Source organism: Oncorhynchus gorbuscha, linkage group LG08 (assembly GCF_021184085.1).
Source record: "Oncorhynchus gorbuscha isolate QuinsamMale2020 ecotype Even-year linkage group LG08, OgorEven_v1.0, whole genome shotgun sequence".
Classification (NCBI taxonomy): Eukaryota; Metazoa; Chordata; class Actinopteri; order Salmoniformes; family Salmonidae; genus Oncorhynchus; species Oncorhynchus gorbuscha.
Genome location: NC_060180.1, coordinates 52523500 through 52594660, shown reverse-complemented (window position 1 = coordinate 52594660; position 71161 = coordinate 52523500). Strand labels below are relative to the sequence as shown.

At 42.5% G+C, this 71161-nt stretch overlaps 4 protein-coding genes and 1 long non-coding RNA gene across 9 annotated transcripts; 3 read left to right on the top strand and 2 right to left on the bottom strand.

Annotated features, from left to right (window-relative positions):
- Positions 1-3217: 3217 nt before the first annotated feature.
- On the top strand, positions 3218-5923 carry LOC124040920. The gene is made up of 3 exons (XR_006839822.1): positions 3218-3720; positions 3831-3988; positions 4798-5923. It is a non-coding gene; the product is annotated as an uncharacterized LOC124040920 (long non-coding RNA).
- A 10311-nt stretch (positions 5924-16234) lies between these two features.
- LOC124040919 (fat storage-inducing transmembrane protein 1-like) lies at positions 16235-18937 on the top strand. Its single transcript, XM_046358038.1, has 2 exons — positions 16235-17143; positions 18049-18937. Exons 1-2 carry the CDS (start codon positions 16965-16967, stop codon positions 18698-18700), a joined length of 831 nt encoding a protein of 276 aa, XP_046213994.1. The 5' UTR covers positions 16235-16964; the 3' UTR covers positions 18701-18937.
- A 1814-nt stretch (positions 18938-20751) lies between these two features.
- LOC124041802 (tRNA selenocysteine 1-associated protein 1-like) lies at positions 20752-25413 on the bottom strand. Its single transcript, XM_046359840.1, has 9 exons — positions 25043-25413; positions 24218-24315; positions 23745-23844; positions 23234-23286; positions 22900-23031; positions 22295-22414; positions 21880-22126; positions 21688-21733; positions 20752-21510 (listed from the first exon to the last, which is right to left on the bottom strand). Exons 1-9 carry the CDS (start codon positions 25076-25078, stop codon positions 21368-21370), a joined length of 975 nt encoding a protein of 324 aa, XP_046215796.1. The 5' UTR covers positions 25079-25413; the 3' UTR covers positions 20752-21367.
- Positions 25414-25469: 56 nt separating this feature from the next.
- Positions 25470-30715, top strand: LOC124041801 (cell division cycle protein 20 homolog). 2 transcript variants are annotated; one of them, XM_046359838.1, is made up of 11 exons: positions 25470-25629; positions 25949-26171; positions 26333-26481; positions 26567-26663; positions 26748-26873; positions 27658-27854; positions 27989-28083; positions 28988-29222; positions 29394-29519; positions 29732-29849; positions 30436-30715. In XM_046359838.1, exons 2-11 carry the CDS (start codon positions 25973-25975, stop codon positions 30612-30614), a joined length of 1521 nt encoding a protein of 506 aa, XP_046215794.1. In that variant the 5' UTR covers positions 25470-25629; positions 25949-25972; the 3' UTR covers positions 30615-30715. The 2 variants fall into 2 exon arrangements, with proteins under 2 accessions (XP_046215794.1, XP_046215795.1); XM_046359839.1 differs by having other exon boundaries at positions 25618-25703.
- Positions 30716-35262: 4547 nt separating this feature from the next.
- LOC124040918 (elongation of very long chain fatty acids protein 1-like) lies at positions 35263-63880 on the bottom strand. 4 transcript variants are annotated; one of them, XM_046358035.1, is made up of 9 exons: positions 39544-39700; positions 39330-39419; positions 37993-38096; positions 37656-37846; positions 37409-37489; positions 37180-37236; positions 36925-37030; positions 36281-36420; positions 35263-36124 (listed from the first exon to the last, which is right to left on the bottom strand). In XM_046358035.1, the coding sequence occupies exons 3-9, from the start codon at positions 38051-38053 to the stop codon at positions 35780-35782; spliced, it is 981 nt and encodes a 326-aa protein (XP_046213991.1). In that variant the 5' UTR covers positions 38054-38096; positions 39330-39419; positions 39544-39700; the 3' UTR covers positions 35263-35779. The 4 variants fall into 4 exon arrangements, with proteins under 4 accessions (XP_046213991.1, XP_046213992.1, XP_046213993.1 ...); XM_046358036.1 differs by lacking the exons at positions 39330-39419; positions 39544-39700 and adding an exon at positions 63666-63880; XM_046358037.1 differs by lacking the exons at positions 39330-39419; positions 39544-39700 and adding an exon at positions 63579-63647.
- Positions 63881-71161: the final 7281 nt, after the last annotated feature.

Sequence of the window (71161 nt, the reverse complement as noted above, 5' to 3'; positions counted from 1 at the left end):
TGACCCCCCCTACACACAAAACAAGCACACGCACAAACCTCTGAGACACAAACTACTCCAGACTCCAGAGGGACATGCCACTCTTGCCCAGAGGAGTGCATTGTTTTCTGTCTACCTCCCTTGACCGGCATTCCACAGCTCCATTGTGATTTTATGAGGTAATGTCCAGGGAAATGCAGATGTCTATGCTGTGAGTCACACATATACAAGCACTTATTACTATCCCCAACACTTCATCTGTCACTGTCAGTATTGTTCTTTTTCAACTTTTTTCTCTAGGGTTTAATATGTCTCATTTTGGCCCATCCACCTTTCTATATCTCCATTTGTCTCAAGCTAAGGGGAACGGCAGGGATGACCGCGTTCACAGCTGAATGTGCATGTGGCAGTGCTGGTGTAAATCCTCATTATCACTCATCCAACTATTTGTTTTGCAAAGGTCACATTGACTGATTGAAACACCTAGCTGATCCAACACATACACTTGCGTTAAAGTGTTGCTATGATCTTGTTATTATGACTCCACATTATTTATAGCAATGTGATTTGGGACATTCCCATTCCTCTCTGAAATGCAACATAGGAAATACAATCTTGACTCTCACTCGTCCAATGATAGCAGAGCTAAGGGAGCAATAACTTTAAATTAACACTTGCCTCAGTGTTACCTGCTTCGAACACCAGCCACGAACTCTTCATTAGCCAATCATGCTCACTGTGCTTGCCGACCTGGGCCATGCACAGACCTTTTGGCAACCACAGTCTTTGGTTACTCTTTGAGCAATTATTGCAAGAAGAAGGGAAAGTGGCACAATCTAATGATTAAATCATTTTAGAAAAAATATTTTGAACAGGAATAAATGCTGCACTTGTTAACAACAACCCCCCCATGCACATGTGAACATGCTTGCACAATTGCTGCGCAAATATAGCCTATCATTACAGCCATAAACAATGATGCATTTTCAAAAAGCAAGATAGGCTACAGAAATACAATGCGTTTTACAGCAGCATTTGGAGCTGAAAGTCAGTCATGTTAGCAACCAATATCATCAACTAGGGATATGTCATGTCACTTCCCTGAAGTCCAGAGCAAGCAAAATCATATGGCCTATTTGTTGCGGAGGATGCAGCACAGATGGAAAGGATGTTCTTTCTGGCAGCACTACGCTATCACTTTGGAGGGCAGACTGCCAGCAGAGTGCTCGTTGCCAGCCATCATAGACTGTCTTGATCACATACTGTATGCCTGCTGGTTTATAATGCTGGTATCAAAAAGTGGACAAGTATTCAGAATACATTTCTACATTTCACTAAAATATATCACATTAGGGTTGAATAATATTGACTATGGACATTTTTCACAATTCAAATAATCGAACTTGAAGGTATCAGTGTATTTTGCAATAAACTATCTTTACCCAAGTTATTTCACAAAGAAATTACTATTTCAAATGCAGATACCAGCTGTCAGTACAGTTGGTGCATACATGATGGCCAACATTACTATGCTGGACATTTGCCTGCATAGTGGAAACAGATACACAGCTTGCCACATATTTGCTACATTTATTTTACCTTTGAGGTTTTATCACGGGGCTTCAATTTTAATCTCTACATGACAATTAGCCGAGATACACATCAGAAAGAGTGCGGTTTTGGCGGAACACTCTTCATTACTGCTGAGTGCTAAAAGACATGTATCTTTAAAGGCTTTTTATGACCTACTAAGACTGTGATATGTGGTTGCCTCATCTTAATGGATGCACTAACTGTAAATTGTTCTGGATAAGAGCGTTTGCTAAATGACTCAAATGTAAATGAGAGTCGGGTTGGTTGATCACTCTCACACAATTTGGTTGGGTCCGATCCACCATGGCCCACCAGAACCAATACATTTAAATAATTTAGCAGACGCTGTTATCCAGACAAACCCCTCAAGCCAAAGCACCATTATCTCTGCCATTACCACACTTATTGTTAGGTTCGGCCACAAATTCTACTCTGGATGTTGAGGTTCGAAAGTATGCATACTTACTTCAAGCAGTGTGCACGGAAATTGCACAACCTTAAGAATGCATGTGGGACTCTAGCAGAGAGACACCAACTGTTCCAAGTCTATTTAAGTGCTGGCAGTTTATTTCAGGTAGAAAACTGAACTGACTTTTATGCCAGTGATTACAACAAGAAGATTGACGATTCAGTCGCTGTATTTCACTTCAAATCTGACAACACAGCTGTTTCAAATGATATCACTGTCAAAGGCACAATGTACAGGAAGAGAATGTATGTTATGAAGGGGAAAGATGAGGATGGATGGCAAATGGGTGAGATGAAGTTGATCCTGGTCCATTGCTACTCCTCTGTTTATTCTGTTTTAGAGAGGCAGCAGGCTGTGCAGATAGTTGATGTAGGTATTCACTGCCTAACAGGAGTAGCCCAGGACTCAAACTTGATCTGCATTAGGCATGAAGACCTTCTTGGTTATTACTCCTTAGTGGAGTACAAGGTATGTGGCAAATCAATGACGATCCTTCATCATTCTTTCCCTTTGCTGTAGACTATAGAGCCATGACAGTGCTAGTAGAGGAGATAGGAGAAGCAGTATTGTTAGTGCTACCAGATTTGCCTGAGGAGACCACTTTCACCCCTCCAGAACAAGAGAAAGGGGGATACCTAGTCAGTTATCCAATTGAATGTATTCAACAGAAATGTGTCTTCCACATTTATCCCAACCCTCTGAATCAGAGGTGGGAGTAGAGGGAAAGCCAGACCTTCAACTTCAAGACCTACTGTACAGGAGCAAATCAGACCAATACAATGCCAGAAGCTGCTAAATGCATGGAGATTTGAAGGTATTACATTTTGCTAAAGATTTACAAAGTACTGTACTGTTGAAAGGAAATGTTTGGAATTGTATTACTTTCAATTGTATTACTTTAGTTGAGCAACTATTTTATTTCCAAGGACAAACAATGAGTGACACAGCTGGTGCCATCAAGGAAATATCAATAGTTGAGCCATTAAGCCCTTCCCCTTCAGTCATCCTCCACATCCAGCACAACCCGGTCAACAATGAATACGACCAGTACTGTAGACCTGGACATCTGGCCCGGAGAACTTCACTGTCCCTTGGGGCAAAATGTGCATCAGCCATCGTCAGAGGCACACTGCCAACCCCTGGAGAACGAAGAGAGATGGTGAGAATTACAGTAGGTGCAATGAGAGTTGTTGAACCTAATCCAACCAGAGCAGATTGCCGTACAATAGCCAAGAGGATGGTACAACAGTTGCTGAAAATATTTGCTGATACAATGAAAGATGGCTCTACAATTGGGAGTGGCCATGGATCCCTGTTAAACCAGATGGAAAGACGCGTTGAGCATATGGTGATAATGGTGATAATCCTCTGGTACGACTAAGAAAGAGAAAAACACTCAGGCTCATTGACTGTAGTCAGTGCAAGAGGGCCAACTGACAAATATGGCTGTGTAAGATGGCAGCCTGACTTTCCCACTGAAGAAACGGAAGAACCTTTGGCGGCAAAGCATAAGAAAACGAAGCAGTTTTATTCCAAAGAAGGGCCTACAGGAGGTGACAGAGGACAACTCTCGCAGCTCATGCAAGCAACATTTGACTTACAGCGCAGTGCCATCAACGCTAGCCCAGCACCTAAGGTAGCCGAGCTGAGGAGTGAGTCACGAAGACTGATTGTTCAAGGTAGTGTATCCAATAAGACTTTCTGCGTGAGTAATTGTTTTTAGACAGGGCCTTACAATCGCAAAGTTTCACAGAAGTAATTGTGAAACATGTAAGTGATCTGATTTCAGGGGACATAACGACTGCTGCCAAATGGGATGACAAGCATCGAGAAGGAGGTCGTGATGACGGTCCACTCAAACTTTGTGGAAGCGCCAGCAGCTTCATTCTACACCTTCAATCTGCAATACCAAGAGCAGGCTTCACGCACCCTAAAGTTCATCCAAAGGTACACAATTCTTCCTTGGGAGAATTCCTTTGGGGTCGGGTGTCATGTTTGTCATTTATTATCATGTCTTGTCCCTGTGCTCCCCATTCTATTCGTTTCCCTCTGCTGGTCTTATTAGGTTCTTTCCCTCTTTCTATCCCTCTCTCTCCCCCTCCCTCTCTCACTCTCTCGCTCTCTCTTCTCTCTATCGTTCCGTTCCTGCTCCCAGCTGTTCCTATTCCCCTAATCATCATTTAGTCTTCCCACACCTGTTCCCGATCCTTTCCCCTGATTGGAGTCCCTATTTATTCCTTTGTGTTCCGTTCCTGTCCTGTCGGTTCCTTGTTTAGAATTCACCGTGCTGTGATTGTGTATCGCCCTGTCCTGTCGTGTTTTTTGCCTTCATCAGATGCTGCGTGTGAGCAGGTGTCTCTGTCAACTACGGCCTGCGCCTACCCGAAGCGACCTGCAGTCTGTGGCCGCTTCTCCTGTTATTCCCCTCTACAGACTAAGAGGATTTCTGTTATTCCCTGTTTGGACTTAAATAAACTCTGTTTCTGTTAAGTCGCTTTTGGGTCCTCTTTCACCTGCATGACATCGGGGGCTTTAAACGGAGGCATTTTGTGTCACAGCTTGGTTTGATAGGTTAATTGAATCAATATATGTTGAAAAGTTTGAAAGGCTCCTTTGTCAGAGCGTAAACACATAGCGAAGTCATTATTTGAGCTGGGGACAATGTACAGAGGTAATGCAGCACACTTCAGACACTATTTAAGACATCAGGGGACATAATCATCTTTCAGCAATGTGTGTGCTCTTTGTTTTCACAGATGTTTTGCTGGAATCAATGCATCCACTAGCTCGAGGACCGCCACAGCAGAGGTCGTCAGCAAGAAAAGCAGAAAGGTAGTGGAGAAGAAGAGCCACACAATGAATGTACATGTCTGTACTCTGCCCAGGAAGATAATGGACTTAGAAAAGCTATAGGCTAGTTCCTATTGGCAATACATTTAATTTATTTGAGTCAATTGTGACCTGCTCAAGTAAGTTTGGTTTGTCACTGGGGTTGGCTCTTTTTTTTGTGTTTAACAATGATCCAGTATGCACTGAAATTGACACATTGTTGAGGAAGTAATGCTACTTTGGATGTTTGGAAATGTCTGGCATTTACTCAACTTGAGCAGGCAACCCTTATTAAAGCTTGAGCATGTAGTTTTGGGAAGGGCCAAATTAGAAATCTGGGAATAGGACAAAATATCCATTGATCTTTTCTGACCTTAATCTCACAATTCTAAAGTCTAATTGCCCTTCCCAAAAAGACATACTCTGTGTTTAACCTGGGAGTGAAGGTAATGACAAACCTAAGATAAGGCCAGGCAGAGAGCAGGCCTACTTACCCCTCTTAGCACGAAACAATATATTTTTTTTAAATGTATAGCTCAAAGTGAGGCAATGTGATTTTTGAGTTACCTGTGTGTGAAAAGTTATTTTTATTTCAAAAGCTAAGATATGTACCCGTGCTTTTCTTATCTGTAATTATGTCACTTTCTATTGTGGAACAGTTGTAAACATGCACCTTATTCAGGACATTGATATATTTTTTTAAATTGATACACTTGAAATCTTTTTGTTGAAAAAAAAATGGCTTTGCATCTGAATGCAGAATAGCCTTGTGACAAACTATCAATATTTTTTAAATGTCACATACAAGCTAGAATATCATACCAATACTGTTAAGATGAACAATTGTATTTTGTCCTAATAAATCATTTAAAAATGTACACTTTTTGATAGGTGCTGGGGGAAAGGTGTAGGTTTGTCGTTGAGGCATTTATGATGCAGCACATTTGGCTACGGTTTATTGACATTTCCCACCTAGCAATGGTGAAGTTGTACTATGGGAGCTTATTGAAAGTGTTTGTCACTTTTTTGGTTTGTTAACATTAAACCATGCTTAAGAAGATATTATTTGTATTGTGTTTACTTGTTTACTTGTTTTGGTAATGCAAACGTTTTAGAAGTTTACAGTACTATTGGCATATTTTATCTGTAAATGTCATGTTACTTTAAAATCACATACAATAGAACTGTAGGAAAATACTGGAAAATAAATCACAGTAATTTAACCGCAATTCGAGTTGCCAAGTAAATCCTGTAAATGTCATAGATACAAGTAATTACTGTAAAATACAAAGCACAATAATATATTGCAATTATAAAGGTGTACAGGTACTGTAAAAATACAGCAAATTGCTGTTAATTATAAACAGTAAGTTATTGTAGTTCATCTACAGCAACATGTTGTTAATCACTGATTAACAGGAAGAAAAAAGATCCTCTTAATTTTATGTAATTTCTATAGTATTTTTTTTTACAGTGTACTCATTACTCCACATGCTTAATCTAAGTCACTTTTGTTTTGAGCCGACTTCCAGAACGGGGCATTACAGAACAGGGCACCCGGCTAATGCTCGGGCGGCAGACCGGTTCCAAAATTTATGCAATCACTTTTCACCCGGTGCAAAACTAGGCCTATCCTGGCGCCCAGGCCAGCTTAATCGAATCCAAACAATGACAATTTCACCCTAGATATTTATTGAGATAAGAAGGGGAATGTCGAGCGATAAGCCTAATGAAGCCAACTGTAGACGAAAGTTGGTGAGTGAAGTTGGGGTAGATGCATCTGCAACAGTCGAAAGCCAGACACTAGTGGTTTTCCAAAAGCAAGGCCCAGATCAACATGGCAGTGTCAACATAACTGCTAGTGTTTATAAAATAAATTATGTAAAAACATTGAAATAAACATTTCTATACCTGCATATCACACACTCAAGAACTGAAAACTAACGTTTGAACAATATTGGTTAGAGAGAGGTCTCAAATGTAACTTTCATTTGTTTACTCTGAAGCTTTAGAATTACGGCAAGGTTGGCTCCTGTTTCAGTCACATCTTTGGCCACATTTTTTGTGTGGATCAAACAAAAGCACACTAATGATAGGTTGACAAATAGTGCCTCCCCACAATGCAGGTCATGGCTGCATGATGAAGTTGTTGAAGTACAACTGCAGAAACTTGCAGTCAAAACTTCATGAACTTTGATCACATGATTTTTGCCAAGTGCATGCAGTCAAAATGTCGGTGCAAGTCAGATTTTTTTTCACCCATAATGCAACTTTGAACAGCACCGACTTCACAAAAGGGATCCTCTCGAACATGCCCAGACTTCAGTTTTAGAATAGCCAGAGGATAGAGCATGTCCCCCTGCAAGTTCAATGTAGGTACTTGATTTTGAAAATGATTTTGAAATATGATTTTTTAAACTTTTGTCAGTCATTATTTATGTAAATAGCCATTAAAGGTATGTTCAGTGTCATGTCCTCTTCAAAGTTGCGTGCGAGCTCAACTACCAGAAGCGTCTGCATGCATCCTGACTCCTGTGGGAATGACATGCCACATGTCTGCCTTATCATCTCCTCTCGTTCCCTCCTGTGTCCTCATCTGAGAGGACTTACGGGAGTTGAAAAGAACTGACCGCATTCAGCAGTGCAGCTGTTAGTATTGTCAGTCAGAGCCTAACCAGGGGATCAGAGGTAAATTCCAGTCCAACTGCTGAATGTTCTATTCTCAGAGGCAGAGAGACAAATAAACAAATTGTTTTTGGTCATCACCAACGACAGGATAGTTGTTGGATAAGCAAAGATATTTGGAGAATTATACTGGTCATATTTATGCTTATATTTTGACAGTAATGTGTTTCTCAAGGTACTGTATGTTTGTGGCCCAATTTATGGATACAAAGTTTACATTTAACATCCCGAGTTCACCATTTTTTTGTTTTTGTTTTGTTATCTCTCTCTCTGTTGTCTCAATTCCCTCATAGACCTTTTTGGCATCTATTATTTCTGTGAACATAGAACCATTTAGTGAGTGTCAGATGAAAACAAGGAGACAGGAAAAGGTCACAGGCTTAGTAATAGAATAGCATGGGATAACGACAGTGAAACATCCATTAATACCAAGGGAGACATAAGGCTGGAGCCCAGGGTAAATATTTTGGACGCAGGAGCCATTAAGAAACAAGTAGCATTCTACATATTTTAGATTGCTGACACAATGACATGAATACTACATCCAGAAATTCACGAGCTCTGCTTTCAAAACACATCCACATGCAATTTAATGAACATGTGTAATACAGATTTTGACCACATAGTGGCAGTGATGCCACATCAATATAGGCCTATTTCAGTGGCCAAGTTATTCTTGGATGGTGATTGAAAAATTGTAAGGACATCAAACCACTCAACTCTGTTAAGTAGTGAAGGAGAAAGTGTGCATGGATCATTCTCCCAAAATAGTGGCTTTTTGACCAGCCATTTAAAAATATATATATATATTTTTAACAAAAACATAGATCATTGTTTTTTTTAAACCTAATGGAAATCAACATAAATTACAGCTTAATGTAATTTGATATTTTACAACATAAAATGTTTGCTAAATGCTTGTATTGCCTTTCTGTCAATGGGGTTACCTATATTTTAATGTTAATTCAGGCTTTACAGAATGTAATTTGACTACACCTACGTTGTCAGGAACTGGGAGACTAGTCAGGATCAAGGCAAAGATGAACGGAGCGAAGTACAGAGAGATCCTTGATGAAAATCTGCTCCAGAGTGCTAAGGACTTCAGACTGGGGCGAAGGTTCACCTTCCAACAGGACAATGACCCTAAGCACACAGTCAAGACAATGCAGGATTGGCTTCGGAACAAGTCTCTGAATGTCCTTGAGTGGTCCAGCCAGAGCTGGGACTTAAACCCGATCTAACATCTTTGGAGAGACCGATCTAACATCCAACCTGACAGAGCTTGAGAGATCCTGGGAGAAACTCCCCAAAAAAAGCTGTCATGCAGTAATCACACAAAAGTGCTTCAACAAAGTACTGAAGTACTTCAGTTTTAGAATAGCCAGAGGATAGAGCATGTCCCCCTGCAACTTTGTTGAAGCACCTTTGGCTGTGAGCTTTGCTGCACAGCTTTTTTCAGGTCTTTCTAAAGATGCTGACAGGGGTATGAAAGTACACAGCCGTGCCTTCTCCATAAACAAACATTGGCAGTACAGTGTAGTCTCCATAGACAAATATTACTGAAGAGCTCAGTGACTTTCTTTTTTTAAATGTTTTTTTTTTACCCCTTTGTTCTCCCCAATTGGTACTAGTTACAGTCTTGTTTCGCTGCAACTCCCGTACGGACTCGGGAGAGGCAAAGGTCGAGAGCCATGCGTCCTCCGAAACACAACCCAACCTAGCCACACTGCTTCTTGACACAATGCACATCCAACCCGGAAGCCAGCCGCACCAATGTGTCAGAGGAAACACCTGGCAACCTGATCAGCGTGCACTGCACCCGGCCCGACACAGGAGTCGCTAGTGCGCGATGAGACAAGGATACCCCTGCCGGCCAAACCCTCCCTAACCCGGACGAGGCTGGCCCCATTGTCCTCCCCACGGGCCCCCCGGTCGCGGCCGGCTGCGACAGAGCTTGGGCTCGAACCCAGAATCTCTGGTGGCACAGCTAGCACTGTGATGCAGTGCCTTAGATCACTGCGCCACCCGGGAGGCCCTAGCTCAGAGACTTTCAACGTGGCACCGTCATATGATGCCACTGTTCCAACAAGTCAGTTCGTCAAATTTCTGCCCTATTAGAGCTTCCCCGGTCAACTGTAAGTGCTGTTATTGTGAAATGGAAACTTCTAGGATAAACAACGACTCAGTTGTGAAGTGGTAGGCCACACAAGCTCACAGAATGCGATAGTCGAGTGTTGAAGCAAGTAGTGCGTAAAAATTGTCTGTCCTCGGTTGCAACACTCACCATTGAGTTCCAAACTGCCTCTGGAAGTAACTTCAGCACAGTCAGCACAATAACTGTTCATCGGGAGTTTCCTGCAATGGGTTTCCGTGACTGAGTAGCCGCACACAAGCCTAAGATCACCATGCGCAATGCCAAGCCTCGGCTGGAGTGATGTAAAGCTTGCTGCCATTGGACTCTGGAACAGTGGAAACGTGCTCTTTGAAGTAATGAATCATGCTTCACCATCTGGCAGTCCGAAGGACAAATCTAGGTTTGGCAGATGCCAGGAGCACACAACCTGGCCCAATGTATAGTGCCAACTGAAAAGTTTGGTGGAGGAGGAATAATGGTCAGAAAAAAACTCAATTATAATGAAACGAAAAATGTCTTACTGGCTATAAAGTCATTCAACAATGCCTATTCTATGTGCGCTATTTCAATGTATCCCGTGATTAAATTTCGTTTTTGCGTCTTTTACTTTCGGTTTTGTACACCAGCTTCAAACAACTGAAATTATAATATTTTCGGTTATGGAAAATATATTTCACAGCGTTTTAAATGGTACAATGATTATCTACTTCTTGCTTTGACACATAAACAGAAATTAGGCGAAGTATTCGACTTTTAGCAATGTCGGTGCATTGTTTGTGTTCATTGTTTATTTTATTTATTAAAACACTCACTCCCTGAACTTGCTTCCCGACTCTCAGCCCACTCGTTACATGACGTGAGATATGACTAGAGCGATGCACGGACTACACTGCAGTTTAGCCCCACAAGGTAGTCATCTGCCACTACCATTCTTCACAATCTTTATGGAAATTGTTGTTACTTTAATAAACTATTTACTGATAAATCATACAGTACCAGTCAAAAGGTTGGACATTCAATGGTTTTTATTTTATTTTCACTATTTTCTACAATGTAGAATAATAGTGAAGACATCAAAACTATGAATAATACATATGGAATCATGTAGTAACCAAAAAAGTGTTAAACAAAAATAGATATTTTTAAAATATATTTTAGATTTTACATTCTTCAAAGTATCCACCCTTTGGCTTGATGACAGTTTTGCACACTCTTGGCATTCTCTCAACCAGTTTTATGAGGAATGCATTTCCAACAGTCATGAAGGAGTTCCTAGATATGCTGAGTACTTGTTGGTAGCTTTTCCTTCACTCTGCGATCCAACTCATCCAAAACCATCTCAATTGAGTTGAACTGGTCATGGGTGCACCTCAGCCCCACTCAAGGTCCGAAACGATATCACAACCGCCATCGATAAAAAACAATACTGTGCAGCCGTCTTCATCAACCCGGCCAAGGCTTTCGACTCTGTCAATCACCGCATTCTTATTGGCAGACTCATCAGCCTTGGTTTCTCAAATGACTGCCTCGCCTGGTTCACCAACTACTTCTCAGATAGAGTTCAGTATGTCAAATCGGAGGGCCTGTTGTCCGGACCTCTGGCAGTCTCTATGGGGGTGCCACAGGGTTCAATTCTCGGGCTGACTCTTTTCTTTGTATACATCAATAATGTTGGTCTTGCTGCTGGTGATTCTCTGATTCACCTCTATGCAGACGACACCATTCTGTATACTTCTGGCCCTTCTTTGGACACTGTGTTAACAAACCTCCAGACGAGCTTCAATGCCATACAACACTCCTTCCGTGGCCTCCAACTGCTCTTAAATGCAAGTAAAACTAAATGCATGCTCTTCAACCGATCGCTGCCCGCACCTGCCCGCCCGTCTAGCATCACTACTCTGGACGGTTCTGACTTAGAATATGTCTACAACTACAAATATCTAGGTGTCTGGTAAGACTGTAAACTCTCCTTACAGACTCATATCAAACATCTCCAATCCAAAATCAAATCTACAATCGGGTTCCTATTTACCAACAAAGCATCCTTCACTCATGCTGCCAAACATACCCTTGTAAAACTGACTATCCTACCAATCCTTGACTTCGGCGATGTCAAATACAAAATAGCCTCCGACACTCTACTCAGCAAATTGGATGTAGTCTATCACAGTGTCATCCGTTTTGTCACCAAAGCCCCATATACTACCCACCTTTCAAAGTTCTTGAGATTTTTCGCATTGACTGATGTCTTAAAGTAACGAGGGACTGTCATTTCTCTTTTCTTATTTGAGCTGTTCTTGCCATAATATGGACTTGGTCTTTTACCAAATAGAGCTATCTTCTGTATAACACCCCTACCCTACTTTGTCACAACAAAACTGATTGGCTCAAACACATTAAGAAGGAAGAAATTCCACAAATAAACTTTTAACAAGGCACACCTGTTAATTGAAATGCATTCCAGGTGACTACCTCATGAAGCTGGTTGAGAGGATGCCAAGAGTGTGCAAAGCTGTCATCAAAGCAAAGGGCGGCTACTTTGAAGAATCCAAAATCTAAAATATATTTTGATTTGTTTAACACTTTTTTGGTTACTACATGATTCCATATGTGTTATTTCATAGTTTTGATGTCTTCACTATTATTCTACAATGTAGAAAATAGTCAACATAAACAAAATCCCTGAAATGAGTAGGTGCGTCTAAACCTTTGACTGGTACTGTACTTCAGCTGTAACTGGTTCTGTTGCACTCATATTTTACAGACATGGACTATCTTCTTTTTTAACAATAGCCTGTATGTTATGCAGGTGAATGAGGACCCAAAAGCGACTTGGCGAAAACAGAGTCTTTATTCCAGTAAAGGAAATAGGCAATACTCCTAGACAAATCAGAGCAGAAAACAAAACATAAAAAACTAATTCCACTCGTAGTGACGAGGACAGACTGGAGACTGGACCATAAACTGTAGGTTGCCTCGGGAAGGCACCGACCGTAGCAGACTCAGACACCTGCTCACACGCAGCATCTGAGGGAAACAAGACACGACAGGGCGAGACAAAGACACAGCACGGCGAACAATATACAAGGATCCGACAGGACAGAAACGGAAGACAAGGGGAGAAATAGGGACTCTAATCAGAGGGCAAGATACGGAACAGGTGTGAAAAGATTAGATGATTGAGTAGGGGAATAGGAACAGCTGGGAGCAGGGACGGAACGATAGAGAGAAGAGAGAGAGGGAGGGAGAGAGAAAAAAGGGAACGAACCTAATAAGACCAGCAGGGGGAAAACGAACAGAAGGGAAAGCAAAATGACAAGACAATATAAGACAAAACATGACACTGTATAGAAATCAAAACGTCTCTGGTCCTGCAGCATACTAAAAAGGATTCTGCTCAATTCTATGTCATATAAAATTACATAGAATTACATGAAATGCATTTATAAAAGGAAATTTGTTTCTCAGTCTGCAAATAATATGATCGATTCATACGGCGCTTTTATTATAATGGAGATCTTTGTCCCCTACCCCGGTCTGCGGTCTGCGAATCCACATCTGGCTACTTTGCCATGTAATGCTTACAATAGGAGGAACCGTTTTTAAAACTGCATCTAAGCCTCTGGTCTGTCCTATGACTAAGGGTAAACATGTTCTATGCTATTCACTTTATGTTTTAATTATTATTTTGGGGATAGGGGAGGGTCACTTGTTTTTTTTTTCAAGCATTAAGGAAGGTAAGAAATATATTTTCAATTCAGAGAGGTCCGATTTTCTCAAGGTATCCCTCATTATAAGTGATGTACAGTCCCTTAGATACTAAAAGGCATATCATGAAAATACGTCCTCTCATCACATAAGCCTACACCTCTAGATTTCAAAGTGCAAAAATATTCAGCAAGAATGCAAGATGAGTGTCTTGTCAACAGTAGATCAAGGTGTGTGCTGAATCACTGATGCTATGAGAGAAGAATGTGCAATGATATTTTGGGAAAGACCAATGGCAAAATGTTTTATTTGGGTAGTTGAGGGGTAGCTTGATCGTTGCGTAGGGGTGCTTGCAATCGATGAGGGTGCTTGCAATCGATGGTGTACATGTGTTCAAATTACATTCTGTCTTGGGAGTGCGAATGACCCACTGGGCACACATGAGTTGAATCAACATTGTTTCCACATCCCTTCTAGGCTTTTCCCCTGGAGCCTCATGGGCAAAACAGATCTACTACATCCATTGGCCTTAATAAAAAAAATCCAGTGGGAATTTGCCCCCATGAGGAATTTTGCTTCTACAAGTTACAGTGCCTTCAGAAAGTAATCAGACCCCTTGACCTTTTACAAATGTTGCTGTGTTACAAGGTGGTATTAAAATGGATTTAATTTTACTTTTTTTTTAAAACAATTTACACAAAATATTCAGTAAGGTCAGAATAGAAGAAAATTTGTAAAACAATTATGGATAAAACACTAATATCTTGATTACATAAGTATTCAACCCCCTGAGTCAATACAAGTTAGAATCACCTTTGGCAGAGATCACAGCTGTGAGTCTTTCTGGGTAAGTCTCTAAGAGTTTTACAATATTTGCACATTATTCTTTAAAAAACTCTTCAAGTTCTGTCAAGTTGGTTTTCGATCATTGCTCGACAGTCATTTTCAAGTTTTGCCATAGATTTTCATGCCGATTTAAGTCAAAATTGTAACTAGGCCACACAGTAACATTCAATGTTGTCTTGCTAAGCAACTCCAGTGTATATTTGGCCTTGTGTTATTGTCCTGCGGAAAAGTGAATTTGTCTCCCAGTGTCTGTTGGAAAGCAGACTGAATCAGGTTTTCCTCTAGGATTTTGCCTGTGTTTAGCTCTATTACTTGTAATTTTATCATAAAAACTCCCTTGTCCTTGGCGATGACAAGAATACATGATGCAGCCACCACCATGCTTGAATATATGAAGAGTGGTACTCAGTGATGTGTTGTGTTGCATTTGCCCCAAACATAACATTTTGTATTCAGGACAAAGTTCATTTCATTGCCACATTTTTTGCAGTATTACTTTAGTATATATTTTACTTTAGTTTACTTTAGTACATCATTGCAAACAGAAGCATGTTTTAAAATGTTGTTATTCTGTACAGGCTTCCTTCTTTTCACTCTGTCATTTAGGTTGGTATTGTGGAGTAACTACAATGTTGTTGATCCATCACAGCCATTAATCTCTAACTGTTTCAAAGTTACCATTGGCCTAATGGTGAAAATTCTGAGTGGTTTCCTTCCTCTCCGGCAACTGAGTTAGGAAGGACGCCTGTATCTTTGTAGTGACTGGGTGTATTGATACACCATTCTAAGTGTAATTAATAACTTCACCATGCTCAACTTATGTGACTCGTTTTTTATTACTGAACTTATTTAGGCTTGCCATAACAAATACTTATTGACTCAAGACATTTCAGCTTTTCATTTTTAATGAATTTACTAACATTTCTAAAAACATAAATCCACTATGACATTATACAGTATTGTGAGTAGGCCAGTGACACAGAATCTCAATTTAGTCCATTTTAAATCCAGACAGAACAAAATGTGGAAAAGGGGTGTGAATATTCTGAGGGCACTGTACATGCTTGATTTAGACTTTCTCTGTATATAGGCAGACAGAGAAAATAGACAGCAGTGAGGGATGTCAGTCAGGAATACTTGAGCTAGAAATGTCAGCGTGTGAGAGAAAGAGAGAGAGAGAGAGAGAGAGAGAGAGAGAGAGAGAGAGAGAGAGAGAGAGAGAGAGAGAGAGAGAGAGAGAGAGAGAGAGAGAGAGAGAGAGAGAGAGAGGAGAGAGAGAGAGAGAGAGAGAGAGAGAGAGAGAGAGAGAGAGAGAGAGAGAGGAGAGAGAGAGAGAGAGAGAGAGAGAGAGAGAGAGAGAGAGAGAGAGAGAGAGAGAGAGAGAGAGAGAGAGAGAGAGAGAGAGAGAGGAAGAAGGAGAGAGAGAAGGAGAGAGCGAAGGAGAGAGAGAGAGAGAGAGAGAACAGCTCCAACTCACTGATTGACAGAGACAGGCTTCTAGGCCTACACCAACAGCTGAGTCTGAGAATGGTGGCTGGGCGGGTGTGGATACAGTACACAGGTTATAGATATAAATAGAAGACACATGGTTGAGACCTAGTTATTTAGAATGTTACTGACATTTACAGTAGAGAGTTAAAGAAAACAAAATTAAATTGTGGAACTGTGGGCCAACCAATTCAACTGGGACAGTATTTGGGAGCTCTAGCGCTTACTATAATCAAATATCGTTGCACAACTTCACACTGCTCATGATGAGTTGAAAGATATTATAAACAAAGTGCGTACTCAGCATTAATGTAGTCTTTTTTTTGGGATGCACACAAATACCACATTAACACAGTAACACACAATTACATTGACAGTGGGGTACTTGCTGATTCACTCAATACATTCTGTAACCCCTAAAAAATGTTGTAAAGGTAATGTGACACCTGCAACGGAGGGATTTTCCCTAAGGCGAGAACATATGTCCCACTCTGTCGGTGTCGATGAAAGGGTGAATGGGTGGAGTGAGACGGGAGCCGAGGGGATGTGGGACAGAGGAATCTCTAACTTCAGCTCTAACAGTTGGACTTTACGGTTTACTGTATGAGCACAAGGACAACGAACACGCCATTGTGGATTAGCATATTTTTTTAATGCTGCATGAGCAAGAGGTGGGCAGTTACCTCAGCAATAACAGGAAGAACAGTGGCAACACGTGGAAGTAAATCCAAAGTGGAAACCTAGTCAAGGTCAGACAAGGCAGGATTAAAATATTCTTTAACTGTGGAAAACTGCAAGATATTGAATAACAAATTAAGTGCAACTTTTGTAGAAATGGGATGTACCAACTGTGTTGGATACAGGAGGTGAACACCTGGATTTGTGCACATTCAAATTAGTGAGCTTCTGAAAGTCAGAACACCTGCCACTTTATTTAAGACATCTACACATGAAGAGTTGAATGTCAAAAACTTGCAGAAGATTGCATCTCGATTGAATTACCAAACCTTTGGATTGATTCAATGAAAAGTGATTTACACCAACTGAAGGTATTGGTTTTGGATTATAACATACAGGATTGGTCAGTCACATGGGCATAGTAAGCAATCCAGAAACAACAACCTACAGGATCATTGGATACACACATGAACTATAGGGTATAGATTTAAAGCCAGAGGAAGAGATAAAAAGCTTCATTATTGTTTCAGTTGAGACTAGATTTAGTCAGTTGAGATGTTTCTCAATACCCTTCTGGTGGTCTTGACTGACCTGGCAGCCGGACTCATGGGAAGTGCCAAATTCCGCCGCCATTTTCACCTGTTCTTGTCAGGCCTGATTGTGTTTGGACCTGCCCTGAGCATGTGGGTCTCCCAACACAGCATCTTTGCCAAAAGGACAAATTTTCTTTACAGGTGAGAACTAAGATGGGCCCAAATAACAATGCATGATTGCCTTATTGTTTGTTTCAAGGTCTTTTCCTAAAGTACACAGCAACTTCAGAAAGTTTTCACACCACCTGACTTTTTACATATTTTGTTGTGTTACAGTCAGAATTTTGAGATTTTGTGACACTGGCCTACACACAATACCCCATCAATTCAAAGTAGAATTATGTTTGTAGACATGTTTACAAATTGATTAAAATGAAAAGCTGAAATGTCTTGAGTCAATAAGTATTCAACCCCTTTGTTATGGTAAGCCTAAATAAGTTCTGGAGTAAAAATGTGCTTAACAAGTCCCATAATAAGTTGTATGGACTCACTCTGTGTGCAATAGTAGTGTTTAACATGATTTTTGAATGTCTACCTCATCTCTGGACCCCACACATACAATTATTTGTAAAGGTCCCTAAGTCGAGCAGTGAATTTCAAACACAGATTCAACCACAAAGACCAAGGGGGTTTTCAAATGCCTCGCAAAGAAGGGCACCTATTGGTAGATGCTGAAGAAAAAAAAGCAAACATTGAATATCCCTTTGAGCATTGTGAAGTTATTAATTACACATTGGATGGTGTATCAATACACCCAGTCACTAAAAAGATACAGGCACCTTCCTAACTCAGTTGCAGAAGAGGAAGGAAACTGTGCAGGGATTTCACCATGAGGCCAATGGTGACTTTAAAATAGTTAGTTAGTTTAATGGCTGTGAAAGGTGAAAACTGTGGATGGATCAACAACATTGTAGTTACTCCACAATACTAACCTAAATGACAGAGTGAAAAGAAGGAAGCCTGTACATAATAACAATATTCCAAAACATCCCTGCCAGTTAATTAAAACTATGTTCCAACCATCTTGTCATTTCTTTACCATTCAGAGCATTCCTGCGCTCAGGCTGGGGATGGACCTGCATCTTCGTCGGCTCCTTTGTCTTCCTCCTTTCCTTCTCAGTGCGCAGATCCCTCGTTCTCTCACTACGACACCTGTCCAGGCTGGTGGTGGCAGGCGTGCTGTGGGTGGGGTTCCGAAAGCTTCTGGATGTCCTTGAGAACGCCACAGGGAGCTGCTACGAGCCCCTCAGCGTGGTAGATGGCCAGCCCACGGTGGACGGCCAGCCCTTCCTACTACTTCGGGAGGGGGCGAGCAAACAGTTGTGTGTGGGAAACGGCATGCTGTGGCGTGGCTATGAGGTCTCTGAGGACATCTTCTTGCTGTGTCTGTGCTGCCTGCTGGTGGCAGAGGAGACGGCCGTGTTCGGGCCCTACCTGACTCTGGGTGGGCCCTCGGGGGCCCCGCTGCGCCTGCTCTTCCTGTTCTGTGTCACTCTGCTAGGCCTCTGGATGTTCTTGCTTCTCTGCCTGCTGGCTTACTTCCCCGCATTCCCCACACAGATCTTAGGAGGGGCTCTGGGGTGTCTTAGTTGGAGGGGCCTGTATCAGGGCTGGTACCGCCTGGGCCCCAGCTGGTACTGTCCTGGACGACCAGGGGTGGGACTCTTCACCACGAAGGAAGGGGGGAAGCCTGAGTGAAAGAACGGGAGGAATGGTTATAGGCATAAACACACCTCATTAAACTTAGACAGGAAGCTAATGAATGTGATGTCTTTTTCAGGAACGAATTAGGGGCTAATTAAACCCTGTACAGAATTCTAAGTCATTTTAACTGATGTCAACTATCATAAAGTTATTGTACTTGATAAGAAATATTTGTTTGTGAACTTGTCTACAAGCAGTTTTATGATAAATAAAATTCTTCATACAATTCGATGGCTGCCCTTCAGACCTCAGGTGCCATCATTTTGCAAATGTACATGCATATCAATATGGTATTAACTAGGCCTCGAACACATTGTTACAGTGCATCTGACCATACATCATTCATTACATAATGCTGTGTCGTTTTGATTATGCATCTTTGACAGTGCAGGACATGTACAGTTGAAGTTGGAAGTTTACATACACTTAGGTTGGAGTCATTAAAACTAGTTTCTCAACCACTCCACAAATTTTTGTTGACAAACTATAGTTTTGGCAAGTCGGTTAGGACATCTACTCTGTCTATGACACAAGTAATTTTTCCAACAATTGTTTACAGATTAATTCACTGTATCACAATTCCAGTGGGTCAGAAGTTAACATACACTAAGTTGACTGTGCCTTTACACAGCTTGGAAAATTCCAGAAAATGATGTCATGGCTTTAGAAGCTTCTGATATACCAAATTACATAATGAGTCAATTGGAGGTGTACCTTTGGATGTATTTCAAGGCCTACCTTCCAACTCAGTGCCTCTTCGCTTGACATCATGGGAAAATCAAAATAAATCAGCCAAGACCTAAGAAAGAAAATTGTAGACCTCCACAAGTCTGGTTCATCCGTGGGGGCAATGTCCAAACACCTGAAGGTACCACATTCATCTGTACAAACAATAGTACGCAAGTATAAACACCATGGAACCAGGCAGCAATCATATCGCTCAGGAAGGAGCCGCGTTCTGTCTCCTAGAGATGAACGTATTTTGGTGCGAAAAGTGCAAATCAATACGAGAATAACAGCAAAGGACCTTGTAAAGATGCTGGAGGAAACAGGTACACAAGTATCTATATCCACAGTCAAACGAGTCCTATATCAACATAACCTTTAAGGTCGCTCAGCAAGGAAGATGCCACTGCTACAAAACCGGCATAAAAAAGCCAGACTACGGTTTGCAACTGCACATGGGGACAAAGATCATATTTTTTGGAGAAATGTCCTTTGGTCTGATGAAACCAAAATAGAACTGTTTGGCCATAATGACCATCGTTATATTTGGAGGAAAAAGGGGGATGCTTGCAAGCTGAAGAACACCATCCCAGCCGTGAAGCACGGGGGTGGCATCAAATTGTGGGGGTGCTTGGCTGCATGAGGGACTGGTGGACTTCACAAAATAGATGGCATCATGAGGTAGGAAAATTATGTGGATATATTGAAGCAACATCTCAAGACAGTCAGGAAGTTAAAGCTTGGTCGCAAATGGGTCTTCCAAATGGACAATGACCCCAAGCATACCTCCAAAGTTGTGGCAAAAAGGCTTAAGGACAACAAAGTCAAGGTATTGGAGTGGCCATCACAAAGCCCCGACCTCAATCCCATGGTAAATTTGTTGAAAGAACTGAAAAAGTGTGTGCGAGCAAGGAGGCCAACAAACCTGACTGTTACACCAGCTCTGTGAGGAGGAACGGGCCAAAATTCACCCAACTTACTGTGGAAAGCTACACAAAATGTTTGACCCTATAAATTATTTAACAAGGCAATACTACCATATACTAATTGAGTGTATGTAAACTTCTGACCCACTGGGAATGTGATGAAATAAATCAAATCTGAAATAAATCATTCTCTACTATTATTCTGACATTTCACATTCTTAAAATAAAGTGGTGATCCTGACCTAAAACAGGGAATTATTACAAGGATTAAATGTTGGGATTTGTGAAAAACTTTTGGATGAAAATGTTAAACTTTGCATAAGCACCACTTTTCCGTGTCAAATTACAATTGGATAATACAGTCTACTACTGTACTTAAACAACTTCAACATCTTGTTTTTTCCCCTCCAAGTCAGCTTTAATAATACAATTATTTCAAAAGCTACAGGCACAAAAAAAAGCTGACATGAATTACAAGTCTAAGGCAAATAGACAAGTTGTATAACATGAAAATGACAGGTAAATGCATTTAAAAGAAGAAAAAAGAAACCCACAGATTAAGCTAAAGTAAAGGTGAGATGCAAGCTTTTGAAATACAAGCTTAAATGTAAGTTTAATTATTTTTTCATTTTTGAAAAATAGAGTTACACCAACATTTCTTTACATTTTCTTTCTGAAGACAAGATGGTACCCAAAACAGTGTGAAATAAAAAAAACAAAGTGTCTGGGAGATGACGAACATTGGTTACTTGATATAATCAATTTAAAATGAAAGAATCAAGTATCGGCAAAAAAAACATCTAATAATAATAATAATAATAATCTAGAGACAGAAAAAAATAAGCAAAAGACGTGGACAATATATACAAATGGCCAATAATGTAGCTCAGAAACATAATGAGTCTCTACTGGTGATTATTTTTTTTAAACAACGCTGACATTTTCTGTGTGACTGCTCTTTTGGAGAAAATACACTTCATACTAAATTCAAAGGACAAGTTGAAACAGATCAGGAAGTGGAAAAAGGAGGGATTTTTGAAGTGATGGTATCCAGTGGCTGCCAGTGACAGTTCATTAGTGAATCATAGAGCTCCTCACTCCCCTCCATGTATTCTTTGTTCAGTGCATCCACATCCAGGTGAGGATTGGGTTCTGGCAGGGAAGAGAGGGGAATGAAGAAGAGTAAGTAAGTCAAGAAACCAAGGGTTTTGAATGCAACAGAGTCAGGCAATGGTAACAATACATTTAAAAGGAAGAACAAGAAAGACCTTATATCTGAAACACATAGCATTTTCCTTTAGTGCATGTGAAAGTATAGTGAAGAGTTACCTTCTGCTGCCTCTTCTTCAGGCTCATCTGTGGACTCCTGTGTTTGCTAATGTGAAAAACAAGACAACACAAATTAATCATTGTGAACACCTGTTAGCATGAAAACCATTATTAGACAGATTTCATTAGATTAAGGGGCAGGTTATGGGATATTATGAGGAAAGATCCCATGAGCATGTAAGGACGCCTTACCTCTGAGGAAGTCTGCATGTCTGTGGGCATGGGGGGCATGCCGATGGGAGGTGGGGGTCCCATCATCCCATGGGGGCCTGGAGGAGGGTACCCCCCGTAGGGACCGTACCCACCATAGTTGTAGCTGTTGTACTGGTCATAGCCCCACTGAGGGTAGTAATTCTGGTTGGGTTGTTGATAATATGGCTGTTGGTAATTGTTGTGGTAGGAGTTGTGGTTCTGGTTGTTATAGCTGTTCATTTTATGGCTAAAAAGCAAGGAAACAGGAACAATTTATGTTAGGAGCAGTGGATGTCAAGTTAGGAGGACAATCACACATAGTATATCAACTTTCAACAAAGACAGACCAGCATGACACTAATTGACCCTAATACAGTATAATTTATACACTTATTTCAGAAGATTAGAACCATACCTCTTGTTCACAGCTATGCTGATCCTGATTGGTTTCGTCCCCAGGCCTGAAGCATTCTGACACTCATCGATGGCTTTCTTCTGTTCGTTCTCATCTTCAAACTTGATGAAGCCATAACCTCTGCGAGAGCAAGCAAAATGCTAAAACCCTGAGCACACATTCTGTCCGAACTCGCCGTATCATGCTAATCAAATGCGTAATTAATTCGAAAAACAAAAATGGTATGGTAGAACTGAAACTTGTTGTTTTACTTTTAATATGAAGTAGCATCACTTCAATTGTGAGTTGCTCTTGCTTACCCTACATGGGGAAAACAATAGTTTTAGCATAAATGTCAGAAACAAACTTTTCCAGTATTTTGGGGGAAATATACCAGTGGTAAACAGTGGTGAAGATACCCAACACAGTAGTTTAAATACACACACATCCAATGTAATAAGAATTGTTATTGAAACAATTGTCCATTGTTAAAACGCCATGAGCTTTTACAAGGAATTTAAAATGTAATGAAATGTCAGATTAATTCAAATTGTGTTCAAAAGCAGGTGGTGCATAACTAGCCTCACCAAATAACATGAATGTATAAGTCTTTTCAACACACATACCTGGAGTTACCATACTGATCAGAGACCACTTTGCCTCCTTTGCAGGAAGGGTACTTCTTCAAGAAGAACTGATGAAGCTGGTAGTCGTCCACATCTGAAGACAGATCTCCCACAAAAACGGAAAATTCCGGGCTGAGGTTGCATAAAAGACAGACACAGAGAGAGGGATTACGAAGGTGAACCAACACCAAACCATCTAGCAGTTTCTGTCGCACAATCTTTTTTTCTGGAGATAGAAAACATCACACAGAACAGTGTGATATACTGCGGGTTCCAACAACAGTTCCAACAACAGAATCATGCATCAAATGAGGAAGAAAGTAAAACAGCTTACCCAGCCTCTGGCCGTTTCCCGTAAGTTGCATAGTTTAACTTAAACTTTCTGGGCTATACAGGAAGAAAGAACAAGCAATCAAGCACCTTCAAAGACAAATGCATGTAGTAAGGACATATATTGCTGGAAAATAAAGAGTATATTATTAGAAAAGAACATTTTATTTGGTTTACATACCTCCACCACCCAGAACAGGCTTTATTCCATTCGTCAGTTAGTTCCTAACAGAGTTTATTCACCAGCTTTAAACAAAGTCAACTTACAAACAGCCTCAACCACCTTCATCAGGAAGAAAACGGAGCTCAGTAACTTTGCAGTAATGTAAATCTGAGATACTGTATTCCGTTCCATCAACCTCAAATTAAGGTGGGGGCCAATGCTAGCGAAGCTCGGCTACCAACAACACATTTGAAACTAAAACTAGAGGGTGGTTGTCCGCTAATACATCTTCAGTAAGTTGTTCAAATGAACTATGAATTTTAGAAATGTCAAGCTTATGATGAGTGCTCACCGGATTTGATCCAGGAACTAGCTTCCCATTCAGTTGGTGAACACATCGATCAACGCTGGTTTCGTCTGCCATTTCCACAAAGCAATAGCCCGCTGAACCACTGTAGAACAAGAGATTGTATTAGTGCCAACAGTGTGATACAACAACATTTTAGAAACGGGACAAAACCCCCCAATGTGGGGTAATAAATATTGCATTTTGAAATTACAGTATCAATTCACAACTCTGTGGTAAGTAAACCAAGTAACTTCCCTAAAATGACAACAGGAGGTTCTAGAACAACTGACATTTAAGGTTAGGGTAGCCTGGCATTGTAGCTGAATTACTCACAATGTATTTTAATTACTGACTGATTCTAATTTGGGAAAGTAGTTGCTTGATATATAGCCTACATAAAATAGTGTGGACTATTTAAAAACAAGGAAACACATGGCATTACTTGACTACATTACACAGAGGTGTGATGAACATACCCTGTTACTCTGTGAGTAATGATCTTAACACCATACGCCGTCTCGCCCATAGTGCTGAAGGCTTGTTTGATGAAATTCTCATCCATGTATGGGTCCAGCTTTGAAAAAGATTGTGTAGAGTTATCTGTCTGTAAGATATACACTTGCAAATATCCCATTCATATCCATAAAATATAAAGCTGGCTACAGTACAAGCCATGAAATAGAGAATAGTGAGAGAAGGCCTGGTTAGGTTAGGCATAATGTTAGCAGTGTGGTTAAAGTTAGGTTTAAAATGTTGCTATAATTATGACTTTGTGGCTGTGGTAACTAGTGACGACCAAACATTTGTTGAACGTAATTCAATTCGTCAGACACGTCCTTCACCTTGGAGTGGAGTTTAGTCAGCTATGATAACTAGTGACAACCCAAATGTTTAAACAAATGTCTGCTTGGGCTCAGGAGTAGCTGTAAACACGTTAGACTATTACCAAAGACAGGTTTAGAAACTCTTGATATTATTAGGTCCTCTACTACTAGGCCCAGCCAGGGCAGCGAGCTAGCAAAACTGTCGGGATTCGGAAACATTACTTTTGAGAAGTTAACACATTTTAATTCGGTACCTAATACGTCACTGGCTGTATCTCTTGTCCTGTTTTTAAACGAACGTCCACATAACCATACAGATTATACACTTCACAACAATTGGTGAATTTAGCTAGCTGACGTTAGCAAATTAGATTACTAACGTTACTAGCTAGCTAGTCTCCTGTAGCTAAAGTAGCTGGCTAAAACGTTTGCCTTCAGTCAGTTAGTAACAAGACGATTAAAACAGAGCGAACGTACATCACCCATCCAAAGGCTTGTCATCCTGTTGAACATATTGGTGGTTTATTTTCGGAGTGTATCCTACAAACACGAATATGTAGCTACTAGTTAAGTTTTATAAATGGATAGCTCTTCCTGCTGAAACTGGTGCTACTGAAATCAAAGATGGTGAAGACCACGCCTCCGGAAATTCGGTTAGCTAAATAAATGGACTAGCAAGAATGGACACATCTTGAATTCATTTCCGCATTAGATTATGTAGGCCACTTCAAAATGATTGACTTTATAGATCAGCGTTAACAAAACAATAAACCTCAGTGCCAGTGGTTTGGACCTTATTTTCGCTAGGGGGCGATGTGGATTCTATCCGTCCTTCGAAGAAGTGTGACGATATTTTCTTTCGGCTTTGATTATTCAGGAGGGCAACGGCTACCTTTTCCACCAATCATAGTAACGGATGCTATTCTACTTCCATGGTAACCTCCCAAATCTTTTGAACAAACCAATCACGACAGCGCATTTAGTAATTTAAAGAAAGTTCGTCATTGGTCGTTGAAATTTTAAACCTGAGCTGCGGCAGAAAGGAACACGTTTCAGTGAAGTTGGTGAGTTGATTTTCCCTTCCAGTAGTTCTAAAAGTACATTTTTATCATCAACGACATGTGGAATTACTTTTATAGTAAGTAGCTCACGTTTGTAAACACCTACATTTGGGTTTTGTTGCATGGAATGTAAATAGTAAATGACGGAGAAAGCCAGCAGGTTTGCTGGCAAACTTTAGCCGTTCAATTATAGCGTCAGTGAAGTAGTTTTCTACGGTTAGTTAACATGCACGTTTAGTTAACAAAATATACGCATTTGTTAGTGTCATTTTAAACTAAACTATAAACTACTTGGTTCTATTCTTGCAACCTTACCCTGTAGGAAGTCCGAAAGACAGATTCAGACATGGCTCAATTTGGATTCGACAACGACATTCACAGCATTCTGAAGCTGGATATGCCAATCACTAACGCGCCCATGGCGAGGTGGCAGAGAAAAGCCAGTTCGTCGATGTCGACCAGCTGTGCCAACACCAGCGCTCTATCACCTGGCAAATCCGGAAACCGATCTCTTAGTCTGTCCAAGACGCCCAGTAAAACACCAGGTGACTAGCTATTATTTTTGTTTTTTCATGTTGAATCTTGCTCTACAGTACTTGCTTATCTGTACGTAGGTAGTCTCTTTCAACTGTCTATGGGTGTGGCACTGTTAACAATGTATTTCACCAAGGGTTATATTACTAATCTGCCCTTCTCTCTTGCTCAGGTAAAAATGGAAAGACACAGTGCACACCTTCCAAGGCAGGTGGCGACCGTTTCATTCCCACTAGAAACAACAAACAGATGGATGTGGCAAGCTTCCTGCTCTCAAAGGAAAATGAACCCATGGACACAAACCCCTCAGCAGCAACATCCGTGAGTCTTTTCTCTAACATTTCCAATCACATTTGTTGTTGGTATGTTGTATTGTAGCTAAACACAGGCAAATTTGTCATTGTAGGAGAACCAGAAAGCATGGTCTGTTACTCTCAATGGATATGACATTGAGGAGGCAAAGATCTTGCATCTGGGAGGAAAACCCTTGAATGCTCCAGAAGGTAGGCCTTCTGTTGGGAATGATAGTGACTTGATGTCAGTTGCTTGCTATCAGAATCTGGTGTCAAATTCTATTTTCTTTGCAGGTTACCAGAACAACCTAAAAGTTCTCTACAGTCAGATTCCTACCCCAGTCTCCACCAAAAAGAACCGATACATACCATCAGTGCCTGACAGAATCTTAGATGCTCCTGAACTCCGAAATGATTTCTGTGAGTCCTGCCATTACTGTACTACAAATGTCTAAACCTGTCTGAGGAGCAGGTACCGATTGACTTAATCTAGGGCTGTGTGTCATAGATGCTCCTAAATGACGACTGTCTCCTAACACAGTAAATGTCCAGTAACCTACCTGGGAAGTAATCCTAGCTGTGGGTGTAACATGCGCTTGCCGTAATGCATAAATCCAGTGTTTTACATTTTAGTAATTTGGCAGCTGCTCTTATCTGTGGAGGGGGTGTGGGATTACTTCAGATACTCTTTGAGGAGGTGGGGTTTTGGTTGTTTTTGGAAGATGGACAGGGAAGCTGCTGTCCTAGCTTGAGGTGGAAGCTGTGTTGCTTCCGGTGAGACGTTTGTATTCTACGATGTTGTAGAGCATGAACTTGCAGGAGTGAGTCACTGCTTTGATGTTGGCAGACAACGGGTGTTGTCCAGGGTCCGGCCAGGGTTTTTTGCATTCTGGAGGTGTCAACTGTGATGGTGAGGTAGGCCTTTCCCTGGAGGAAGAGTAGCTTTGTCCTGTCGAGGTTAAGCTTGAGGTGGTTGGCTGACATCCAAGCTGAGTTATCTTCCAGGCTGATATGACTGAGCTGAGTGACTTGGTGTATAGAGAGAAGAGGTCCAAGATTTCAATGGGAGATGGAGTGACAAACGGGCCACATCAAGTTGGATCGTGTCCTTTTGTCTTCAGACTGACCTAAATTCACTCAGGGTGGAGATGCGCATTCTTTTACTTTGTTAAAAAGCTCCATTTACCTCCGTCTGTTCCCACAGATCTGAACCTACTAGACTGGAGCAGTCGGAACCTTCTAGCAGTTGCCCTTCACAGCAATCTTTATCTGTGGGACGCCACCCAGGGTGACATCGTCCTACTGATGAAGATGGAGCGGGTGGAGGACTACATCTGCTCTGTGTCATGGATCAAGGAGGGCAACTTCCTTGCCCTTGGTACCAGTGACTGCAAAGTTCAGGTGAACTGTCTGCCGTGAACATACCCAGCGCACATCTAACTGAATTGGGCCTCCAATGCAATGTTTTGTTAAAGAATGATTTAATGCCTTTTCCCTTTTGTATACATATCACCTGAATTTGTTGTTGTCCCTAGTTGTGGGATGTGGAGAACCAGAAGCGTCTACGCAGCATGTCTGGCCACACTGCCAGAGTTGGCAGTCTGAGTTGGAACAATCACATTCTTTCCAGGTAAAGATTCATGTCTTGGCGGGGGGGGCGACAACTGTATGAATAGTCAGTCCCACTTAATGCTTTTGCCGTGATTTTGCTGTCCCAGACAATGTCCATGTTGTGGGCAAATTCTTAGGTCGTAAATGTTTGTGGTACGTCTTGGCTCGTTCAGTGTGACATGGATCTGTCGCTTTGAGTACTGCTACATGCGGTCGTAGACCCCTTGAAGAAGTTATACCGTGTCCAATTTTTGGGGGGCTTTATCGTGCAGTGTGGCTGGTACGAGCCGATCCCAGCGACTGACAACTAGGAACACTGCCGGTACAGAGTATGCACACAATATGATTCTTGTGACTAGTCAGATTAATTTAATAGTTCTATTTAATGTTTAGGCTACATACTGTGTCAGAACAATTTCCTGGATAGTCTTATTTACGTGACGCATCTGAAATCAGCCTACCTGATGGGATTATAATAAATGCACAATCGCCAATCAAAATAATCTTCTACCACAGTGACCATGCTATTTTGAGGAAGCCTATTTGATTTAGAGGTTATTTGAAAACGTTCTACAATGCCTACTTTCAGTTATTTAAATTCAATATACTTGCGCATAAGCATAGTGAGGCTGGTGCTGGCACATGCTCAGATTAAATACACCACTGCAGTTCACGAAGCCTCGCAAGACGATCACAGAATGTGATGCCAGAACTGAAGCGAATTGTACATCTGGACAGGATGATAAAGATTTTAATTTGGTAACATCAGTGTGACGTGACAAAATTTAAAAGATGGAATCCCATGTAGAGTCTGCCACAGCCTTAAGTCAGTCCCTCCTGGATCTTTTGTTTTTGTTATGCTTGTGTCCAGAATGTTTTGATTTGGTGTTTTTATTAACCATCTTGTGATTGACCTTTTCCAGTGGCTCCAGATCTGGTCACATCCACCACCATGATGTAAGGGTAGCAGACCACCACATCTTCACCCTGTCTGGACACTCTCAGGAGGTGTGTGGGCTGGAGTGGTCCCCTGATGGAAGATACTTGGCCAGCGGCGGCAACGACAACCTTGTGTACGTGTGGCCAGGTGTGCAGGAGGGCAGCGGCCAAGGCAGTAATGCTGTCCACAGCTTCAATGAGCACCAAGGTGCAGTCAAGGTAAGCAACAAAAAAAAAATGTAATTATTGGTGCAACGTGTTAAATAAACTACCATGTTTGAAGGATGGAGTTGGGATTGAATAAAAGGCCACAATTTGATGCACATTAATGTCCACTCACTGTAAAGAGATGCACAACCACAATGATTGTTTCTTACTAAAATTCCTTAGGCTTTGGCCTGGTGCCCATGGCAACCTAACATTCTTGCGTCTGGAGGGGGCACCAGTGACCGTCACATCCGCATCTGGAACGTCACCAGTGGCTCTTGCATCAGTGCCCTGGACACTCAGTCTCAGGTAACTGCACCCATCTTGATACCTAGTGGGATTGTCTGTTCTGAAGTCTCATTCAATTTTGTGCTAGATGATATTCCACCTCCAAGGACCTGCTGCTCAGTCATAGCGACATGAATATTTGCATACCAGTCACTTAAAAAAAAAAGTTTACTTTGCATAACTGCAATGCCTTTACGATCAGGCATTGACTGGTGGTCAAATCTGCCTTACAGGTGTCCTCTTTGAAGTTTGCGCCAAACTACAAGGAATTGGTCTCCGGCCACGGATATGCCCACGACAACGTAGTCATCTGGAAGTATCCCTCCTTGACTAAAGTGGCAGAGCTCAATGGTGAGTGTCTGGCCTGAAATGATGAATCTTGTAATAACTTTACACAGAGCTGGTAAGTTTGTCATTGATGGATCAGTTGACAAGGACATTTTTTTTGTTGCCTAAAGCTGTAAAAGCATCAAAGAGCCAGACGATAATGTCCCTCACCCCAGCTTTCTTAACTGGGTAAACATGAGCCTAATTTAAACTAAATTTGATTAATGTCGATTTAATTTGACATTTAATTTATGTAGATTTAATTCGCTTAATGTCAATGTTGAAGCCTTTTCAGCATGTACACCTCCCAATCCATCTCAATGATGCATGTTTAAAGATGTGCTATGCTGAAATTGCTCTGCCTTTTCTTGGTTCCTAAAATTCTATTAGTTTGCTTAATTTCACTTTGACAAAATAAGTAGGTATAGTATAAAGAATCATCTGAACTGCTGTGAAGTCTTTTCCGTAACCAAAAAGTACATTTTTGTGGTGGCAGTGAGTAGGTCCGGAGTGTACAAAATTGAAAGTAAAATAGCACATGTTTCCAACTGTAGCCATTCTGGGGTAAAAGTTCAAAACTGAAATCTTAAACTTTTTCTCCCCCCCAAAGGTCATGAGGGCAGGGTCTTGAACATTACCATGAGTCCAGACTGCTCGACTATCGCCACTGTAGCCGGTGATGAAACTGTCCGCCTCTGGAAGAGCTTTGAGCTGGATCCAGTCAAGAAGAAGGCCAAAGAGAGGATGGTGAAGTCCACCAGCAGCAGCATCCACCAATCTATCCGATAATTAACCTTTTTCTATTGTGTGTTCAAGTTATTGATAAACTCCTAATTCTTTACTAATGTACAAAATGTTTATTCACTGTAAAATAAAGATTGCCACTTTTACATTTTCTTTGTTTGAATATTTTGCAGCCTTGCTACTCGATGACAAATCTGATTTTCCAGTTAAGAAAATGTTCAAGTATTATAACCTGGGTAGAGTGTAGTGAAATACTGTCCAGGGCCTCATTCAATGTGAAACAGATTTTCTTTGCTGAAACCATATTAGCTTCTGCTTTTGATTAATTTTTCTGTGGTTAACATTATTTTGAAGTACACTTGAGTTTATTGGTGATGCGCTAGTTGAATGTGGTCTTATTCATAAATGGCTCTTTAACCAAGAATGGTGTTTTCTGAAATGCATAACTAGGGCTTGATTATTAAGTCCAGCCAGGTGGGATCGGTTCTAGGTAATGTACAGAACACTTCTAGGCATTGATAACAGCTCTGGTCAACAATCCTCTGAAACTAGCTGTGACTACAGTAAAGACTACCTGGAAAACCAATGGGTGCTTTCCAGTAAGACATTCTGCAGAATACAAGACTGTTGATCGGTAGGTTTCTGAGAAGCACTTCTGTAGGAATTAAGATAGTCAGCTCAGCTATCCCAATTGAGACTGTGCCTTGATCTAGGTTGGTCTAAACATGGCGGTGGTCGAAGACGTCCGTTCCTGTCGTTGAAAGAGATTGTGCCATTCAAAATGGGGCTACTTAATGTTATCCCTCAGTTCCTAGACAGTTATGGTCAATTAACTGATTGTGATTGACCTGACAAACATGGCTTAAGCCTGATGAATTGACTGTTAAATGAGGCCTCTCCTGGTTACACTAGTGACCATATCCAGCAAAGGCGGAGGTGTTGCTAACATTTACGATAGCAAATTTCAATTTACAAAAAAAAGATTGCATTCTCATCTTTTGAGCTTCTAGTCATAATCTATGCAGCCTACTCAATCACTTTTTAAAGCTACTGTTTTACAGGCCTCCTGGGCCGTATACAGTGTTTGTCACTGAAATCCTATCGCACCTTGTCATGGCAGATAATATTCACATTTTTGGTGTCTTTAATATTCACATGGAAAAGTCCACAGACCCACTCCAAAAGGCTTTCGGAGCCATCATCGACTCAGTGGATTTTGTCCAACATGTCTCCGGACCTACTCACTGCCACAGTCATACTCTGGACCTAGTTTTGTTCCCGTGGAATAAATAAATATTGTGGATCTTAATATTTTTCCTCATAATCCTGGACTATCTGACCATTTTAAATTTGCAGTCGCAACAAATAATCTGCTCAGACCCCAACCAAGGATCATCAAAAGCCGTGCTATAAATTCTCGGGACAACCCAAAGATTCCTAGATGCCCTCCACATACCCAAGGACATCAGAGTACAAAAATCGGTTAACCACCCAAGGAACTAACTAATACCCTAGATGCAGTCACATCCATAAAAACAAAAAACTTAATTGAGGAGAATAAGAACAATCCATTTATTTTTGATACTGTCGCAAAAATAAATACAAAGCAGCATTCCCCAAGAGAGTATGGCTTTCACTTCAGCAGTGATAAATTCATCAACTTCTTTGATGAAAAGATCATGATCATAAGAAAGAAAATTACAGACTCCTCTATAAATCTGCATATTTCTCTGAAGATCAGTTGCCCTGAGTCTGCACAACACTGCCAGCACCTAGGGTAAAGGGAGACACTCAAGTTTTTTAATACTATATCTCTTGGCATTGATGAAAATAGTCATGGCCTCTAAACCTTCAAGCTGCATACTGGACCCTATTCCAACTAAACTACTGAAAGAGCTGCTTCCTGTGCTTGGCCCACCTATGTTGAACATAATAAACAGCTTCCTATCCACCGGATGTGTACCAAGCTCACTAAAAGTGGCAGTAATAATGCCTCTCTTGAAAAAGCCAAACCTTGACAGCAACTCACAGCTTTCCTGAAGACAATGTATACGAAACGTTTCAGTCTGGTTTTATTTTTAATTTTTTACCCCCTTTTCTCCCCAATTTCGTGGTATCCAATTGTTGTAGTGGCTACTATCTTGTCTTATCGCTACAACTCCCGTACGGGCTCGGGAGAGACGAAGGTTGAAAGTCATGTGTCCTCCGATACACAACCCAACCAAGCCGCACTGCTTCTTAACACAGCGGGCATCCATCCGGAAGCCAGCCGCACCAATGTGTCGGAGGAAACACTGCACCTGGCAACCTTGGCAACCTTGAGACAAGGACATCCCTATCGAACAAGCCCTCCCTAACCCGGACGACGCTAGGCCAATTGTGCCCCATCATAACACTGAGACTGCACTCGTGAAGGTGGTAAATGACCTTTTAATGGCATCAGACCGAGGCTGCATCTGCATCTGTCCTCATGCTCCTAGACCTTAATGCTGCTTTTGATATCGTCGATCACCACATTCTTTTGGAGAGATTGGAAACACAAATTGGTCTACATGGGCAAGTTCTGGCTTGGTTTAGATCTTATCTATCTTAAAGATATCAGTTTGTCTCTGTGGATGGTTTGTCCTCAACTGTAAATGTCAGTGTTCCTCTTGGCTCTGTTTTAGGACCACTATTGTTTTAACTATATATTTACCTCTTGGTGTTGTGATTCGGAACCATAGTGTTAACTTTCACTACTATGCAGATGATACACAGCTGTACATTTCGATGAAACATGATGAAGCTCCAAATTTGCTGACCCTGGAAGCCTGTGTTTCAGACGTAAGTGGATGGTGGCAATCTTTAAAAACTTTAAACTCAGACAAAATAGAGATGCTAGTTCTAGATCCCAAAAAACAAACAGATCTTCTGTTGGTTCTGACAATTAATCTTGATAGTTGTACAGTTGTCTCAAATAAAACTGCGAAGGCCCTTGGCGTTAGAGATTTTTTCCATCTACGTAACATTGCAAAAATCAGAAACTTCCTGTCCAAAAATGATGCAGAAAAATGTAACCATGCTTTTGTCACTTCTAGATTATGCTACTGCAATGCTCTACTTTCTGGCTGCCTGTATAAAGCACTAAATTAACTTCAGTTAGTGCTGAACACGGCTGCTAGAATCTTGACGAGAACCAAAAAAATGAATCATATTACTCCAGTGCTAGCCTCTCTACACTGGCTTCCTGTTAAGGCAAGGGCTGATTTCAAGGTTTTACTGCTAACCTACAAAGCATTACATGGGCTTGCTCCTATCTTTTCGATTTGGTCCTGCTGTACATCTACACATACGTTACTGTCACAAAACACAGGCCTCCTTATTGTCCCTAGAATTTCTAAGCAAACAGCTGGAGGAAAGGCTTTCTCCTATCGAGCTCCATTTTTATGCAATGGTCTGCCTATCCATGTGAGAGATGCAGACTCGGTCTCAACATTTGTCCTTATTGAAAACTCATCTCTTCAGTAGGTCCTATGATTGAGTGTAGTCTGGCCGAGGGGTGTGAATGTGCACTGGAGCGATGAACCGCCCTTGCCGTCTCTGCCTGGCCGGTTCCCCTCTCTTCACTGGGATTCTCTGCCTCTAATTCTATTACCGGGGCTGAGTCACTGGCTTACTGGTGCTGTTCCATGCCGCCCCTAGGAGGGGTGCGTCACTTGAGTGGGTTGAGTGACTGATAGGATCCTTCTGTCCGGGTTGGTGCCCCCCTCAGGTTGTGCCGTGGGGGAGATCTTCATGGGCTATACTCTGCCTCATCTCAGGCTAGTAAGTTGGTGGTTTGAATAGATCCCTCTAGTGGTATGGGGGCTGTGCTTTGTCAAAGTGGGTGGCGTTATATCCTGCCTGGTTGGCCCTGTCCGGGGGTATCGTCGAACAGGGCCACAGTGTGTCAGCCTCCAGTATTTATGCAATAGTTTGTGTCGGGGGGGGGGGGGGGCTAGGTATTCTCCCTCTCTTTTCTCTCAGAGGACCTAAGCCCATGCCTCAGGACTACCTGGCCTGATGACTCCTTGCTGTCCCCAGTCCACCTGCTGCTGCTCCAGTTTCTGACCTGACCTGTATTCGACTCTGACCTGACCTGTTCACCAGATGTGCTACCTTGTCCCGGACCTGCTGTATTCGACTCTCCCTCTCTCTACCGCACCTGCTGTCTCTAACTCTGAATGATCGGCTAGGAAAAGCCAACTGACATTTAACCCTGAGGTGCTGACTGGCTGCACCCTCAACAACCACTGTGATTATCATTTTACCCTGCTGGTAATCTATGAACATTTGAACAGCTTGGCCATGTACTGTTATAAATTGCCACCCAGCCAAGCCAGAAGAGGACTGGCCATCACTCATAGCCTGGTTCCTCTCTAGGTTTCTTCCTAGGTTCCTGCCTTTCTAGGGAGTTTTTCCTAGCCACCAATGAATGGAGAAACGTATATCACCCCACCCAGCAGACTGTCGAAAAATCTTGTTCACGTTGTGTCACGCAATCCCTTCTAAAAGTCAGTGTTTGAGTCGAGAAACCTGCCTATTTTCTGCATTGCTTGCTGTTTGGGGTTTTAGGCTGGGTTTCTGTACAGCACTTTGTGACATCGGCTGATGTATTTGATTGTGGATGCCTATGTGCCTCCCGGTAAGTATGTTTAATGACTCCACCTTACTTAAAATGTGTTTTATTTCAAAAAAAGTTAAATATAAACAGCACCAAAAAACAAAACCATGATGGACATCAATACAAATCCCATCTCTTTGAAAGAGACCTGGGTCAGCCATTTACAAGCATGTTCCAGTCCTTTCAGTGGAAACTACAATATTTTCAAGCAACACAGGAGTCATGCCAGCCAAACAATAAGTTAAAGTCCAAGGGTGGGCTTTCATTGGTCATTTCAAAACTGGGTTGGAGGTGAATAATAGTGAGGATGAACACCTCTTCATACAGTGTGATCTACAGTTAGTAGTTCCCTCCAACCACTCAAAATTTAACAGTGTGTCAAATAGGGACCAATTGGTAAATCCATTACGCCATTCATATCCCAAAAGCAGTGTAAATAAATATAAAAAATATACATTTGAGGAAAGTGATCAGTAGCTAACATGTGAAAGAGTAGCATTGTTTTGGAATCTTTGGCATTTTGGAGGCTCACTCAGACAGTTATGTTTCCCCGTCCAAAATGACAAAGCTAGACTTCCTTCACTTTGCCTAGTTGGTTATGGCCGTTGACACGGTGCGCTGTTGTCCCATTGCCGTTCTCCACTTGTTTGCCGTTGGGCACCACGGAAATGTTGCCAATGGTAATGCCGTTGGTATGACCATTAGTAACGCCATTCTGCTTGAGCTTTGCCTCCTTGGTTGCTGTAGGCAGCCGTTTACCCTTTATGTAGGCCTGAATCCAGAAGTTGGAGAAGAGTACGAAGAAGAAGGTTCCGTACATCCAGATGAGGTGAATGAACATGGGCACCTGAAAGTCACACTTCTCCATGAAGTAGTATTGAGAGATGTGAAGTGAGATCAGCACAAACTGGATCTGAAGGAGGAAGAAATAAGGGAGAACATATTAATGATGTTTGTAGATTGCGCACGAGTCACCAATTCACAACAGTAACACCGGCAGCTATACACAAATCAATGCTTCCTTTTAACAGTTTCTTCCAATTGTACATCATTAAGAAAGAACACCCACAAGCTGGATTGCGGTCATGTACTTCTTCCACCAGAGGTATTTCTGGAAGCGAGGTCCTGCAGCGGACAGGCCGTAGTAGGTGTACATGATGACGTGGACACATGCGTTGACCATGGCATGGAACGAGCTCATTCCCCCTGCTGGAGATTCACAATGACAGGCACATTATTATAAAACAAATGGTTTAAATGTACCCTTTATTTAATTAGGCAAGTCAAATTCTTATTTACGATGACGGCCTACACTGGCCAAACCCGGACGACGCTGGGCCAATTGTGCGCCGCCCTAACGGGACTCCCAATCATGGCCAGTTGTTATACCGCCTGGATTCAAACCAGAGTGTCTGTAGTGACGCCTCTAAGCACTGAGATGCAGTGCATTAGACCACTGCGCCACTCGAGAGCCCCATTCAGAGATTCTGAATAGTCACAGGGGCATAACAAAATACATGTTGTTCCTAAATTATTTTGTTAAACTCCTTTTTCCCTGGTAAAATTGTAAAACGTTCCTTTTGTGGTTATGAGGTTTATTGAACAACAAACACCCCCCCCCCCACACAGTTAACTACTCTAAAGTTAAACAGGTTATATGTGCGACTGTAAGCACACTGCATGGGGATGATGTCATTATGAGGTCAAGATTACCAGGAGCGATGGTCATACCCCACCACCACGTGAAGGGCATGAAGGAGTGATGGAAGACATGAAGAAATGTAATCTGGCTGTGTTTCTTACGCAGCACAAAGAATAACTGCAAAGCAGACAAGAGTTTAAATTACTCTAAGGCAAACAAATTCAAAAATCTCCATGCGTGTCAGAAAGACACGTCAAAGGACAGTTCATGCCACTATTTTTATTTTATTCACACAAACATGTTTTAATAGAAAAAAGAAATCTTACTGTGTCCAGAAGCTCGATGAATTTAGAGAAGTAAAACCACCAAGCCACTCGAACCATCTGACAAAAAGGAGAGAAAAGTACAGAGAATAAAGATGGCATAAAATCATATTTGACCTATTAAAATAGCTATGCATGTTTAAAATGTATAATATAAAACATTTTCATTGAATGAAAACATGGATGGCATCTCATGAGATAGAAAGCAGATTCTCTTATAAACAAAGCTTACCCTTAGAGCCTGTGGGCTGCTTGAGTAGTCACAAAGGTCACATCTCCAGGTAAAGGTGGTGCCCCATCCTGACATCAGGAACTGCAATGGCAGAGCACAGAACTGGCTGTTAAATCATACATTCATAAAAGCTGTTTACATTTTTTTTAAACATTTTTTTAAAATCGCACCTAGAGTACAGTCTGCCTTCACAACAAGGTTCTTTGAGGAGCTTAAATTCTGCTGAACGACTAACTGCTTTGCTCACCTCATAGACAAGGAAGGCGTTCAGGAACACCATGCTGAAGTTATAGACGATCATGGCCGATTTGAGGTGATAGGGCTTGCGGTGTACCATCAGGCGAGGCCCTGCATACAGCGAGAAGAATACATAGCCCAACAGGATGCTGGTCATCTGGAAGGGGGTCCGCATCAACGGGTAGGGCAACAACCGGTGGTCTGAGGTTAAGAAATTTATCAAAGACAACAATACAGGTTACACACACAGCATGGTACAACATGTTCATCTACAAACTGCAATTCAAATGTATTTCATTCATTTACAAATTGTAATAATAAAAATATCAATTTTAGAGAACACTCACCCGTTCTCTGCAATAAATACTCATACAACGACATAATATTGGATCCCAGTTCTAGCAGCATTTTGATGGCCTCTTTCCTTATTTATTCAGTTGATCAAAAAACCCTGAAAAAAATAGACAAAAATACAATTTGGTTGAAAAGACAGTGGGTGGTGATAATGGCAGCTAATGCTTTTATGCCGACATGGAAAGCAGTAGTGTCCCCAGAGACATAAGGTGATGAACATAGCAGCCTAGTGTAACACTGCCTCCCCTACTAAACAAACAGAGACAGCTGCACAGGCCCATCATATATCTGAACCGGAGGCTCTGCTTTGATGACTGACTATCTATCTGATAGACAAACAAAACAAACATAATTCACAACCGTAAAAATCGCCACAAAGGGCATTGTAGTCGGTCTGACCATGTACTGTAGGTCAGTCAATGCCCAATAGATCCTACTGGGATTTTTCACAGATAAGTAATATTATATGGACTTTTCTATAGTAGCTAAGTGTTTTATTCCACTATCAGCCATGGACATAAAACCAATGATGTAATATTAGGGATTATCTACACAACAGATTGCAAAGGCAAACAGACACACCAACACAATTACAACTGAACTGCATTTCACTTGTTCAGTGTTTACTTCAGTTTCTAGCAAGAAACAGGGGATAGGTTACATTTGCATGCAGTTGTATACCATAGATGAATCTGGCATACCAGGCAGTTGCAGCCCCACCAGCTTTAACCTACACAGGAATATACTATATAGGCTTTAGCATTGAGTTAACCTGAAAAACAAACACAACACGCCACTATACTAATAAAATCATCTCACACACCGCGACCCAAGATGGTGGTAGTTTTACAAAGATTACAAAGAGCGTGTTCAGCAGCATTTAACATTCCCTTAGCGACTCCTTTGAGACAATGTGTTCTCTCAATGACTAACAGATCCAGTCAAACAGGTGAGGTGAACACATTTGAACAGTCAGTATGTGGTATGAGCTCACTAGATAGTAATGGATGAGGGATTGAGAAACATGACAGAGATGGAGTAGCTTGGAGGTGAGCCGGCAAACCAAACTAAGAGCGAAGAACAAAAGAGAGAACGTTGAATATTTTATTTTTTATGTCCTTTCCATAAAACGGCAATAAAACCCACTCCACACAAAGATGGGACAGCGTTATCATATCCACCAAGTAATACAGATCTAACTACAAGAAAAACCTATCCTGACAGTTTATAAAAGTAAAAAATTTGAAAGACACTGCAGTGCTAGATTGAGTATAGCACTGAGCATTCCTGAGATTATACAGTCAGACATTTTTTTGTTAACACGACTCACCTACTAAATTGTCCTCAGTACTGTCCTCAGTACTGTCCCCAAACCCTCAGGCCTTTAGGCACACAGCCAAGAGAGCAACAACCAATGACCCTAAAATGGGCCAGGCCCAGCAAAACAGAGGAGTCAAAAAGAGAGATTCTCTGAAAAGGTGTAATGCTAGTCCCAGAATTTCTTGTTTCTCCCTTGAAGTCCTCAAAATGTTGAATCAAATTACCTTCTAGAAATAGCCACAGAAAGCTCAGGCAGACTAAGTCAGAGAGAGAGATGTGTACAGCTATGAGGGAAGACAGCTGTGTTGGGACTCATTAAACCTAGATTTAAACCAAAGGCTGCACACACTACTAAGTGACAACACCCAGCTAGTTTCAGGAACACACCCTGTTTCAACATTTAGACCTATCCTCCCCTAACCACTATGCCTCTCTCTGATTGGTTCAGCAGAAAAAGTGGGAATGGCCATTGGTCATCAGAGCAGGGTTGGGTAGTTGAAGGTAGTAAGAGAGGGAGAATCCAGTAGCAACCTCTGTGCCCAGTTTTCAAAAGTTATATGGATTTCACCTATCCGATGGGATTGAATGCATAGAAATATAATGAATAGAACTTCACTTGAAGAATGGGGATTCCTGTTCTATTCATTCCATTTGGCAAAATCTGGATAGATAATTTTTGAAAAACTGGGCCCTGGAGAGTTTGAATGGCCTCTGTTAAATAATGGGGGCCTATCACATAGTTTTTGTTACATATAGATGTACTAACACATCCCTTATAATAATAAGGGGGATATGAGAGTAAATCACTGGGATGTAATGTGTCCATGTGGCCCTAACTGACAACAGGCACAGAGCCTAGGCTTAAACTCACGTCTGTCCCACCTACAGACACAAAATGACAGGTTCCACTAACTTCCAGTAGCTCTGGTTCTACCTGTTCCTCAGACCCTGAGAACTGGAAATGAGCGTTGTGGTGAAAGAGGGGGCCTTAAAATGTTATCACTCAATCTTACGTTGGTATGAATGGCTGACTGGAATTAGAAGAATCTTAACATGAGCAGTGTACAGACAAAAGTTTAAACACACACATTGACAACAGTCAGTTTACACAGTGCTTTAAGACTTTCCCTGTGGGAAAGCACATGGGGAGTATACACTGTAGAAGGCCATATACCCTCACGTGATGACCTGGCTGTTTAGACAAGATGACATATCATAGGAATTAGTCCATATTTCTCATACCGAGTTGCCAAGTTAAAATGTAGGCCTACAGCCAGTATGTATTTAAGACAGAGGAGAGAATGATGAAGTAGGGTGGGGCAAGTGGAGGAGGAAGACACCACCACATCTAAGTGAAAATATGATCGGATTAGACCAAGAAACAAAAATCACACCTAAACCAACCCTAGAAACACCAACCAGACAGGGTTAACCACACATCAGATTCTTTCAAGAGCAAATACACCTCTTCCCTTATGGGCTGAGGTTTTGGGCAAATCGCCAACATTCAGAGGGCAATCACTCTCTCATCCCTCTTTTCAGCATCCCTCTAGATGGGAGATTGACTGGACCTGTAGTCCCATACTGGGTGTAGTTGTCAGCCACAATAGGCCATCGAGAACCAGTACTTTCCACTCATTAAAAAAGGTTAAATGTTTTTTTTAAATCGTTCAAATAGCTCTAAAATTGACATAAGTGGCAAGGATAAGAGACCCTAGGGTTGCCTATTCCACTGCTGCTGGAATAATTGTAGTCTGGTACGATTTGGCGGGAATATTGGCCCCAAGTGCTCTCACGTAAGAGGCGTGGCCCCTGGCTTCTCCCAGGACACAAGACCCAGACAGTCCAGAGATATTTAGAGAAAAGGTGGAAATAGGAATCCCAGTTGCCAATGAATGGAGAAACGTATAAAGCTCCACTCAGCACACTGACGACACATCTTGTTCGCATTGCGTCACGCAATCCCTTCTAAGTCAGTGTATGAGTCGAGAAACCTGCCTATTTTCCTCAAAAGTACGTAATGTCACAAGTTAATCATGTCACAAGTTAATCATCTCACATCCCAAAATATATTTGTAATATAGTACTTCTTGTTCACGTAATTCAGGCTAATGTTGGGTTACGGTAGCGCCCAATTGACTCCCATTAACTCTTTGAATAAGGTTACTCCTGGTCCCAGCATCGGCAAGAATGCACCGTGCAGACCATTGATGACAATGCGCACAGTGGGAGTTAATACTTCTCCAATGGAGTTTCCACATCCCCTCAAAAGTATCTCTGGACAGTCACAAAAAATGGACAACATTACTTACGGCACGGACGGAAATAAAGTTTCCAAGGACTATGCTGTCAACAGCAGACAGACAGCAAACGATCTGTCAAAAAACTAAGTTTAGCCAGCCAAAAATTTAAAAAAATAAATAAATAAAAATGTAAAAAAAGATTTGGATGAAGGATGTGGAAAGAGCAGATGGTAGATAAATTCTTCGGAAACTGTTGGACCGCATTGTTAGTGCACTAAAACATGGTTACTCAATTCATAGACGCCAACTACCTTCAGTGCATATTGACAGTAGTACTGTAGCGACCCGTACAGACAGGTGTGTTTTATGTGTTAGGTTATTAGTTGGTTGTGTTGTACTTACCAGTACCCAGTGTTCGCGGGGTCCAACATGCCAATCAACCTGCTATCTGCCAATCCCGGGAATGCCTGGAATGTTCTGATGCCAGGCATCCTGGTGGTTGGCGGAGTGGCATGGAGGGAGGTTGGAGCATTGGAAGTTAAGACCAGGTTTAGCCATTGTTCTTTCTCTTACGTCTGAGCTTCACAAGAGACGGTCACGGTTGGTTTGTGAGGTCTTTCATTTATTTTGTTTGGGCTACGGCCAAACAGCAGCCTGTGTATAGTTGGGTTAATAAACCCGTCAATTCGTCAACTAAATCCTCTGTCTGGACTATTGTCCCTTTATGATCTAGTCAGATCATTACATTGGTGTCAGGAGTTTAAAAAAAACGTTGATAAACATTAGCCAGCCGACTTCTGTGGCTAGCTACCGTATGTGAGAACGGGGGTTGAAAATGCGGAGGGAATCCCAAAAGTGGAGGTAGGGGACGATTATGGCCAAGGAGGTGCGTGTGCATGGACGTCAGAGGATCTGGCTGAGGAGATCGCCAGGGCGTCGGAGCCCAGAAGCCGCTTGAAGGAGGATGTTAGAGTGATGGCGGCTGAAGCGAGCATGAGTGCTTCGTCAACTGTGCCTCGCGAGGATTCTGGTGGACGGACCGAAGGGGTGACGTAGACGCGGCGGGACGAGGAATCTGGGGCTCAGGATGTAAACGAACATGGCGGCGCACAGTTCCCGGCTGCGTCTGTATCTGTTAAGAGCCTGAAGTATTCCGGTAAAGCGGATTGGGAAGCTTTTCATGCTCAGTTTGAACTGTTAGCTCATTTTAGGTAGTGGTCGGATGAAGAAAGGGCACTGCAGTTGGCTTTATGCCTCACTGATGAAGCTCTGGCCTGTTTGATATTGATTAGCCTCGAGGACAGACGTGATTATGGTGCTTTAGTGGGAGCACTGAGGCACTATGGACAGTGTGTACAGCCCGGGCTGCTGCGCTCCGAACTGAGTAATAGATGCAGGCAGCCTGGAGAGCCTCTACGGGTTCTAGCTAATGACATTGAGAGCCTCTCTCGGCGGGCATATGTACACATGCCCCCCCCCTCCGTGCAGAGCGACCTAGCACGTTAGCTGTGCATACAGAACCAGCTGGCTCATCCCGAGTCATTTCAGATAGCCTTGGAGATGGCTTTGGAGAGGGAGCTGGTGTGGGTTGGGGCTTTGGTGGGGGTGCAGGGAGACAGACCCTCTATGCGGGCTGGGGGGCAGAGCAGCCCGGAGATGGAAAAGCCTGCATGGGTGTCTGGAATGACAGAACTCATTCGTGCTGTGTTGCTACAGGCGGCACGAAACACACACCCTGGTCCCAGCCAGGTCATCTACGCCGGGATTGCCCCATGTCCCCCAGAGCTCAGGGAAACTGCTCGGGGTCCGCATGGACCAGGTAGTACAGACCCCTGGCTTTCTTTCTCAACCACCATCTTCAGGAAGAGCCCACCGGCACAGACGGAGAAGCAAGGCTCCACTTCCCCCAGAAGCAGACGAGGGCAAGCTGATGGAGCCTGTTGTTGAGGTGGGCCAGACCTGTGTTGAGGACTTTTGTCATGTCCCTGTGGTGAGGATGCCCTACCCTGGTGGACACTGGGTCCACAGTAACCCTGGTGAGGCCGGATATTGTGCCAGGTTGGACTGTGTGAGCCCACAACTGTGCAGCTCCGCAAATACGCAGGTGAGCACCCATGAAAGGGAAGGGAATAATGACTGACAGTAGGGGGCAGGTCTGTGCGTCATCCTGTGTGGGTGGCGGCTGTGCAGGACCCTTGTATCCTGTGGTTGGACTTTCTTAGAAGCACAGGCTGCCAGTTCCACCTAAGTGGAGGCACACTGAGGTTCCAGGGAGGGCCGGCAGTCACCATGGCCCCCCCTAATGTCACATACACGCAACACAAACCCTTTACTCCAACAGTTAAAGCAGCAGAGACTCATGGCTGCCCCCCCCTCCCCCACATCTGTGTGTGAACTTTCCCCCAACTATCTCCACGAAACATCCCTCCGCGAGCCTGGGCCATTCCCCCTAGCCCAGCAACCCCAGATGGGAGAGATGAGGACACTGTCTGCAGTGAGGGAGATATGGGGGAGGAACTGTGTTGGTCTTGACCCCAAGCAGCAGGAACGGTTGTGGTAGTTGCTGTTTGAATTCAGAGACAGCTTTGCGCTGAGTGAGGAAAAGGTGGGTCAGACTCATCTGGAGCAGCATGGAGATCAACACAGGTGATGCTCGACTCATCAAGATGAGTCCCTGCCGTATCCCGCTGGCAGGCCGGGAGGCGGCAGACACGGCTGTGTTGGAGATGCAGCGGGCAGACTTCATCGAGCCCTCAGACAGCCCCTGGGCGGCGCCAGTCATCATGGTCCCTAAGAAGGGGGGCAAGCTGAGGTTCTGTGCAGACTACAGGCGGCTGAATGAGGTAACCAGGAAGGATACACCATATCGATGAGTCGCTGGACATGGTTAGGGGGTCAACCTGGTTCTCCTCACTAGACCTCCGCAGTGGCCTCTCCCCAGAGGCCAGAGCCAAAATGGCATTCTCCACTAACAGAGGACACTGGCATTTAAAGGTCCAGCGCGTCGGCCTGTGCAACCCCCCGGCTACTTTTGAGCGTTTGATGGACAGGGTGCTGGATGGCATCCCCCGACAGCAGTGGCTGGTATACCTCGATGACATCCTGGCCCATGTCAGCACCTTCCAGTCAGCCCTGGTGGCGCTACGGTGTGTGCTGGAGCAAGTGGCTGCCGCAGGTCTGAAGCTCCACCCTGAGAAGTGCCACTTCATGAGATAGGTGTGCTTTGGCCACCAAGTGGGGTAGGAGGAGATCAGCACCATGGAGGACAAGGTGGGGGCTGTCCGAGACTGGCCCACCCCCACCGACCAGTGTCAGCTGAAGAGCTTCCTGGGCCTGGCCTCATACTACAGGAGGTTTGTATGGGGCTTCTCAAGCGTCGCTGTTTGGGAGAGGAGAGGTGGTGGTCCCAAAAGCATTGTAGGAGGCTGTGCTCCAGAGTACTCATGGGGGGGTGGGGACTAGACGTCGACCGATTAATCAGAATGGCTGATTAATTAGGGCCGATTTCAAGTTTTCATAACAATTGGAAATCTGTATTTTTGGACACCGATTTGGCCAATATATTTTTTTTACACCTTTATTTAACTAGGAAAGTCAGTTATTAAGAACACATTCTTATTTTCAATGACGGCCTAGGAACAGTGGGTTAACTGCCTTGTTCAGGGGCAGAACGACAGATTTTCACCTTGTCAGCTCGGGGATCCAATCTTGCAACCTTACAGTTAACTAGTCCAACGCTATAACCACTTGCCTCTCATTGCACTCCACAAGGAGACTGCCTGTTACGCGAATGCAGTAAGCTAAGGTAAGTTGCTAGCTAGCATTAAACTTATCTTATAAAAAACAATCATAATCACAAGTTAACTACACATGGTTGATGATATTACTAGTTTATCTAGCATGTCCTGCGTTGCATATAATCTGACTGAGCATACAAGTATCTGACAGAGGTGGTAGGCAGCAGCAGGCTCGTAAGCATTCATTCAAACTGCACTTTCATGCGTTTTGCCAGCAGCTCTTTGTTGTGCGTCAAGCATTGAGCGGTTTATGACTTCAAGCCTATCAACTCCTGAGATGAGGCAGGTGTAACCGAAGGGAAATAGCTAGCTAGTTAGCGGGGTGCGCGCTAATAGCGTTTCAAAGGTCACTCGCTCTGAGACTTGGAGTGGTTGTTCCCCTTGCTCTGCATGGGTAACGCTGCTTCGAGGGTGGCTGTTGTCGTTGTGTTCCTGGTTCGAGCCCAGGGAGGAGCGAGGAAAGGGACGAAAGCTGTACTGTTACACTGGCAATACTAAAGTGCCTATAAGAACATCCAATAGTCAAAGATATATGAAATACAAGTGGTAGAGAGAGAGAAATAGTCCTATAATAACTACAACCTAAAACGTCTTACCTGGGAATATTGAAGACTCATGTTAAAAGGAACCACCAGCTTTCATATGTTCTCATGTTCTGAGCAAAGAACTTAAACGTTAGCCTTCTTACATGGCACATATTGCACTTTTACTTTCTTCTCCATCACTTTGTTTTTGCATTATTTAAACAAAATGGAACATGTTTCATTATTTATTTGAGGCTAAATTGTTTTTATTGATGTATTATGTTAAAATAAGTGTTCATTCAGTATTGTTGTAATTGTCATTATTACAAGTAAATACAATAAATTTGGCCGATTAAATAAGTATCGCCTTTTTTGGTCCTCGAATAAATCGGTATCGGCAATGAAAAAAATAAAATAAATCAGTCGGTCGACCTCTAGTGGGGACTGGACACTTGGGGTCACAAAAACACTGCCACCTCCGTCAGGGCTTTTACTGGGGGCAGCAGAAGAGGGATGTGGAGGACGTGCCGCCGCTGTGACAACTGCACAGCGAGAAAGGGCCCCCCAGGCCACTCATGCTCAGCTCCAACAGTTCCCAGTGAGGGCTCCCATGGAGAGGGTGGGAGTGGATATAGTTGGGCCATTCCCCACCACAGACAGTGGAAACCGCTGGGTGCTCACGGCCATGGACTATTTTATAAAAATGGCCAGAGGCCTATTCTGCCTGACCAGGAGGCAGAGACCATTGTCGACGCCCTGACAGCGGGGTTGTTCAGCAGGTTTGGAGCTGCGGAGTCCATCCACAGCGACCAAGGCAGAAACTTTGAGTCGTGTGTGTTCGCCACCATGTGTGAGAGGCTGGGAATGCACAAGACCCGCACTACTCCTCTTCATCCTCAAAGTGATGGCCTTGTGGAGTCCTTCAACAAAACGCTTGGACAGCAGCTGGCCATCGTCTCTGCCAAACACCAACATGACTGGGACAAGCACCTGCCTATGGTCCTGATGGCATGCCGCTCCGCTGTCCAAGACTCCACCTCCTGCACGCCTGCCCTCCTCATGCTTGGGAGAGAGATCTGCGGAGATGTCGTTTGTTTGGCCCCTGGATAGCCCTCATGTTCCCCCGGGGCCGGAGTATGCCCGGAGACTCCAGGACCGCCTGGAAACAGCCCACACCTTTGCCAGAGAGCAGCTGGTGAATGCAGGTGCGAGGCAGAAGAGGAACTATGACATGCACACCCAGGGAAGGCACTTCGTGGCTGGGGAGCTGGAAAAAAGGCAGATGCCCCAAGTTGGACAGTCACTGGGTGGGACCCTGCAGCATCCTGGAGAGGGTAGGGGAGGTTGTTTACCGGGTGCAGCTTCCTCCCAGGGGGAGAAAGGTGGCACTGCACCGGGACAGATTAGCCCCATAGAGGGGCCTCTTCTCCCCAAACCCCAGGGACCCCCACAATTCCCCTCTCTGGCAATGACATTCTCCAGGCACCCAGCCCCAGGTGCCGCAGACAAGGCTCCAGACAGCCCACTCCCCCTGTCTCCCTCCCTGTGTCGCCACGTGCTTCCCCGGAGCCACGGACTGTATTCCCCGTTCCCGCTTCCTTGTCCCCCATATCCCAGAGGGGCAGCCCCCTGCCAAGGATGGAGCCCCCTGTTTCACATCTGGACACTGCGACCATCACGGCCACGCAGGCAAAGGAGACCTCCAGGTCGCTTCAGAGACTGTTTGTTTCCTCAGGGACGAGGGACTTTGTGGTGGGGGGAGCCTGTGTAGCAACCCACACAGACAGCTGTGTTTTATGTGTTAAACTATTAGTTGGTTGTGTTGTACGTACCAGTACCCAGTGTTCGCAGGGTCCGACATGACATCTGCCAATCCCGGGTATGTTCTCATGCCGGGCATCCTGGTGGTTGGCGGAGTGGCGTGGAGGGAGGTTGGAGCATTGGAAGTTAAGACCAGGTTTAGCCATTGTTCTTTCGCTTACATCTGGGCTTCACAAGAGGTCACTGTTGGTTTGTGGGGTCTTTCATTTATTTTGCTTGGGCTACGGCCAAACAGTAGCCTGTGTATAGTTGGGTTAATAAACCGTCAATTCGTAACCTCAAGCCTCTGTCTGGCCAATTGTCCCTTTATGATCTAGTCAGAACATTACAGTACCTTCTGGCCAGGGGTCTTTTGTCAAGAGCCCAAATGCTGAAATTTAATGCATTGCTTGCGGTAAGGTTTTGCAAACATAAAACGAACAGATCTTTCATATCAGCAAAAAAAAATTGTTGCTTTCCCACACAGCCATATTTCCATGTTACAGTGCTTATTTACAGGAAACAGACTACCTATGCTAATTAGCCATCTGTGTCTCCAAACACCTGTGTGTAAACAGAAGGACGCCACAAACGTGTTGTCACTGACAAATACTGTCGATTGCAAGTGTTAAAACAGTGTGTAATAAGTGGATATTTTGCATTTGTGAAATGATTGATGTCATATGAAAGTAGAGGGCTTTACGTTTCTAGAACCGTACCACAATTGAGAATCAATTCACTTAAGTGTTTGGCTGCCATAGCCAATTTGCTTCTAAAAACGGAACATGTCCTTGGACTAAGAAGTAATGTTAGGCTCCTTTAGTCCATTATTGGGATGAAACCTGGTAAGCTAACACTCAAAACTAAATGTTAGCTTTGCAACATTTACTAGCTATTCAGCTAATGTTCCAGCAAAGCGCTGCATATTTTTTAGTCGTTGTAGAAAGACCGCAAAAGTAACCTTAGGCTACCGTGGCTGAGAGCCACATGAATTTCCTATTCAGAGTCTGTGGGGATTTGTTTACAAATCATATATTCATTTCGGCCCATGCAATTTATTTAGTTAGCTTCAGCATTTAGATTTAACCACAGCCATAGAATAGTGGTGTCCTGAAATTTGAGTGGTGTCCGGTCATTCTGAATGGGGAATAATGACTGTTTAGTCTAAATTACACTAGCTACAGTGGCTTGAAAATAAAATGGACTTTTCTACTATTATTTGCCTACTTTAATAAACAACTTTTCCATCATTATATTGTCAAATGTACTTATGCGAGATTGCAAAGGTCTTAGAAAAATAGATAGCAATGCTAACGTTAGCTAGCTACAAATCCAGTGCTGTAAACTCAATTCATAGCTAAAGTTACCTCACCAGGGGATGGTGCTAGAGTACTGAAAACGGGCACCAATAACTTTGACCCCTATTTATGAGCAATTGTATTAGTATAAAACTAAGATGTCCCAATTTTTTTGCATCAATATAGCTCAGCATTGTATTATTTATTTTATAATATTTTCTGCTCATCTTTGTCAAGGGTTCCAATAATTATGTGCCTGACAGTAAAAGTTTTTTTTTTATCCAGAAGCTAAAGCATTTGCTTATTCCTAATTTTTAGGATGGAAATGGTTGACTTATTCAACATTGTTACGTCACAGCCTGATTCTAAGCTTGATTGTTTTCCCCCCCACAATCTACACACAATACCGGACAATGGCAAAGCAAAAACAAGTTTAGAAATTTTAGCAAATGTATAAATAAAATAAAAACGGGGGGAAAAAATGGTTGTCTTTCTTGAGAAAGATCAGTCTGGGGATGTAGGGGGTCTTTGGGAAGGATCATAGGATTCTTCAGTGCCTTAGGCAAAGCAGCTTTGCTTATCCTTCCTCCCACTCAGAATGCCATTGTCAAAAATTGGATCAAGCTTACAGATTGAGCCGCTTCCCTTGGCACATCGTCCTCCTTCGACAACGACTGCAATTTCTTGTTTAAAATGCAGTCTTTGCTCAAATTGAATTATGATATTTTCTGCTTCATCTAAGTCATCTACAGACAGAATTTATTTTCCAAATGTCAGTTTGAACTTGTCAATTTGTTCCTTCAGTGAGTTTGTTAAACTGATCAGATCCTGGATCCGTTTGTGTTAGAATTTTACTTTTCTGGCTTAACTGTAGGAGTAGTATCTTCAGTTTAAGCAGCCAGGCAACTGTTTTCTTCAAGCTGTTCCATGTTGAATAGTACTCCGTTTGCTGGTTGGACTCCTTTCTTCCACACTTGTACTGTTCACGATGTGTTTTCTCACCTCTGGATCATCCGGAGGGATGGAGCCAAGCTTCTCTGGGGCTTTCAACCATAATGTTTCTGCTTTCTCCAGGAATTCTGGTCAGTTGAGCCATCTCTTTGAGTTCAGGAAAGTTTAAACATGTAACCCTCGAGGCATCGTTGACTGGGTTGTGTTTGGTGTTCAAATACCTCCACTGTACTGCTTTCGATAGGGTTGCTGTGATCTGTGACCCATTAGCCACAAAGGTATGTGGTATCATTGCGGATGTATTTTAGCACAGACTGGCAGTCTTTCCAGAAAGTTGAGTCCTCGAGTTCAATCTTGAGCTCCAACCTTAACATACTGTCCACTCGCACCACCAATGTTGCTGCAGCAAGTTCTAGTCTGGAGATCGTCATCTGCTTGAGTGGAGTCACCCTTGATTTCTCCAGCATGAATGCGATGTGGACCTTTTGCATACCGTTTGTGAACCTAAGGTAACTTGCCGTGCAATAATTTTGTTCACTTGAGTCACTGAAGTGATGCAGCTCTGCGGTCTTGACCAAAGTTCACAGGCATCATGCACCTGTCAATCTGGACATTTGTTCAAGCTCTGAGAGCCATCTCTGCCATGAAATAGAGTGTTTGTCAGGGATGACTTCATCAAAAAAGAGGGAGAGCACAGAGAGAGAACAAAGGACTAACTCCTAAATCCCCAAAATGGGAGAATTAAACAAATTCTACATTTGAGAATTGTCCGTGGACACTTAAGGGACAGTTAAGACGAGTGTATTTCATTTGGTAATCTCATGAAGGACAGGAAACACACATAACGGTATGTCTTAAAGTATACATTTCCCAACTGGCAGGTTTACATCTAAATATTGGGAAAATATTGTGATTAAACATGAAACTATTTGTGAAAAGATGTGATAACCTTCTAAATGAGTATGGATTTTCATATAAAGATCAACTAGTCAGTGGCCACGCCCCCGTGAGCCCAGACATCGCATTATAGGAGTCATGGACCGCCCTTTTCTACCGAAACGTATAAAACCCACTCCTGATTAAATTCACACTAGAGCACGCAAACCCCGGTGTAAGCGTAGGTTGCAAATGGTTGAATTTCTGAGACCATAACATGCCAGGTGACGCTGGTGTGTGAAGTGGTTTAAACTAAAACTCTACCAAAGGACAAGACTATACCACATGGAGCATGGGCTACACGGCTGGAAATGGTTAAACTCAGGCTATCGATCTCTACAGAATAAGAGCAAATCTTAGACATCATTTCTAGCAGCAGACTAGTAATTCTGTAAACCTAGGACGAGAATACAGACAACAGCCAAAACATTTGTTCTATGAGAACATTTCTGAATGGTACTCTGAAGTATCCATTCTAACAACCACAAAATAATTTGATCTTCAGGGAAACGCAACCAGAGAGACTGATTAACGCTCCAGCAGACAGACAGGATTCTAACATAGAAGACAACGACATATGGGCATAATTATAAATTGCCATTTCTTTTCGAATGAGCGGTCATTCATGTAAAGTATTAGCAATTTCTATGAGTGTAGTAATTTTCAGAGTTTGCCACTTTCTCTCAGTCACACCCCTTTCTTTTGTCTACCAAGCCGTCATATTGGTTTTGTCTGCTAGGGACTTTCCTTTGTATCATGTAGCAACCCAATGTATAATATCTGCTGTTTATGTATTTATGTGATTTGATTAGTTAGTAAATAATTAAGCCAATTTGTAGATCGCATATTCATAATTTATGCTAGGGTTTGTTCAGATAGCCAAGAATTTTATGACGTTCAGATGATACTGATAGAAGGTAATAATAATAGATTAATGAGAATGACTAATCGATCAGATATTAAAATAACTTATATTCTGAAAATTATAGCTCTGTAAATCAACATTTTCCGTGGTTCCGCAACTTCCTAGTTAAGTTTACATAATTAGTTTAATCATGTAATAATAATTACACAGAATTGATTTGATCAAATTAGTCATTAAATATGAATACTGTTAAGACAACTTGAACCCACCCTGAGAGCACACATCTGAATTTTTTTGTGAGAGCTATGGCTTGTTCTTCTGTGGCCACTGATTTGTCGTCATCAACACTGAAACAGTCAAGTCCAACTTTATCACCTCTTCATCGTAATTCTCACCTCTTCATCGTAATTCTCACAAGACTCCGATAAACGTGTTTGCCAGGTCAGGGCCTTGAAATCAAATTAGTCACATGCACCGAATACAACAGTGAAATGCTTACTTACGGGCCCCTTACCAACAATGCAGTTTTTAAAAAATACAGATAAAAGATAAGCAGTAAAATAAGAATAGCGAGACTATATACAGAGTCAATGTGCGGGGCACCGGATAGGTGAGGTAGTATGTACATGTAGGTAGAGTTAAAGTGACTATGAATAGATGACAATAGAGAGTAGCAGTGGTGTAAAGAGTTGGGGGGGGGGGGCACTGCAAATAGTCTGGGTAGCCATTTGACTAGATGTTCAGAAGTCTTATGGCTTGGGGTAGAAGCCTCTTGGACCTAGGCTTGGTGCTTTGGTACCGCTTGCTGTACGGTAGCAGAGAGAACAGTATATGAATAGAGTGGCTGGAGTCTGACTATTTTTAGGGCCTTCCTCTGACACCGCCTGGTATAGAGGTCCTGTATGGCAGGAAGCTTGTCCCCAGTGATGTACTGGGCCGTTTGCACCGCCCTCTGTAGTGCCTTGCGGTCGGAGGCTGAGCAGTTGCCAGGCTGAGCAGTTGCCATTCAACCAGTCAGGATGTTCTCGATGTTGCAGCTGTAGAATGTTGTGAGGATCTGAGGACCCATGCCAAATCTTTTCAGTCTCCTGAAGGGGAATAGGTTTTGTTGTGCCCGCTTCACGACAGTCTTGGTGTGCTTGGACCATGTTAGTTTGTTGGTGATGTGGACACCAAGTAACTTGAAGCTCTCAACCTGCTCCACTGCAGCCCTGTCGATGAGAATAGGGGCGTGCTTGGTCCACTTTTTTCAGTAGTCCACAAAGATCTCCTTTGTCTTGATCACATTGAGGGAGAGGTTGTGGTCCTGCCACCACATGGCCAGGTATCTAAACTCCTCCCTATAGACTTGTCTCGCTGTCAGTGATCAGGCCTACCATTGTTGTGTCAACTGCAAATTTAAATAGTGGTGTTGGAGTCGTGCCTGACCATGCAGTCATGAGTGAACAGAGAGTACAGGAGTGGAGAGAGCACGCACCCCTGAGGGGCCCCTGTGTTAAGGACCAGTGTGGTGAATGTGTTACCTACCATAACCACCTGGGGGCGTCCCGTCAGGAAGTCCAGGATCCAGTTGCACAGGGAAATGTTTATTGCCAGGGTCCTTAGCCTATTGAGTCAGCCACGACTCAGTTTTTAAATGTCCCGTTGGTAGGATACAGTGGGGCAAAAAAGTATTTAGTCAGCCACCAAGTGTGCAAGTTCTCCCACTTAAAAAGATGAGGCCTGTAATTTTCATCACAGGTACACTTCAACTATGACAGACAAAATTAGGAGAAAAAAACCCCAGAAAATCACATTGTATGATTTTTAATGAATTTATTTGCCAATTATGGTGGAAAATAAGTATTTGTCACCTACAAACAAGCAAGATTTCTGGCACTCACAGACCTGTAACAACTTCTTTAAGAGGCTCCTCTGTCCACACTATTAATGGCACCGGTTTGAACTTGTTATCAGTATAAAAGACACCTGTCCACAACCTCAAACAGTCACACTCCAAACTCTACTATGGCCAAGACCAAAGAGCTGTCAAAGGACACCAGAAACAAAATTGTAGACCTGCACCAGGCTGGGAAGACTGAATCTGCAATAGGTAAGCAGCTTGGTTTGAAGAAATCAACTGTGGGAGCAATTATTAGGAAATGGAAGACATACAAGACCACTGATAATCTCCCTCGATCTGGGGCTCCACGCAAGATCTCACCCCGTGGGGTCAAAATGATCATAAGAACGGTGAGCAACACGGGGGGACCTAGTGAATGACCTGCAGAGAACTGGGACCAAAGTAACAAAGCCTACCATCAGTAACACACTACACCGCCAGGGACTCAAATCCTGCAGTGCCAGACGTGTCCCCCTGCTTAAGCTAGTACATGTCCAGGCCCGTCTGAAGTTTGCTAGAGAGCATTTGGATGATCCAGAAGATTGGGAGAATGTCATATGGTCAGATGAAACCAAAATATAACTTTTTGGTAAAAACTCAACTCGTCATGTTTGGAGGACAAAGAATGCTGAGTTGCATCCAAAGAACACCATACCTACTGTGAAGCATGGGGTTGGAAACATCATGCTTTGGGACTGTTTCTCTGCAAAGGGACCAGGACGACTGATCCATGTAAAGGAAAGAATGTAGCCTTGTATCGTGAGATTTTAAGTGAAAACCTCCTTCCATCAGCAAGGGCATTGAAGATGAAACATGGCTGGGTCTTTCAGCATGACAATGATCCCAAACACACCGCCCGGGCAACGAAGGAGTGGCTTCGTAAGAAGCATTTCAAGGTCCTGGAGTGGCCTAGCCAGTCTCCAGATCTCAACCCCATAGAAAACCTTTGGAGGGAGTTGAAAGTCAGTGTTGCCCAGCAACAGTCCCAAAACACCACTGCTCCAGAGGAGATCTGCATGGAGGAATGGGCCAAAATACCAGCAACAGTGTGTGAAAACCTTGAAGACTTACAGAAAACGTTTGACCTCTGTCATTGCCAACAAAGGGTATATATTGAGATAAACTTTTGTTATTGACCAAATACTTATTTTCCACTATAATTTGCAAATAAACTCATTAAAAATCCTACAATGTGATTCTTTTTTCCCCCTCATTTTGTCTGTCATAGTTGAAGTGTACCTATGATGAAAATTACAGGCCTCTCATCTTTTTATGTGGGAGAACATGTACAATTGGTGGCTGACTAAATACTTTTTTGCCCCACTGTACATGAGGCTCTGTACTTTCAGTATTTTATACAATCCCTGTTAGTGAGCATTTTTCATTTACCAAGATAATCCATCCACCTGACAGGGTGTGGCATATCAGGAAGCTGATTAAACAGCATGATCATTATGCAGGTGCACCTTGTGCTGGAGACAAAAGGCCACTAAAATCTGCAGGTGTGTCACACAACACAATGCCACAGATGTCTCAAGTTGAGGGGGTGTGCAATTGGCATGCTGACTGCAGGAACGTACACCAGAGCTGTTGCCAGATAATTTAATGTTCCCATTTCTACCATAAGCCACCTACAAAGTTGATTTTGAGAATTTGGCAGTATGTCCAACCGGTGTTACAACCGCAGAGCACACTGTATGGAATCATGTGGGCGAGCGGTTTGCTGATGTCAACGTTGTGAACAGAGTGCCCCATGGTGGCAATGGGGTTATGTTATGGGCAGACAAAACACAATTGCATTTTATATATGGCAATTTGAAGGCACAGAAATACCTTGAGATCCCAAAGCCCATTTTGAGGCCAATTTGTTTTTTAAGGTACCTGTAACCAACAGATGCATATCTGGTCGGCGCACAATTGGCCCAGCATCGTCCAGGTTAGGGTTTGGCCGTCATTGTAAATAAGAACGTGTTAACTGACTTGCCTAGTTAAATAAAGGTTAATTCAATTAAAAATATGTATGCCCAGTCATGTGAAATCCATAGATTAGGGCCTAATTTATTTAAAATGGACTGATTTCCTCAAATTAACTGTAACTCAGTAAAATCAATGAAATTGTTGTATGTTGAGTTAATATTTTTGCTTAATGTGTGTGATATATTTATATAACACATACAAGTTTGGACACACCTACTCATTCAAGGGTTTGTCTTTATTTAAAGCCTTATTCTAAATTGATTAAATTGTTATTTTCTCCATCAATCTACACACAACACCCTATAATGACAAAGCAAAAACAGGTTTAGAAATGTTTGCTAATTTATTACAAATAAAAAAACTGAAATAGATTTAAATAAGTAAATTGCTATGACACTTGAAATTGAGCTCAGGTGCATCCTGTTTCCATTGATCATCCTTAGAGTCCACCTGTGGTAAATTCAATTGAGTGGACATGATTTGGAAAGGCACACCTGTCTATAAAAAAGGTCCCACAGTTGACAGTGCATGTCAGAGCAAAAACCAAGCCATGAGATCGAAGGAATTGCAGTAGAGCCCCGAGACAGGATTGTGTCAAGGCACAGATCTGGGGAAGGGTACCACAATATCTCTGCAGCATTGAAGGTCACCAAGAACACAGTGGCCTCCATCATTCTTAAATGGAAGAGGTTTTGAACCACCAAGACTCTTCCTACAACTGGCCAAACTGAGCAATCGGGGGAGAAAGGCCTTGGTCAGGGAGGTGACCAAGAACCCAATGGTCACTAACAGAGCTCCAGAGTTCCTCTGTGGAGAGGGGATAATCTTCCAGAAGGACAACCATCTCTGCAGCACTCCACCAATCAGGCCTTTATGGTAGAGTAGCTAGACGGAAGCCACTCCTCAGTAAAAAGCACATGACAGCCCACTTGGAGTTTGCCAAAAGGCACCTAAAGTACTCAGACCACAGGAAACAAGACTCTGGTCTGATGAAACCAAGATTGACCTCTTTGGCCTAAATGCCAAGCGTCACGTCTGGAGGAGACCTGGCACCGTCCCTACGATGAAGCATGGTGGCAGAATCATGCTGTGGGAATGTTTTTCAGCGGCAGAGACTGAGACTAGTCAGGATCGAGGGAAAGATGAACGGATCAAAGTACAGTGAGATCCTTGATGAAAACCTGCTCCAGAGCACTCAGGACTTCAGATTGGGGAGAAGGTTCACCTTCCAACAGGACAGCAACCCTAAGCACACAGTCAAGACAACGCAGGAGTGGCTTTGGGACAAGTCTCTGAATGTCCTTAAGTGGCCCAGCCAGAGCCCGGACTTGAACCCAATTGAACATCACTGGAGAGACCTGAAAATTGCTGTGCTGCTCCACATACAACCTGACAGAGCTTGAGGATCTACAGAGAAGAATGGGAGAAACTCCCGAAATACAGGTGTGCCAAGCTTGTAGCGTCATACGCAAGACAAAGTACTGAGTAAAGGGTCTGAATACTTATGTAAATGTGATATCAGTTTAATTTATAAATGTGTTAACATTTCTAAAAACCTGTTTCCTTTATGGGGAATTGTATGTAGATTGGGGGGGGGGGGGGTGAACTATAACTCATTTTAGAATAAGGCTGTAAAGTAACAATGTGGAACAAGTCAAGGGGTCTGAATACTTTGAATGCACCGTTTATACACTGACACTACAAATAATCTAACTGACAGAACAGCAAATTAGATCCCCTAAATGAAAATGAGTGGTTTGCTGGGTGAAAAGCTTGAGTCTTGTAAGAGCTGAACTCTCCAACCTCTGACCTGCCTTAGCCTACAAAATAGTTTAAGTAATTACTTTTGAGAAGTAAATCCCATTATTCAAGTCTGAACATTCCACGAGGGGAATGACAAATTGTAAAATGGTTGTCAGTGTAACAGAAGCAAATACAAAAGCTCTCCCATCAGATTGGCCATTAAGTCACCCATTTCTCATTGTTGTGAAATTAGGCAACAAGACTGACCGTCTGGACCTTGTGACTAGGCAGAAAAATTGTTAGCTCCTCAGTCACTGGTTTATACCCACACAAAAGAAGTGTGTGATGGAGACAAAGACGTATAGAGCAATATTATATGTTACTCACATGAGTATGTTTTTTGTATCTACGGGTTATTGTCCAGCTTCATTGCTAACGAATGGACAATGTCCACTGGCTGGTTTGGTCTTACAAAACCAAAGTCCCCCGATGGGAGAGCATAATATACACGGAAATTCTCAAAACTGCTAATGTGAACCTTCACCATCTTCAACCTAGCCGGTGGGGATTCCAGTTGGGTGCGCCCACCCAGGCAGTGCTGGCAACACTAGCTGCAGTAACCCATGGGGAGGGGGTCACACTTGGCCATTCAGAGGGGGCATATTATTGTGGCCCTGGTGGCACAAAATCAACAAATGTCTGACTGCACAGAGATGCTTGGGATATATGGTCAAATGGGGGGACCGCGTGTGGGTGTTTCAGGGGAAAGGGGTATATCTGATATCCATCACCTAGGCAAAAATGGGGAGATTTGATTAACCATTGTCAAATCTCCCCATTTTTGTATGCCTTCTCATACAGCTGCAACTCTATGCATTTGTAAATCAAGGTCTTTCTTGAGTTGGGCTCTGAGATGGAACAACTTTTGATCATCTGAGTGTATGGTTGTTTGTTGAGGAAAGGTGTTGAGTGTGTATGCATCCCACAACTTTTGCTTGGGAGTAAAGATGTTAGGGACAATATTGGATGAGTCACAATTGTTTGGTGAAAGTCATTTTTGTAATGGCAATACTGGTAAGAGGTAACAATCCTACCTATATTTGTACCTGCATTACAAATCTGAATTGTTAATTAAAAAGCAGGATTTTTTGAATGTATAATTCTTTTTAAATAGCTGTATATAAATACACACCGTTCTCTCAGTGGCCATGGGATCCGGGGGGGATTATGGTGAGAGATTATAATATGGTTTTAAAGACGTCTACGGACCGTAAAGGAAATCACGCTACCACCCTCATGCAGTTAAGGAAATCATGAATGTCATGGACATATTGGATTTAGTGGATATATGGAGGCTTAAAATACCCTGACCAAGTGAGATATACACCGTGGAGGCTAAATCAAGCTAGTCGTCTCTAGTCATCTTGACAAAGTAATCATTCTCTCTGGCAACAAGTTCTTTTTTTTATGTAAGTGTCGTTTTTCCTACAGAATACGGTCGGACCATCACATAATTGGCATACAGTGCCTTGCAAAAGTATTCATCCCCCTTGGCGTTTTTCCTATTTTGTTGCATCACAACCTGTAATTTAAATAGATTTTTATTTGGATTTCATGTAATGGACATACACAAAATAGTCCAAATTGGTGAAGTGAAACAAGAAAAAACTTTGTACGGAAAAGTGGTGCGTGCATATGTATTCACCCCCTTTGCTCCGAAGCCTCCGAATCTGGTGCAACCAATTACCTTCAGAAGTCACATAATTAGTTAAATAAAGTTCACCTGTTTGCAATCTAAGTGTCACATGATCTGTCACATGATCTCAGTATATATACACACACCTGTTCTGAAAGGTCCCAGAGTCTGCAACACCACTAAGCAAGGGGCACCACCAAGCAAGTGGCACCATGTAGACCAAGGAGCTCTCCAAACAGGTCAGGGACAAAGTTGTGGAGAAGTACAGATCAAGGTTGGGTTATAAAAAAATATCCAAAACTTTGAACATCCCACAGAGCACGATTAAATAAAATATTTGTAAAAAAATTGAAAGAATATGGCACCACAATAAATCTGCCAAGAGAGGGCTGCCAACCAAAACTCCCAGACCAGGCAAGGAGGGCATTAATCAGAGAGGCAACAAAGAGACCAAAGATAACCCTGAAGGAGCTGCAAAGCTCCACACCGGAGATTGGAGTACCTGTCCATGAGACCACAAAGCTGTACACTCCACAGAGCTGGGCTTTACGGAAGAGTGGACAAAAAAAGACATTGCTTAAAGATAAAAATAAGCAAGCACATTGTGTTCGCCAAAAGGTATATGGGAGACTCCCCAAACATATGGAAGAAGGTATTCTGGTCACATGAGACAAAAAAAAAACTGTCTGGCACAAACCCAACCCCTCTCATCACCCCGAGAACCACATCCCCACAGTGAAGCATCATGCTGTGGGTATGTTTTTCCCATCGGCAGGGACCGGGAAACTGGTCAGAATTGAAGGAATGATGGTTGGCTCTAAATACAGGTAAATTCTTGAGGGAAACATGTCTTCCAGAGATTTAAGACTGGGACCTTCCAGCAGGAAGGTGAACCTCCAAACCTCATTCCAGCAGACCCTAAGCATACTACTAAAGCAATACAAGAGTGGTTTAAGGAGAAACATTTAAATGTCTTAGAATGGCCTAGTCAAAGCCCAGACCTCATTCCATTAGGGAATGTGTAGTATGACTTAAAGATTGCTGGACACAAGCGGAACCCATCTAACTTGAAGGAGCTGGAGCAGTTTTTCCTTGAATGGGCAAAACTCCCAGTGGATAGATGTGCCAAACTCTGAGACATACCGCAAGCCACTATTATAAACTCAGCAAAAAAAGAAACTTCTCTTTTTCAGGACCCTGTCTTTCAAAGATAATTAGTAAAAATCCAAATGACTTCACAGATCTTCATTGTTAAGGGTTTAAACACTGTTCCCCACGTCAAGACACTAACAGCCAATTAAGGTCACAGTTATGAAAAAGTAGGACACTAAGAGGCCTTTCTACTGACTCTGAAAAACACCAAAAGATGCCCAGGGTCACTGCTCATCTGCGTGAACGTGCCTTAGGCAAGCTGCAAGGAGGCATGAAGACCACAGATGTGGCCAGGGCAATAAATTGCAATGTCCATATTGTGAGATGCCAAAGAGGGCGCTATAGGGAGACAGGATGGACAGCTGATCGTCCTTGTAGCGGGAGACCACGTGTAACAACATCTGCACAGGATCAGCATAGCCGAACATCACACCTGCGGGACAGGTACAGGATGGCAACAACAACTGCCTGAGTTACACCAGGAACGCACAATCCCTCTATCAGTGCTCAGACTGTCCGCAATAGGCTGAGAGAGGCTGGACTGAAGGCTTGTAGGCCTGTTGTAAGGCAGGAAAATATCAGATATCGGTCAAAAATGACACTAGTTTATACCCACACAACAGAACTGTGTGAAGCAGACAGACGTATAGAGCCATATAAATGTTATTCCCCATGGGTAAGCTTTTTTTGTTGGCATCTACGGGTTATTGTCCAGCTTCATTGCTAAAGAATGGATCATGTCCACCCGACTAGCCATATGCTCTCAATCATGTCTGTTAGAAAACGTATTCCAATATCTCAGTGGTTAGAGCAGGGTACTGGCTACAACAGGAGCTGTGGTTTTGATTCCTCCATGGGCCACATTTTGAATGTCACTCCTTTGCACCCCATTATTTTTATGTCTACTTTGCACATTCTTCCATTGCAAAACTACCATTCCAGTGTTTTACTTGCTATATTGTATTTACTTTGCCACCATGGCCTTTTTTGCCTTTACCTCCCTTCTCACCTCATTTGCTCACATTGTATATAGACTTGTTTATACTGTATTATTGACTGTATGTTTGTTTTACTCCATGTGTAACTCTGTGTCGTTGTATCTGTCGAACTGCTTTGCTTTATCTTGGCCAGGTCGCAATTGTAAATGAGAACTTGTTCTCAACTTGCCTACCTGGTTAAATAAAGGTGAAATAAAAAAAATATAAAAAAACTCACTGTTAATGTAGACAGTTCTGTAAGTTGATTTAGATGTAAGCGTCTGCTAAATGATCATGTCGACAGGACAGACCATCTGAATACTCTGGGCTTCTGGGGTAAAGGTTACATATTTAGGAGCGGGTTAAAGTAACTGTTTAGTGTTTCCAGCTTTCTATGAAATATGAACTATTATTCATTACAATAAGAGTGAAATACTTAATTAAACAAATTTGGAAGGAAAAGTATGTTAAAAAACGACTGATGTGTTGGTATGGTGTGGGAGTACCAACAACAGAATGATGTGGGCATATACTGGTCATTACGCATATTCATGCAAGTAGACTGCAGATTGGCCAGCTCAGCCAATGAGCCAACATGACATTCTGAAATAGCAAGCATTTAAAAAAAAAGTTGTGTTTGAGATACAAGTCTGAGGTGGAGTTTTTGAATAGTTTTTTTCTCCAATTCATGTTTTGGCCACAAATACAAGTATAGGATGAGTCAACAACATTATTTGGGTATGAGTTAATAACAGAATATGAACTTTTAAAAAGTGAGATTGTCACTGGACACTAATGGAGAGAGCAGAAGTTACCCAACAAGTCTTGTCCTCATCCCCAAACTTCCCTTTCTACTGACACTAACCACATTTCCATCCACAGTTTATGCAAGTAAAGTCGTACAATTTTTTAAAAAAAACGAATCACGACAGCTTTGATGGAAAAAGGTAGTGTCGGTACAATTTTATAAATGCCGACAGAATTTGTTAATTCGACATGGTGGAAAACCACGCAGTTTATTAGGTTACAGATTAAATCAATTATGATGAACTTCACAAAGTGGCGTATGGTTAGCTTGACACTCCTTTCCAGTAAATATTGAGGGTCTTATTCTTGTGACATGATGATCGATGCTTGACTGCCATTTGACAAACAAAAACGTAAAACACCACTGGTGGGAAAATCTGCATATTTGCTTTATGCCGATTTTAGAATATTTGCATGATAATCTATCGGCAATTGGAAGGAAATCTAGCTAGTGACATAGTTGGAATCCTTGGATTGTGTTTCATGTCTTGTTGCCTACATGTCAGGTTGGATTTGATTTATGAGGGATAGAACATAGTTTGTCTTGGTAAAACTGCTACACTATCTCAGAGTTTCTGTTGGTTGTAGTTTCATTTCTACGAGAGTCAATATAACATTGAATTTAGGCCTAGATTACTGTGACATTTCTACTTGGTAATGTGTTCATGTCATGCATGTGCAGAATTTCCTTTATTCCATAGGGGGAATTCCATGATGATAGTAATTCTATGAGACTCAAGATTTTTCACATTGAACTCTATGCTAAACAAAACCCATTGATTTCTAAATTTAACAAACCTTACAACTCTATGCACAAGGACTACTTTTAACAATTTACACAGAACATCTTACAAAAACATTTCATTGAAGAACGGTGCCGATGCAAAGTCGGTACTTTGTATCTGCACTGTACTTTAATTATTTTGGGGGTAAAATTTTCTGTGGAAATTGTTAGAAGTAGTTATTGTGAATATAGTTGTATGGTTTGTTAAAACTTTGAAATCAATGGAATTTGTTTGCCATGCAGTTCAATGTGAAAAATCTGAATCTCGGCGTAATTCCGTTACCCTGAAGTTGTCCATAGGCTACTACTTTGTATCGTGCCACAACATATTCGGGACCTAAAAGGAAAATACAAGATTTAAGACTAAAAATGTATGTCTCTCTACGATACAAGTCAATAGAATAGCATTTTTGTTTGACAAACTTGATCTTATTTTAGACAAATGGCATAGGCATTTCCTTCTCTTTGCTGATAGTCATGCAATGGAAGAAGAAAAAAATAGAGGGACTAGGAAGATTCTAGCCTACATGACTGAGGACTGAATTTGCAATAGGCCTAGATTTACTTAAACCTCATTGTAGTTTTTCCACATTGGGATTTGACTTTACTAAGTCACACACTTATCTTTTGTGATAGGGCAAAACCACTTTCTGCATTTCACAGCCTGGGCGATATTGCAATTCTAATGATGCACATAAGATAATGACGTTTGCATTACAAAACCATTACAATTGCTAACGTTACTGGTGAATGCGTAGCTTTAGCATCAGCACATCCAACCTTAATATTAACCTTCTTTATAAAGATAAACACCTTAGACCAAATACCTTGAAGTAGTTAAAGGTCGTTTCAAATGATACATGTGTGTTCAAGGTACACCACAACTTTTCCCCCGCATGCATGCACTCACTCACCTGAGGTTTTGTAGGCTGTGTATGTGAACTCGCTCCAGGGTTGCGGTGCAGAAGCCCTGGACAAGCCCCATTAATTGGCCCACAGTGAACTTTTCCAATTATTTCTTGGTAATTGTATAACTTTTTTTCGCCACTGAAACACTCGGCTGTCAGAGCGCGCTTAGGTCAAACCGAAGGGTGTGTAGCCTACACAGCACAATCCCTCCTCTGACCAGAAGGTTATGCTGTTTACCATGTGTTGCTCCCTTCATATGCCTTCCATTTTTAGCAAAAGTGTGCCAGATTAGAGGATTATATAAGGTTATCATAGAATTGTAATAGAAGTAACATTTAAATAATCAAGATTTAATGTTTGATATAGGTGTTAAATACTATACGTTTGGTTAATGATGCTTGTACAAATTTCCCAGAATCTCCTCAGCCAATTTATAGCCAATCACCAGGGAGAACAGAGGAAAATGTCCAAGGTTTTGCAAGTCATCAGTCTTGGGTTGATCTGCTTTCAGGTTTAGGGAACTGATTATTGACAGTGACTTGGCCGAATAATTTTAAACCCACGCCAGTCATCTCTGTTGTTCATCCCCTGCTGCAGAGACAGGCCTAGATGACCATTCACTGAGACAACATTTCCACAACGTTAATTTGATGTAGCTCCTTATCCTCCCACTGCACAGCTCTAATGAATCTCTAAATTGTTGCTCAGACCATGTTGATGTATTTTATTCCCCACCCTATATATATATTCATGTATGTTTCACGTGTTCCTTCATTTATTTCACACAATCCTAATGCCTTTGTATTATACAAGGGAACACACATTTTTCTTCAATAGTGTGAAACTCTTTTCTCTCTCTCTCTCTCTCTCTCTCTCTCTCTCTCTCTCTCTCTCTCTCTCTCTCTCTCTCTCTCTCTCTCTCACTCACTCACTCACTCACTCACTCACTCACTCACTCACTCACTCACTCACTCACTCACTCACACACGCACACAGTTGTTTTTTTAAATGTTTAATGACCCTGTCACATTGTTACAAAGTAATATACTGTCTGGGAAGCAAACATGTCTTTCAAGCACCAGGATATTACCACAAGGCATTAATATTAGATGTTACGATTAAAGGGAAAAAAAGGGAAAATTATGCAGCTTGAACAGGAAATGTGTCACTGTTATTTCCCTCCCGATAACTTAATTTGTTACCCAACTCGCCGGTGTTAATTCCGTTCACCCTCAGCTCCCTCTGTTGCCATGGATATGCTATTCCTATGGCAACTACGGGTCTTTGTGGATGGCCTCGGGCCTCGACCACAGAGGACTCTCAGAACCTTTCACTACATTCCCTTCTAGCTCACAGACACTAACAGTGGCAGTGTTCTCTTATCCTCTATCTCTTTCTTTATTTCTTTCTCTCTCTCCTCCCTTTCCCTCTCTCTCTCTCTCTCTCTCTCTCTCTCTCTCTCTCTCTCTCTCTCTCTCTCTCTCTCTCTCTCTCTCTCTCTCTCTCTCTCTCTCTCTCTCTCTTTCTCTCTCTCTCCTCTCTCTCTCTCTCCTCTCTCTCTCTCTCTCTCTCTTTCTCTCTCTCCTGCTTGTCTTTTGTGTAATCACAAGCATTCTGTTACCTTAATCTCAGTGCACATTCCACGTCAGCCAGGGTCTTGAGAGCTGTAGGCAATGTGACTGTGCATTTATGCTTCATGACACCCAGCATTTACTACAGAAGCCTCCCATTGTACCACAGGGAGGGGAACTACAGAGTGACCACTCACAGTTTAGTCCTAATTACCATCCCTGACTGAGCCATCAGTTGTCTAAGTATTCCTGTGGGGGAGGAGGAGGTAGGGACACCTGTGACCAGATTTGTAGAGTAGTGTGCATACCCCTGTCTTGAGGGTGAATTAATGAATGAATCAGGCTTTTTTAAATTTTCGGTGGCAAAGGGAAACCAGAACCCTGTCTTTTTTGATGCATGAGGAGTATTGAAGCAGGCCAGAGCAGAGACACTGCCTGGCTGCCAGAGAAAGTGCTCCTGTGTCAGTGAGAGTAAAAGTGGCAGTGAGTACTTGCATCCAGTGTTGCTGCTGACACAGGTGCTACAGCTGGGTCAGAATCTGAAGGCTAGGTTAGGTCCAGTCTCTGACAGTCCTAGTCCCTCTGTGTGCCTGGGGCCTTAGGCGGTGGTGACTAGGTGGGGGGTCTCCTCTCCACCTGCCGGATGAACAGGGTCAGCATTGGGGAGAACCATGGTCTGCGGGTGGGCTTGGCCCTGCTCAGCATCGTGGCTGGGTGCATCATCATCGGGGGGTCAAGGGAGTGTGATGAAGATTCCGTAGGAGGAATCTTCATGTGTGCAGGGGGGCTGGGTAAGTACATCCAGGACTACACCTATTCTTTGGTTTTGCTTAGTGCAATGCAATGTGCTATGCAAAACGTGCTATACAAAAAGTGCTATGCAACATGTCATTGGTACTTGCAGGGCATAACATTGCAAGAGGCATGCAAACATTATTTATAGCTAAAATATATGCCTACAGATATTTACTGGTAGCTTATTCAGTTCAGAAACTAGTTCATCTTTGATGGTTAAAACCACCGGTAGTCTTTTCCCCCAATATATTAACACTTCATGCTAATGTAAAGGATGCACTCTGAAGTTTCCTGTGCAGGGAAGGGGAAATTATGTTCACAAAAAAAGTAAATACACTCATTGCAAATAGATTACCTTGATGTAAAAAAGGGCTTAATTTGAAGTGTTTTTGGTAAACATTTTGACTGATATGGATGTTTATGAGCAGTGTGCTCAGTTTTTTAAAAATGGGACAGATTCCCATCTTGTGCTACTCAGCTACAAATGAGCTACCACATGATGGTTAGCCTACTGGTAGAAACATGTTCTATACAATTATGTTCTTTCTCCTATTCTCATGACGTTCTGAAAATAATGTTTTTTCATTTATTTTTGCTTTTGTTTTAATGGATTCTAATTGTATGTATTCACAGACTCTTTTTTTGATAAGTGGATTTCCCTTTACTAACTTTATTAGCCCAGACGCTCTTTCAGTCTCAGGAGTCCACTAGGAGTTGTGAATGCATCTAAACAGCTCCAGCTACCCTGAGGCAGGCAGGCTGAACACACTTATTGATTTCCGTTCTGAGCGACAGAGAGAGCTGCCATTAAACAGTGGCTGGTCCTGAGGGTGGCTGTGTGCGACTCACACGCATGTCTATGCTGCCAGAACATCTCACCAGTCGCCAGGCTGCAACAGGAGCGAAAAGATCTTCGCAAGAACAGTTGGGTTCATTCAGTTTATAGCCACAGGCATAGCCTACTTGGATTGCAATTGTACTCTTCGGAGCAAATAATATGCGAACACCTGCACCTCAGGACATTTAGATTCTGCAGTGAATGGGGAAAATCCCATCATGGGACATAAGGGGTTGTCTGTGTGCTTTATTTCTCCATACAAAATTTCTACAACTATTTGAGGAATTCATTACTACCCTATTGCTTTGTTTAAAAGCAATACGTTGTTATTTTATTACAAGGAAAATACCCTACAGTTTGGGATGATCATAACAATGATCATAACAACAACAAAAGTTGACTTTGAATGACATACTCTGCAGTAAGTGTAGATCAAAAGCCGGCCACTTGTTTTCTTCTCTCGGACAATGCACTTCTCATAGTCTCCCGGGTTGAGTGGAATACCCTGCTCCCCATGCTGCTATCAACTGGGGAGCAGGGTATTCCATGCTGCTATCAACTTAGATTACACCAGCGGATCAAACGATCCCCGGGTGTGTTTTCGATGGAAGTGGATGGAAAATGGCATGGTTCAATGATCATCCACAGTCTTGTACAGGTCTTGGCAAATATTAGACATTGCAGCAGGCCTTGTACATCAGAGAAAGTATGACCTCTTAGACCCATATGACACCTTAGGATAGAGATAAAAATGTCTGACGTTCCAACAATGCAGTATAAAATCCCTCAGTTACAGTTTGCAGTGTAAATATTGTAAAGATAGACCACAAAGATTAAAATGCCTGCCAACCCTCCTGGCCCTGAACAACCGACATTGAAACAAGAAGGTAAATGTCAGTTGGCCATGTTTGTAGTTTTTAGTCAATTGCTGTAGTCACCAGTATTGTGGTCAGTTATAGTTTGAAGTCATACAATTCATTGGATAGAATAAAAACTTTATTAAAAACTAAAGGGCAATTTCTAAGATCTAAGTAAAAGGCCTTATAACTCTGCAGGATGGGCCAGATAGGACATGATAATAAACTCTGCCAGGAGAGTGTGTGATGAAAGAGCATGCCCATTACATTAGAAAATACTCATCACACTCACTTCTTTATACTCTTTGATGAGATGGAGATTACTTTGAACAGCAGCAATTGAGCTGGAGAGAGTTATGTCTGTAGGATGCTGCACAGGCACCACAGTCACTTACCATAGCAGTTAGTATATTCTATAATAGAATGATGTAGAGAGATGGCTAGACTAAGTTGTATAAGCTACAGACAGCTAAGGCCAGCCAAACACTGCATCACCAGTAGTGTTTATTAAGTTACAATGACCTTTACAAGTGGTCATTTCTCAGACAGGCATGAACTGATAATGAATATTGTATTCACATTGTATTAATATGCACACATATTTCACTTCAGGTAGTGGTTTTATAACAGTATGCTTCATAGATATTCTCATTGTTCATTGTGACCCAGAGGTTGTTGTGTTCCGTTCTCTGAAAGTGACTCAGAGCCAGCTGAATCTAGAGGGCTCTAAGAACCGGGTAGGGACATTTATTGACGCCAGACCAATCGCTGAGGCCTCCGCAGATGAGGGTTGAGATATGACAGACAGATGGGCAGACACACACACACACACACTCAAACTTGATCATATTTGAAATAGTCATGTACATTTTAGTTTCACAGTATGGGAATCCCTTGGGGTGTGAATATTTTTATTTCATACATCAGCTGATGATGCCTAGCTAACAGCCAGCCACTCAGTGGCACTCCAGAGTAATGGAATGATTTGGATTGCAGCCTGCTTGAGAGTATGATGCTATGCGCCTGCCTGCTTTTCTCTCACTCAGTTCAGAGAGGTTTGGATAGTATCTGCTGGGACCAGATTAATGTAATGGCTTCATGTAGACTCTCGAGTAATGTGTTTGTGAGATTGGTCTGTGAGATGAGTCAGGGGTACTGGCAGACTCACCAGTGTTGCGTTGCCACTACCATGACCTTCTCATGATAACATGTTGCTATAATGAACAGTGAGGATAATAGCAGAGGACACACGGTATTACATCTAAATTATAAAGCAACAGTAAGAATATAGAGCTTACTGTCGATGGAGAAAATGAAACAAGTTAAGCATTGAAGCATATAAAACAGTCGGGTTGTTCCATGAATAGAGGACATTTTGCGTCCCTTTGACATTTTAACTTGGAATTGTGTACCAATATCGAATTTTAAAAGCCTGTTGTATTAAATTAAGTTTCCTTTAATATAAGCCACATGGAAAATGCAATAAATCAGATTTTTAATATGAATAAAGACTTTTCTTTGTCCCTTTCGACTTTTAGGAATATTTTCTCCCCAATTTCGTGGTATCCAATTGTTAATAGTTATTATCTTGTTTCATCGCTACAACTCCCGTACGGGCTTGGGGGAGACGAAGGTCGAAAGCCATGCGTTCTCCGAAACACAACCCAACCAAGCCGCACTGGTTCTTAACACAGCGCGCATCCAACCCGGAAGCCAGCCGCACCAATGTGTCAGAGGAAACACCGTGCACCTGGTAACCTGGTTAGCATGCACTGCGCCCGGCCCACCACAGGAGTCACTAGTGCACAATGAGACAAGGATATCCGGCCAAACCCTCCCTAACCTGGACGACGCTAGGCCAATTGTGCATCGCCCCATGGACCTCCCGGTCGCGGCCGGCTGCGACAGAGCCTGGGCACGAACCCAGAGTCTCTCACAGCTAGCACTGCGCCACCCAGGAGGACTTTTAGGAAGATTTTAACCCACTTAATCTCAAAATGTTTTCCCCAGCATTGTTAAGCCCGAGATATGTTTCTGCTTTGACAAAGTATTTTCTAGGGATAATTCTTTAATTAATGTGATAAGTTGTTAATTTACGTCTGTCCCTCAAGGTCAACCTTGTTACGTGAACTGAACTCTTGTTTTATTATGGTGAAACAATTCATTTTTTTAAAGAAACACTAAACATACAGTGCCTTGCGAAAGTATTCGGCCCCCTTGAACTTTGCGACCTTTTGCCACATTTCAGGCTTCAAACATAAAGATATAAAACTGTATTTTTTTGTGAAGAATCAACAACAAGTGGGACACAATTACGAAGTGGAATAACATTTATTGGATATTTAAAACTTTTTTAACAAATCAAAAACTGAAAAATTGGGCGTGCAAAATTGTTCAGCCCCTTTACATTCAGTGCAGCAAACTCTCTCCAGAAGTTCAGTGAGATTCTCTGAATGATCCAATGTTGACCTAAATGACTAATGATGATAAATACAATCCACCTGTGTGTAATCAAGTCTCCGTATAAATGCACCTGCACTGTGATAGTCTCAGAGGTCCGTTAAAAGCGCAGAGAGCATCATGAAGAACAAGGAACACACTAGGCAGGTCCAAGATACTGTTGTGAAGAAGTTTAAAGCCGGATTTGGATACAAAAAGATTTCCCAAGCTTTAAACATCCCAAGGAGCACTGTGCAAGCGATAATATTGGAAGGAGTATGGAAGGAGTATCAGACCACTGCAAATCTACCAAGACCTGGCCATCCCTCTAAACTTTCAGCTCATACAAGGAGAAGACTGATCAGAGATGCAGCCAAGAGGCCCATGATCACTCTGGATGAACTGCAGAGATCTACAGCTGAGGTGGGAGACTCTGTCCATAGGACAACAATCAGTCGTATATTGCACAAATCTGGCCTTTATGGAAGAGTGGCAAGAAGAAAGCCATTTCTTAAAGATATCCATAAAAAGTGTTGTTTAAAGTTTGCCACAAGCCACCTGGGAGACACACCAAACATGTGGAAGAAGGTGCTCTGGTCAGATGAAACCAAAACTGAACTTTTTGGCAACAATGCAAAACGTTATGTTTGGCGTAAAAGCAACACAGCTCATCACCCTGAACACACCATCCCCACTGTCAAACATGGTGGTGGCAACATCATGGTTTGGGCCTGTTTTTCTTCAGCAGGGACAGGGAAGATGGTTAAAATTGATGGGAAGATGGATGGAGCCAAATACAGGACCATTCTGGAAGAAAACCTGATGGAGTCTGCAAAAGACCTGAGACTGGGACGGAGATTTGTCTTCCAACAAGACAATGATCCAAAACATAAAGCAAAATCTACAATGGAATGGTTCAAAAATAAACATATCCAGGTGTTAGAATGGCCAAGTCAAAGTCCAGACCTGAATCCATTCGAGAATCTGTGGAAAGAACTGAA

Excerpts from the sequence above, each read along its gene's own strand:
- LOC124040919 (XM_046358038.1), top strand. The coding sequence starts at position 16,965 with ATGTTTCTCAATACCCTTCTGGTGGTCTTGACTGACCTGGCAGCCGGA. Across the intron at positions 17,144-18,048 it reads AGGACAAATTTTCTTTACAG|AGCATTCCTGCGCTCAGGCT; the intron begins GTGAGAACTAAG and ends TTTACCATTCAG.
- LOC124041802 (XM_046359840.1), bottom strand. The coding sequence starts at position 25,078 with ATGTTCAACAGGATGACAAGCCTTTGGATGGGTGAT. Across the intron at positions 24,316-25,042 it reads CAAGCCTTTGGATGGGTGAT|CTGGACCCATACATGGATGA; the intron begins GTACGTTCGCTC and ends TCTTTTTCAAAG. Across the intron at positions 21,511-21,687 it reads TGAAGAAGAGGCAGCAGAAG|AACCCAATCCTCACCTGGAT; the intron begins GTAACTCTTCAC and ends CTTCCCTGCCAG.
- LOC124041801 (XM_046359838.1), top strand. The coding sequence starts at position 25,973 with ATGGCTCAATTTGGATTCGACAACGACATTCACAGCATTCTGAAGCTG. Across the intron at positions 26,172-26,332 it reads GACGCCCAGTAAAACACCAG|GTAAAAATGGAAAGACACAG; the intron begins GTGACTAGCTAT and ends TCTCTTGCTCAG. Across the intron at positions 26,664-26,747 it reads ACCCTTGAATGCTCCAGAAG|GTTACCAGAACAACCTAAAA; the intron begins GTAGGCCTTCTG and ends TTTTCTTTGCAG.
- LOC124040918 (XM_046358036.1), bottom strand. The coding sequence starts at position 38,053 with ATGCTGCTAGAACTGGGATCCAATATTATGTCGTTGTATGAGTATTTA. Across the intron at positions 37,031-37,179 it reads TCATCGAGCTTCTGGACACA|TTATTCTTTGTGCTGCGTAA; the intron begins GTAAGATTTCTT and ends TCTGCTTTGCAG. Across the intron at positions 36,421-36,924 it reads GGGTATGACCATCGCTCCTG|CAGGGGGAATGAGCTCGTTC; the intron begins GTAATCTTGACC and ends GTGAATCTCCAG.